This window comes from Hypanus sabinus, chromosome 9 (genome assembly GCF_030144855.1).
Source record: "Hypanus sabinus isolate sHypSab1 chromosome 9, sHypSab1.hap1, whole genome shotgun sequence".
Classification (NCBI taxonomy): Eukaryota; Metazoa; Chordata; class Chondrichthyes; order Myliobatiformes; family Dasyatidae; genus Hypanus; species Hypanus sabinus.
Genome location: NC_082714.1, coordinates 89,456,393 through 89,528,481, shown reverse-complemented (window position 1 = coordinate 89,528,481; position 72,089 = coordinate 89,456,393).

Sequence of the window (72,089 nt, the reverse complement as noted above, 5' to 3'; positions counted from 1 at the left end):
TCAGGGCCCCAGACAGTCCTTCCAGGTGAGGCGATACTTCACCTGTGAGTCCGCTGGTGTGGTATACTGCGTCCGGTGCTCCCGGTGTGTCCTTTTATATATTGGTGAGACCTGACGCAGACTGTGAGACCGTTTCGCTGAACACCTACGCTCGGTCCGCCAGAGAAAACAGGATCTCCCAGTGGTCACACATTTTAATTCCACGTCCCATTCCCATTCTGATATGTCTATCCATGGCCTCCTCTACTGTCAAAATGAATCCAAACTCAGGTTGGAGGAACAACACCTTATATACCAGCTGGGTAGCCTCCAACGTGATGGCATGAACATTGACTTCTCTAACTTCTGTTAATGCCCCTCCTCCCCTTCTTACCCCATCCCTGATATATTTAGTTGTTTGTTTTTTTTCTCTCTCTCTGCCCATCACTCTGCCTGTTCTCCATCTCCCTCTGTGCTCCCCCCCTCCCCCTTTCTTACTCCTGAGGCCTCCCATCCCACGATCCTTTCCCCTCTCCAGCTCTGTATCACTTTCGCCAATCACCTTTCCAGCTCTCAGCTTCACCCCTCCCCCTCGTACTTTCAAATCTCTTACTATCTTTCCTTTCAGTTAGTCCTGACAAAGGGTCTCGGCCCGAAACGTCGACATTGCTTCTCCTTATAGGTGCTGCCTGGCATGTTGCGTTCCACCAGCATTTTGTGTGTGTTGCTTGAATTTCCAGCATCTGCAGATTTCCTCGTGTGAAATACACTTTATTTTTAATTTACTTAGAGATACATCGTGGAATAGTCCCTCGTGGCCCTTCAAGCAGTAGCACCCCAGCACCCTGACAACCCTGATTTAACCCTAACCTAGGACAATTTACAATGACCAGTTAACCTCCAGCACTGTAATTGCGCCTTGTGAACTACAGTAGCACCCAATTAGCTGTTACAAGAAGCACAAAGAAGGCGAATAGCACTGAGCAAAACCCGAGGATGACAGATAACATTCCCGAGTTAGGTAATCTTAGGCATTGCAGCATGTGGGCTGTTGCAAAGAGCAAGGAGAGGGAGTCGTAGTTTGATCTTTCCTTATTCGGCCTTCCAAAGACATTCATGTGCTGGGTGTGATCCTCGTTTTGTAATTAACATTCCAACAGCCAAGGGACTAGGAAACTGATCACTATTCAGGAATGTCAGACAAAGAACCTCACCGAATAAACTTGCGCAATGGATGAGTCGATGATTAAAGGTCTCTTTCAGAAAAGGGAGCTTTTGAGCTTCACGGTGAGGTTCTGGCAGTTGAACAGCCCGACACAATCGTCAAGCCTCAAACAGAGATGAAATCAAGTAGACAAGATTGTGGAGAAATGATCAAATCCAGGAATCAGGAACTCAGGAGAAGAATCGCAATGACGTGCTCAATGGTGGGAAGTCCTCCCCCCTTGTTACAGGAAAGCAGCATCCCTCATCAGGGACCCCCACCACCCAGGTCACGGTCTCGTCCCACTGCTGCCACAGGAAGAGGTATCAGGATCAGATATCATCCCCTCACTCATCAGGCTCTTGAACCAGAGGAGATAACTTCACTCTTTCGCTGGCCTCATCACTGAACTGTTCCCACAACCTACGGACTCACTTTCAGGGGTTCCTCTCTCATGTTCTTGATATTTATTGATTATTTATTGATCAGTTCTTTATGTTTATATTGCAGTTTGTTGTCATTTGCACGCTGGTTGAATGGCAAAGTTGGTGCAGTTTTTCTCTGATTCTGTTATAAATATTATTCTACGGATTTACTGTGAATGCCTGCAAGAAAATGAATTTCAGGTGACAGTTATGTACTTTGATAATAAATTTACTTTGAAGTTAGAAATGGGGTGAAAGTTGGCCGAAAAGAAAGCGGCCTAGCAATGTTTGTTCCTGGAGAGATCCACTAACTATGGAACGTCTGGTGTCAAATTCCTTGCTTCTGATGTACTTTGATGAGAAATACAAGCTTTTCTGAGAACACCTAACAAAATGCCTTGGTCACCGACCTACAGGGAAATAAGATTGAAAGAATGCGGATAAAACTTACAAGAATGTTGCCAGGACCTGAGGGCCTGAGTAAGAGGGAAAGGTTGAATAGGGGAGGATTTTATTTCCCCGGATTGAGGGGAGAGTTAGTGGAGGTATGTAAAATTAAAAGGGGTATAGCTAGGAAAATGAAGCCATTACAGCTTGGGTGTTGGAGTTTGGGTTTAATTACGATATTATCAGTAAGGAGTCCATATGTCCTCGCTGTACGGGTTTCCCCTGAGTGCTCGAGTTTCCTCTCACAATCACAATCAGGTTTAATATCAACGGCATATGTGTTGTCTTTGTGGCGGAAGTATAATAACAGAGGAAAAACTGTTTGTGGGTTCAACGTCCATTCAGAAATCAGATGGCAGAGGAGAAGAAGTTGTTCCTGAATCATTGAGGCTCCTGTATCTCCTTGAGCATGACCTGGGTGATGGGGGTCCTTATTGATGGAAGCTGCCTTGCTGAGGCATCGCTCCTTGAAGATGTCCTGGGTACTGCACTTTGGAAGGACAAACCAAGGTAGAACATACAAGGTAAATGATAGGGCACTGAGGAATAGAGGGATCTGGGAATACAGATACAAAATTCCCTAAAATTGGCGTCACAGGTAGATAGGGTCATAAAGAGAGCTTTTGGTACATTGGCCTTTATAAATCAAAATATTGAGTATAAACGTTGGAATGTTATGCTGAGGTTGTATAGGACATCGGTGAGGCCGAATTTGGAGCATTGTGTGCAGTTTTGGTCACCTAATTACAGGAAGGATATTAATAAGGTTGAAAGAGTGCAGAGAAGGTTTACAGGGATGTTGCCGGGACTTGAGAAACTGAGTTACAGAGAAAGGTTGAATAGGTTAGGACTTTATTCCCTGGAGTGTAGAAGAATGAGGGGAGATTTGATAGAGGTGTATAAAATTATGATGGGTGTAGATAGAGTGAATGCAAGCAGGCTTTTTCCACTGAGGGTAGGAGAGAACAAAACCAGAGGATGTGGGTTAAGGGTGAAGGGGGAAAAGTTTAAAGGGAACATTAGCTGGGGGCTTCTTCACACAGAGAGTGGTGGGAGTGTGGAATGAGCTGCCAGATGAAGTGGTAAATGCGGGCTCACTTTTAACATTTAAGAAAACTTGGACAGGTACATGGATGAGAGGGGTTTGGAGGGATATGGTCCAGATGCAGGTCAGTGGGACTAGGCAGAAAAATGGTTCGGCACAGCCAAGAAGGGCCTAAAGGCCTGTTCTATGGTACTACGGAGGCTAGTGGCCGTGATGGAGCTGACTGAGTTTACAACTCTCTGCAGCTTACTTCAGTCCTGTGCTGTAGACACCCCCACCCCCCAACCCATACTAGATAGTGATGAAGCCAGTTAGAATGTGCTCCACAGTCCATCTATAGAGATTTGTGGGAGTCTTTGCTGACGTACAAATCTCCTCAAACTCCTAGTGAAATATAGCCACTGTGGTGCCTTCTTTGTAGCTGCATCGATATGCTGGGACCAGGTTAGATCCTCAGAGATATACTGACACCCTGGAACTTGAAATTGCTCACTCTCACCACTTCTGACCCAAAGATGTACCAGTTCGTAGGTAAGTGATCACTGTAAGTTGTCCTGTGATTAGGGCAGGGTTAATCAGGGTTGCGGAGCGGCACGGTTCGAAGGGCCGGAAAGGCCTTTCCCAACTGTATCTCTGAGTAAAAAGATAATAATAATAAAAGATAATAAAAAGTGGCTTTTTCCACTGAGGTTGAACGAGACTAGAACTGGAGTTCATAGGTTAAGGGTGAAAGGTGAAATGTTTAAATGGAACATGATGGGAAACTTCTTCACTCAGAGAGTGGTGAGAATGTGGAACGAGCTGCCAGTGCATATCCGATCAATATTATGTGCAAGTTTGTGGCAAATATGACTATATGATATATATGTACAATATCTGAAATACGGGTTTGATTTCAGAGTTCGTTCTTTCATTATGTTGCAAAGAACTGTTATTCCTTTAGCTGTCCAGTCCTTAATTCTAGCATCCAGTTTATTCGGCATAAAATCCAAGTCATATGCACACCATTTAAGAATTGCAATATCTCCCTCTAGTTTATATTCTTTTATAGTAGTTTTCCATATTTTAAGAGTCCATTTCACCCATGGGTTATCAATAGTATTTATGTCCCTTTGCAGGTTGTTATCAGCCAAAATTGCTTGTATGGGGATGGGAAGTACCCGCTCCTCAATGTTTTTCCATTGAGCGTCATATGATGGGTTACACCAACATATCACAGCTCTCAACTGTGCTGCAAAATAATCATCTCTAAGAGAAGGTAGGCCCCATCCCCCCTTTTCCTTGGCTAATTGCAAAGTTTTGAGATGAACTCTAGGCTTTTTACCTTTTTTTCTCATATTTTCTGGGAATGCCTCTTTATCAAAGACAATTGGAGTGGGATACACAATGCCCTACAAGACATCTTTAAATGTGAAATACCCTTAGAGAGTAAGACCATATATTTTGGTTATATACCTCAAGAATGGTTGAAAATAGATAAGTATTTAATGAATATACAGCTGGTGGCTGGTAAAAAGACTCTTACTAGGAGATGGTTATCACAGGAGAGCCTGTAGCGATGTGCTACACGCAGCGCTAAAATTACAACACGGAGTCGGTAACTGCAGTCGAAGGAAAAAACTTTATTCAAAATCCCCAGCCTCACTTTTAAGCCTCTGTCAACCGGCCCCCCATGGCGCAGAGGCTCCAAAGCTCTGTGCTCGCAAACCCCCGTAGGCTATCTAATTGTGAGTCGGTTCGGATACGCTAGGAAATGGGGCGCCACATAACCCCCCCACAGAACCGGCGATACACCCCCCAATGTCCTGCTTGGGAGGTCGGCCTCTGCGCCGAGGCGCCGGAAACTCGGCCGGTTGCGCCAGGTCCACATGGGCCGGCTTGAGGCGGTCCACCGTGAAAACCTCCTCCTTCCCCCCAACGTCCAGCACGAACGTGGACCCATTGTTCTAGAGCACCATAAACGGCCCCTCGTATGGCCGCTGCAGCGGTGGCCGATGCCCGCCCCTTCGTACAAACACAAACTTACAGTTCTGTAGGTCTTTGGGTACGCAGGTCGGGTGCCGCCCATGCTGTGAAGTGGGTATGGGGGCCAGGTTACCGAGCTTCTCGCATAGTCTGCCCAGGACTGCTGCGGGATCTTCCTCTTGCCCCCGTGGGGCTGGTAGGAACTCCCCGGGGACGACCAGGGGCGCGCCGTATACCAACTCGGCCGACGAGGCATGCAGGTCGTCCTTGGGCGCTGTGCGGATGCCGAGTAGGACCCAGGGAAGCTCGTCCGCCCAGTTGGCTCCTCGCAGGCGGGCCATGAGGGCCGACTTCAGGTGACGGTGGAAACGCTCCACTAGCCCGTTCGACTGTGGGTGGTAGGCAGCTGTGTGGTGCAGCTGAGTCCCCAAAAAGCTGGCCATAGCTGACCACAGGCTGGAGGTGAACTGGGCGCCTCTGTCGGAGGTAATGTGGGCTGGTACACCAAAGCGAGATATCCAGGTGGCGATCAGGGCTCGGGCGCAAGATTCGGAGGTGGTGTCGGTGAGCGGGACCGCCTCTGGCCATCTTGTGAACCGGTCCACGATAGTCAGGAGGTAACACGCTCCGCGCGACACTTGCAGGGGGCCCACGATATCCACATGAATGTGGTCGAAACGCCGGTGGGCGGGATGGAACTGCTGCGGTGGGGCTTTGGTGTGCCGCTGCACCTTGGCCGTCTGGCAGTGCATGCACGTTCTGGCCCATTCACTGACCTGTTTGCGGAGTCCGTGCCAAACGAACCTGCTGGAAACCATCTGGACAGTTGTCCGGATGGAGGGATGCGCCAAGTTATGAATGGAGTCGAAAACGCGGCGCCGCCATGCTGTCGGGACGACCGGACGGGGCCGGCCGGTGGCGACGTCACAGAGTAGGGTCCTCTCACCTGGGCCCACGGGGAAGTCCTGGAGCTGCAGACCGGAGACTGCGGTTCTGTAACTCGGAATCTCCTCATCCGCCTGCTGTGCCTCTGCCAGTGCCTCAAAGTCTACCCCTTGGGAAAGGGCATGAACGGTAGGGCGAGAGAGCGCATCCGCCACGACATTGTCCTTACCCGAGACGTGCCGGACATCCGTTGTGTATTCAGAGATGTAGGACAGGTGGCGTTGCTGGCGGGATGACCAGGGGTCGGATGCTTTCGTAAACGCAAAGGTAAGCGGTTTGTGGTCCGTGAACGCGGTGAAGGGCCGACCTTCTAGGAAGTACCTGAAATGCCGGATTGCCAGGTAGAGCGCCAACAGTTCCCGGTCGAGAGCACTGTACTTGAGCTCGGGTGGCCGCAGGTGTTTGCTGAAAAACGCCAGGGGTTGCCAGCGACCTGCGATGAGTTGCTCCAGCACCCCACCGACTGCCGTGTTGGATGCGTCCACTGTGAGGGCGGTAGGGGTGTCCATTCTGGGATGTACTAGCATTGCGGCGTCCGCCAAAGCTTCCTTCGTTTGAACGAAAGCGGCGGCGGACTCCTCGTCCCAGGTAATGTCCTTGCTCGGACCCGACATCAGGGCGAACGGGGCGCATGATCCGGGCAGCTGAAGGGAGGAAGCGGCGGTAGAAATTGACCATACCTACGAATTCCTGAAGGCCTTTGATCGTGGTGGGTCGGGGGAAATGGCGGACCGCATCTACCTTAGCGGGCAGAGGGGTTGCCCCGTCTTTAGTAATTCTGTGGCCCAGGAAGTCAATGGTATCGAGTCAGAACTGGCATTTGGCAGGGTTGATTGTAAGACCGTACTCACTCAGTCGGGCGCAGAGTTGACGGAGGTGGGACAGATGCTCCTGACGACTGCCGCTGGCTATGAGGATGTCATCCAAATAGATGAACGCGAAGTCCAAGTCCCGTCCCACTGCGTCCATTAACCGCTGGAACGTCTGTGCGGCATTCTTCAGGCCGAACGGCATGCGGAGGAACTCGAAAAGGCCGAATGGGGTGATGAGAGCCGTTTTGGGGACGTCGTCAGGATGCATCGGGATTTGATGGTATCCCCGGACGAGATCTACCTTGGAGAAGATCCGCTCGCCGTGCAGGTTTGCTGCAAAGTCCTGAATGTGCGGCACAGGGTAGCGGTCCGGTGTGGTAGCCTCGTTCAGCCTGCGGTAGTCGCCGCACGGTCTCCAGCCCCCCGTCGCTTTGGGCACCATGTGCAGGGGGGAAGCCCATGGGCTGTCGGACCGCCGGATGATCCCCAATTCCTCCATCCTCTGGAACTCCTCCTTCGCCAGTCAGAGCTTGTCTGGGGGAAGCCGCCGAGCGCGGGCGTGGAGGGGTGGTCCCTGGGTCGGGATGTGGTGCTGTACGCCATGCCTGGGCATGGCTGCTGTGAACTGCGGTGCCAGAACCGATGGGAACTCCGCCAGGACCCTGGTGAAGTCGTTGTCGGACAGAGTGATGGAGCCGAGCTGAGGGGCTGGCAACTGGGCTGCACCCAGGGAGAACGTCTGAAAGGTCTCGGCGTGTACCAGTCTCTTCCTGGGCAGGTCGACCAGCAGGCTGTGAGCCCGCAAAAATTCCGCACCCAGAAGCGGTTGGGCTACGGCGGCTAGTGTGAAGTCCCACGTGAACCGGCTGGAGCCGAACTGTAGCTGCACCTGGCGGGTGCCATAGGTCCTTACGGTGCTGCCATTCACGGCCCTCAGGGGGGGACCCGGTGCCCTGCTGCGGGTGTCGTAACTCGTCGGAGGTAAAACGCTGATCTCAGCCCCAGTATCGACCAAAAACCGGCGTCCCGACCTTCTATCCCACACATACAGGAGGCTATCCCGATGGCCAGCCGCCGTAGCCATCAGCGGCGGCTGGCCCTGGCGTTTCCCGGGAACTTGCAGGGCGGGCGACAACGGCGGGCTTCTGCACCCCACCGCTGGTGGTAGAAGCACCAGTGTTCATTGGGCCGGGGGTTGGCGGGCTCTGCGGCTGGGCCTGGACTGGTTTGCTGCCGGGAGCGTGGCTGGAAGATCCGTGCGATGGACACCCCGCTCACCTTCTTGACGTTCCACAGCAAGTCCGCCCGGGCTGCCACCTTCCGGGGGTCACTGAAATCCGCGTCGGACAGCAGCAGGCGGATGTCCTCGGGCAGCTGCTCCAGGAATGCCTGCTCAAACATGAGGCAGGGTGTGTGTCCGTCGGCGAGAGACAACATCTCATTCATTAAAGCCGATGGAGGTCTGTCGCCCAAGCCATCCAGGTGCAGTAAACGGGCAGCCCGCTCGCGCCGTGAGAGTCCGAAAGTCCTGAGGAGCAGGGCTTTGAATTCCGTGTACTTGCCGTCTGCCGGTGGCTACTGTACGAACTCCGCGACCTGGGCCGCTGTGTCCTGGTCGAGGGAGCTCACCACGTAGTAGTAGCGGGTGTCTTCTGAGGTGATCTGGCGAACGTGGAATTGGGCTTCGGCTTGCTGGAACCATAGGTCCGGGCGCTGTGTCCAGAAACCCGGCAGTTTCATCGAAACTGCATGAACAGAGGCGGCGTCGGTCATTTCTGGTCCAAAAATCGTTTGGACCGTCGGGGTCACCAATTGTAGCGGTGTGCTACACGCAGCGCTAAAATTACGACACGGAGTCGGTAACTGCAGTCGAAGGAAAAAACTTTATTCAAAAACTTCAGCCTCACTTTTAAGCCTCTGTCAACCGGCCCCCCATGGCGCAGAGGCTCCAAAGCTCTGTGCTCGCAAACCCCCGTAGGCTATCTAATTGTGAGTCGGTTCGGATACGCTAGGAAATGGGGCGCCACAAGCCCAACTTTAAATGCATGGATGGAAATTACAATGGTCATTTACAAAATGGAGAAGATAACAGCATCTGTTAATCATAAGTTGGAACAACTTGATTCATACTGGGAAAAATGGTTTAACTACATAACACCTCATAGGGCAGATTTTATTCTCTCAAATCAATGAATATGTTGTAAAAACAAAGATCACTCACTACTTTTACATAGTTTTCTCCTTTTGCTTGTTCTTTCTTTCCTCTCTTTTCAATATTATGTGGAGATTTGTGGCATATGACTATATGATATATATGTACAATGTCTGAAATACATCTTATGGAAATGTTTGTTTGATGATGAACTTCAATAAAAAATAAATTACAAAAAAAAAGAATCATAACTATAACAGGAACAAACAAACCTGATTATTGGTACCCGTCTGGCACCAACAATCATCCCACGGTCAAAGTCACCGAGATCACATTTCCTCCCCATTCTGATGTTTGGTCTAAACCTCTTGACCATGTTTGCATTGAGTTGCTGCCACCTGATTGGCTGAGTAGATATTTACATTAATGAGCAGGTGTACCTAATACAGAGGCTACTGTAAGTCAAATAAGTTAAAACAATCCGGCATTTTACCAATGAAGGCAGATTTTACTTCCAGTTGTCCCCACGTCTGGATTTGTAAGGGGTAGGTTACACCTCATGAGCCTAATCCAACTCTTTGAGGCAGTGAAGAAACAAATTGATGAAGGTAGAGCAGTGGATGCAGTGTATATGACTTAGAAACATAGAAACCTGCAGCACAATACAGGCCCTTCGACCCACAAAGCTGTGCCAAACATATCCTTACCTTAGAACTACCTAGACTTACCCATAGCTCTTTATTTTTCTAAGATCCATGTACCTGTCCAAGACTTAAAAGACCCTATCGTCTCCACCTTTACCACCATCACTGGCAGCCCATTCCACACACTCCCCACTCTCTGTGTCCGTAAACTCAGCCCCATCTAACTGCCTTTTCCTCATAACCCTTAATTCCCCTACTATGCAAAAACCTGTCCAACCTTGTCTTAAATATACTTACTGAGGTAGCCTCCACTGCTTCATTGGGCAGAAAATTACACAGGTTCATCACTCTCAGAGAAAAGCAGTTCCTCCTTATCTTCATCCTAAATCTACTCCCCCGAATCTTGAGGCTATGTCCCCTAGTACTGGTCTTACCTATCAGTGGAAAGAAATTTCCTACCTCTATCTTGTTGTAATTTTACATATTTGTATAAAATCTCCTCTTATTCTTCTGAATTCCAGCAAGTACTGTCCCAGGCAACTTAATCTCTTCTCATAGTCTAACCCAGGGGTCAGCAACCTTTACCACTGAAGGAGCCATTTGGACCCGTTTCCCACAAAAAAGAAAACACTGGGAGCCACAAAGCCCGTTTGACATTTAAAATGAAATAACACTGCATACAACATTTTTTTGCCTTTATGCTATGTATAAACAAACTATAATGTGTTGCATTTATGAAATCGATGAACTCCTGCAGAGAAAACAAAATTACATTTCTGCATGCAACAAAAACATTTTGAACTCCGAGAAAAAGACGTTGGGTTGAAGGTTACTTTTAAGTAAAATACTCAATGTCTATTGGAGTCCTTCTTGTATTTATGAAAAACGCCGAATTTAAATAGTCCGCCAGCAGCAAACCAAAAATAACGTCAGCCAGCTGTCAACCTGAAAAATAAAAGGACTATTTCACTGAACAATGAAAAAATATGAATATATGTAAAATAATAGGCAATTAAAATATTTATCATACTTGGTTAATGGGATTTCTGCTCCTGGACCTCAGCACACAGCGTCTGCACATCAGGGCTGTATGACGTCACCTTCATCTTTACACAGGATCGCAAGCTGTCATCTGTGAGGCGTGCGCGATGTTTGTTTTTAATAAAGTTCATGTTGGAGAACACCTGCTCACATACATATGTGGATCCAAAGATCGACAGGACTCCAAGCGCATACTTTTTAATGCTTACATAGATGTCGGGGATAGCATTCCATGTTTCGAACACAAGTTTGTCCGGTTAGAGGAGGTTTTCAATATCACTCCATTTGTGATTCTGAGCAAGAACGGCCTTCTGACGGGCAACATCTTCAAGGTCTGCTGTCAAGCGTCTAAACTTGGACACCCATATGTCTTTGTCGGCTATGTCGGCCAGTTCCATCTCAAGATCAGGTTGACTCACACCTGCCAATGCAGTCGTATTCAGTAGGGATGGATTGATGCTTAGGGGAGTGACCGGGAAGGATAATGTGTTTTTTTCCTCTCTGAACTCACAGAAGTGTTTCCCAAACGATGTTTGCATTGCGATGATTGCAGAATGTAAATACTCTGAATTTATCACGTCGTGAGTTTGTTTGAACTCTCTCAAATTGGGGAAGTGAGACAATGTGCCTTTCTGTAAATCTTTGGTAAGCACTGTCAACTTGCACTCGAATGCCAAAACATCCTCCAACATGTGCAGGGCTGTGCGTCCTTTCCCCTGAAGAGCTGTGTTCACTGTGTTCAGGTGCGCTGTCATGTCTACCATGAAGTGTAGCTTTTCCAGCCACTCTGGCTGTTCCAGCTCAGGAAAGGTGAGCCCTTTGCTGCCCAGGAAAGTTTTCACTTCTTCCAGACATGCGACAAAGCGTTTCAGCACCTCCCCTCTTGACAGCCACCGGACTTTGTTGTGCAGCAGGAGATCAGAATATGCGCTTTCCAGCTCGTCCAGTAACAAACGGAATTGACGGTGATTTAAACTTTTTGCCATTATTTTATTGACATTCTGAATGACAACATCCATTACTTCTGTGCATTCCGGAGGAAATGTTTGAGCGCACAGTGCCTCTTGGTGCAAGATGCAGTGAAAAGTCAGCAGCTTTCTGTCCAGCGACTTCTGTAGTAAAGCCACAAATCCCTTGTGCGCTCCTGTCATACTTGGTGCCCCATCAGTAGCTACTGACACCAGGTGGGTGGTCTTTATTCCTTTGTTTATTCTTAAACAATTCAAGGCAGCCTCACAGATGTCCTTCCCCCCCCCCTCCGTGTTTGGCCTTTTAGAGGTATCAACTCAATCATTTCTTCCTGTGGCCCGACAGAGTTTACATACTGGCAGAACTTCGCTATTTGTTCAATATCACCTTTGTCTTTAGACTCGTCACAGGCAATCGAGAGGCCACAGCTGAATTCATGTCTTTAATTTGCTGTCTTCTGATGTCTTCTGCCATTTTTATTGTTCTGTCTTTGACAGTCTTTGCATAGAGGGGCATATCCCTGATTTTCTGCACAATTTCACTCCTGTTTTTAAAGTCCGTGAATAGATGTTCTGAACTCTTAATGAAAGATTCTTTTATATATTCACCATCTGTAAACTGCTTCCTGTGCCTGACTACTTCCTGAGCGGCAACAAAACTAGCATATGTAGTTGATTTTCCAGACTTCATCCACTTCTTGAAATGGTTTTTGCTCAGATCAACCTTCCGCATCAGCTCCGAAACGGCTTTTTTTCTCTCATCTCCATCTGGATATTTTTGAGCAAAGGCTGCGTGTTTACTCTGGAAATGCCTTGCGACTTTTGACTTTTTGTTGTTTGCTAGTTTCTCATTGCATATTAAGCATACCGGTAAACCAGTCTCGTCAACAGTGAAAGCAAATGAATCGGTCCACGTATCATTAAACGTTCTGTTTTCTTCAGTCACTTTTCTTTTTTTAGAATTCTCCATAATTAGCCTATCTTGGATCGAAAAATTAAAGAAATCGCGCACTGGCGGGTGTCAGGTGTTGGCAGTGGTGACGTATGTTAATAGCGATAAAAACACGTTTTATTTAGATTGTACAAGATCAACATAATCTTCAAATTTAGAATTACATTCCAAAACTAACAAACTAACATAAAATACATTTTAATTAAATACTCGACATTTATTTACCAAAGCCACAGGGAGCCGCAGCACAGAGATGAAAGAGTTGCATGCGGCTCCGGAGCCGCAGGTTGCCGACCCCTGGTCTAACCCTCTCAGCTCTGGAATCAACCTGGTGAAATTCCTCTGCACTGCCTCCAAAGCCAGTAATCCTTCTTCAAGTAAGGAGACCAGAACTCCACACTGTACTCCAGGTGCAGCCTCACCAGTACCCTGTATAGGTGCAGCATAACCTCCCTGCTCTTAAATTCAATCCCTCTAGCAATGAAGGCCAACATTCCTGCTGCACTTGAAAACCAATCTTTCGTGATTCATGCACAAGCACTCCCAAGTCCCTCTGCACAGCGGCATGCTGCAACTTCTTACCATTTAAATAATAATCTGCTCTTTCATTTTTCCTTCCAAAGTGGATGATCTCACATTTACCAACGTTGTACTCCATCAGCCAGACCCTTGCCCACTCACTTAACCCATCTATATCTCTCTGCAGACTCTCCGTATCTTCTGCACAATTTGCTTTTCCACTCAATTTAGTATCATCAGCAAACTGAGACACATTACACTCGGTCCCCTCTTCCAGATTGTTAACGTATATCGTGAACAGTTGTGGGCCCAGTCACCGACCCCTGTGGCACACCACTCACTGCTGATTTCCAACCAGAGTAACACCCATGTATTTCTATTAATTAGCCAGTTCTCTATCTATGCATCCTTATCTTATGGATAAGTCTTTCTTTCTTTATCAATCTTTTTATTAGTTAAATAAAAAAGTACATATATATAAACAAGAGGAGAATTATCTCAAAAACCTATAACAATTCAAATAGAAGGAAAAACTCAAATTATCACAACCATACATAGAATTAATCTAACAGTATATAATAAAAAGAGATAATTGATTCTCCTCTTATCTATACCAAGAAGAAAAAAGATAAAGACATTTTTATAATTGAAACGTACATCGAAAAAAAACACCAAAACACAAAAAACACAAAAAAAGAAGAAAAAAATAACTGGGCCATTCATCCTGAGAGTAAAAGTAGGAAAAACGGAAAAACTTTATGATCAAATCCAAATCTCCAAAAAGGTAACTGGAAAGGCCATAAGTCAGAGCCTCTGAAAATAATGAATAAAAGGACGCCAAGTTTCCTCAAATTTAAAGGATGTATCCAATGTCCGACTTCTTATTTCCTCTAAATTTAAACAGGACATAATGGAGGAAAGCCAAAGAAAGACAGTAGGTGGATTAGAATCTTTCCATTTAAGCAAAATGGCTCTCCTAGCCAAGAAAGTTGTAAAAGCTATCACCCGTAGAGCGGAACCAGGAATATCTCCCGCTTCTGATGGAATAATCCCAAAAATTCAAGACTTTAGATAAAGTTTTAAAGACTTCTTTCCAAAATTTATCTAACTTGATACAAGACATGTGTTAAAGTAATCACCTCAGTATTACATTTATCACGAATAGGATTAATATTGGAAAAAATACAGGCTTATTTTTCTTTTGACATATGAGCCCGATGGACTACCTTGAACTGTATCAAGGAGTGACGGGCACAAATAGAAGAGGTATTTACCAAATAAAAATTTTTATCCCATTGATTATCTGAAAGAGACTTCTGAAACTTCAATTCCCACGCAGCTTTAATTTTATCATTAGCTAATGTAAGGAAATTCAATAGCCATTTATAAATGATAGATATCAGTCTTTTTTGAAATGGTTTGATTGGAAAAAGAGTATCAATAATATTGGGTGAATAAGCCGAGGGAAAATCTGGAAGCAAACTACATAGAAAATTCCTAATTTATAAATATCTAAAAAAGTGTACATTAGATAGATCATATTTATCCACTAAAAGACATTAAACAGTTGTCCATGAACAAATCTATAAAAGTTACTATTCCTTTGGATTTTCAAATTGAAAAGGTCTGATCGAAAATAGAAGGTTTTACATGAAGGATATAGATGATTGTCCGTTATGGGTAGATCTGGAGAAAAACTCGGTGAAGGTGTGTTCTTTACTGGGAGCTCCTCATCCCTGTTTGCTTTCCAAGATCGGTAGCCGAGACCTTAATCCTATTATTAAACATACATTAAGAATTTGGTTTCAGTTTCATAGATCCTTTGACTTTAATAATGTTGTTCTTTCTAGGATAAGTCTTTTATGTGGCACCTTATCAAATGTTTTTTGGAATTCCAAGTAAATAATGCCCATCTGTTCCCCTCTATCCACTGCACTCGTTACATCCTCAAAGAAATCCAGTAAATTTGTCAAACAGGATCTGCCTTTACTGAACCCATGCTGTGTCTGCCTGGTGGATCCTTTTCTTTCCAGATGCCTCACTATTTCTTCTTTAATGATAGCTTCAAGCATTTTCCCAACTACAGATGTTAAACTAGCTGTCCTATAGTTACCTGCCTTTTGCCTACGTCCGTTTTTGAACAGTGGCATGACATTCACCATCTTCCAATCCACTGGAACCTGCCCAGAGTCCAGGGAATTTTGGTAAACCATCATCAAAGCCTCAACTATAACCTCTGCCATTTCTTTCAGTACTCGGGGATGCTTTTCATCAGGACCAGGGGACTTATTTATCTTCAGGCCCACAAGTTTGCTCAGCACTACCTCTTTAGTGATAGCTATTGTATGGAGGTCCTCACCTCCCATCGCATCCATATCCTCTCTCTTCAGCATGTTAGAAATGCATTCCACCGTGAAGATCAACAAAATAGTCATTCAAAGCCTTGGCCATTTCCTCATTACTCCATATCAATTCCCCCTTCTCGCCCTATAAGGGACCTACATTCATTTTAGCCAGACTTTTCTGCTTTATATAATTATAAAAAAAAAATTACTATCCATTTTTATATTTTGTGCTGGTTTATTTTCATAATCTAGCTTTCCTTTCTTTATTGCTTGCTTAGTGGCACTTTGTTGCTTTTTAAATTTTTCCAAATCTTCCAGTTTCCCACTACTCTTGGCGACTCTGTATGCACGAGCTTTCAGTCTGAGGCCTTCTTTATTTCCTTAGGGCTGTCCCCACCCTTACTGTCCATGCTTTTAACTGGAATATATGTTTGTTGAGCACTGTGAAAAATCTCTTTGGAAGTCTTTTACTGTCCCTCAACTGTCCCACTATATAGTTTGTGTTCCTAGTCTACACTAGCCAATTCCTCCCTCATCCCGTTGTAGTCTCCATAGTTCAGGCATAAAATACATTGGTTTTAGATTGAACTATTGCACCTCCATTTGTATGAGAAACTCAGTCATACTGTGATCACTCTTTCCAAGAGGATCCCTAACTGCGAGATTAGAAGCAAGAGGCACAACTTTAAGATGATTGGAGAAATGTATATGGGTTGTCAGCGGTGAGATTTTTTATGCAGAGAGTGGTGGGTGCATGGAACGCACTGGCTGGACGGTGATAGAGGCAGATACATTAGGGACATTTAAGACCTTCTTACGTAGCAGCATGGATGAAAGAAAACCGGAGGGCTATGTAGGAGAGAAAGCTTGGATTGATTGTAGAGTAAGTTCAAAGGTTGGTGCAACCTCATGGGTGGTGGGGCCTGTACTATTCTATGTTCTGTCTGTTGGCTGACACAGATGTTATCACTTGTCACTCTGACATTACATCCACATGTTAATTTTTTCATGCCCGAGTCTAGGAGAGAGTAATTTAATTACTGAACTATGGAATTTTTTATGGTTAACTCTGATCCTGTCTTTGAGCATGTCTTCTCAACAATCAGATGTTAAGGACTGGGGCTAATTTTCTACTAATTGGGCTAGGGGTATATTGACTGGGAGGAGCCATTGTAACATACACACTCGGAGGCCACTCTATTAGGTACAGCTGCTCGTTAATGCAAATATCGAATCAGCCAATGGTGTGGCAGCAACTTGATGCAGACATGGTCAAGAGGTTCAGTCGTTGTTCAGGTCAAACGTCTGAAAGGGGGAGAAATGTGATGTAAGTGACTTTGACTGGTGGAAGCCTCAAACATCTGGCTCAGAGCTGGAGACCTCTTCCCAGAAACAGAGAGATCCCTTGTGGCAATACAGGTGGTTAACACAAAAAAACCATCAGAAGTACATAATAAAAGACCAACAAATTCAAAATGATCCATGCAGGAAATGCCAAGAGAAACCAGAAACAATCCAAGCATATCACAGCATCCTGCAGCAGTTTAACTCAATCTGATTTCTTTTTTTATTTATTCATTTACGAGACAGCTAAGCCAGCATTTATTGCCCATCCCTAGTTGCCCTTGAGAAGGTGGTGATGAGCTGCCTTCCTGTACCGCTGCAGTCCCTGAGGTGTGGGTACACCCACAGTGCTGTTACGGAGGGGATTCCATGACTTTGACCCAGTGACAGTGAAGGAACTGTGATCTGTTTCCAAGTCAGGATGGGGAGCGACTTGGATGGGATTTCCAAGCAGTGGTGTTCCCAGATATCTGCTGTTCTCGTCCTTCTGGATGGTAGTGGTCGTGGGTCTGGAAGGTGCTGCCTTAGGAACTTTGGTGTGTTGTGCAGTGCATCTTGTAGACCAGGGGTCGGCAACCCGCGGCTCTTTCATCTCTGTGCTGCGGCTCCCCGTGGTTTATTAGTTTTTGAAATGTAATTTGAAATTTGAAGATTATGGTGATCTTGTACAATCTAAATAAGACGTTGTGGCGACCCCATTTCCTGGCACATCCGAACCGGCTCACAATTAGCCACCATTCCGGCTAAGGGAGGTAGCCTACGGGGATTTGTGAGTACATGTCTTTTGGAGCATCCGAGCCCACGGGAGGGAGGCTTTAAAGCAAGGCTGTTTAGTTCGAATAAAATTATCTTTTAGTGCAGTGTCGTTATATTAGCGCTGCGTGTAGCACACCGCTACAACGTGTTTTTTATCGCTATTAATATACGTCACCACTGCCAATGCCTGACGCCCGCCAGTGCGCGATTTCTTTTAACTTTTCGATCCAAGGTAGGCTAACTATGGAGTAACCTTCAACCCAACGTCTTTTTTTCGGAGTTCAAAATGTTTTTGTTGCATGCAGAAATGTAATTTCGTTTTCTCTGCAGGAGTTCATCAATTTCATAAATGCAACACATTATAGTTTGTTTATACATAGCATAAAGGCAAAAAAAAACTGTTGTATGCAGTGTTATTTCATTTTAAATGTCAAACGGGTTTTGTGGCTCCCAGTGTTCTTTTCTGTGGGAAATGGGTCCATATTGGCTCCTTCAGTGGTAAACGTTGCCGACCCCTGTTGTAGACAGTACACACTGCTGCAACTGTTCATCGATGGTGGAGGGACTGGATGCTGTGGAAGGGGAACCAATCAAATGGGCTGCCTTGTACTGGATGGTGTCGAGTTTCTTGAGTGTTGATGGGGCTGCATTCATCCAGGTGAGTGGCGAGTGTTCCATTACACTCCTGACCTGAGCCTTGTGGATGGTGGACAGGCTTTGGGGAGTCAGCAGGTGAGTTACACACCACAGGATTCATACCCTTTGACCTGCTCCGGTAACCACGGTGTTTATATGGCCAGACCAGTTCAGTTTCCTGTCAATGGTAATCCCCAGGATGCTGATAGTAGGGGATTCAGTGATGGCGATGCCACTGTATGTCAAGGGACGATGGTTAGAGCCTCTCGTGTTGGAGATGGTCATTGTCTGGCTCGAATGTTACTTGTCAGCCCAAGCCTGGATATTGTCCAGGTCCTGCTGCATTTGGGTATGAACTGCTTCACTATCTGAGGAGTCACGAATGGTGCAGAACATTGTGCAGTCATCTGCGAACATCCCCATTTCTGACCTTATGACGGAAGGAGGGTCACTGGTGAAGCAGCTGAAGATGGTTGGTCCTGGGACACTTCCCTGAGGAACTCCTGCAGTGACGTCCTCATTTCTTACCCAGGCAAACATCATTCAATAAAATATTGCTTTAAAATATAAACTTATAAGACACCATAACTTAATATAAATACAACCCTGATTCAGTTTTAGAGTGAGAGTTCAACAGATTATGCTATGACTGACCAATATTAAAGATAGGACAATGCATTATAACCATCCAGATATCATGTTACAGAATAAAGAAGGAAGAATGACTTACTTAATCGATATTGCTATTCTAAACACACATAACATACAGAGATCAATAAATGAAAAGCACCTGAATTAAAAGAGGAAATTGAAAGACTATGGAACACAAACGGTTATACATTGTCCTGGTAGTGATATCTACAACTGGTGTCATCCCAAAGTCACTACACAATAGCATTACACAACTAGGGCTACACAGCCACATCTACATAAATCTTCAAAAAAACCACAATACTGAACAACACCAGAATAGTTCTTAGCAACTGACAAATGAGTGAGCTTGGCTATGCCTGAACCTCAGGTTTTACCAGCCTGAGCCGAGAAAAATAATAATATATTACAATAACATTCATAGTTATTGGTATAAAAATTTCTTGCCTTGATTTGTACCTATTAGTACATATCAACATTTTTCTTAAATTACTGAAAATATGCCTGAATTTTGGATAGAAGGTGAAACGTATCTCTTACCTAAAGGGGAAATCACAAATGACCCATCAAAGCATCGTCCTATTACTTGTTTACAAACTATATATAAACTTGTAACCTCATGCAAGAAATCATCCCTCACTTGGATTACAGAAGAACAGAAAGGATGAAAGGATGTGAAGAACAGCTGGTAATGGATTCTGTAATTCTAATCAAGCACAGAGGCAAAGCAGAAATCTTCCGTGGTGTTATATTGATGGCCAGAATGCATTTGATTCTGTCCCACACTCATGGTTAATGAAAGTTCATGATATATATAAACAGCAACTAATACTTGTGAAATCCTAACATGTGATGAAGCATCGGTGTACTCTAACCACCCTATCCATTAACAACCAAAAAAAAGGATAGTCATTGTTACCAAGCTAACCCGAGGCATTTTCCAGGGTGAGGCTAACCCCACCATGGTTTTGTTCACTCTTAAACCCACTCTTTGATTTACTGAATTGGACGAATATCTGGTATCAGGTCAGAAACAACAAAGTAAATTATACACCAGCCCACCTTCCATACATGAAAGATTTGAAATTATATGTTCCTTCATCAGTAAAGCTTGAGCAATTAATTCCAATAGTTGAATTATTTTCTAAATATAGAAACATAAGCGTTGGATTAGATAAGTGCAGAACATTGAACCTAAAGGTGCAATAAGAAACAGATCACAGTGCAATAAAGGGGAAACTTCTGACAGAAATTACTGGAATGTTTAAGAAAATCTGCCAAACAGAGCTCAACAGTAAAAATATAACACGTTGCCAAGCCCATACTAACCTATTCTTTTGGCATGATATCTTGGTCCGAAACTGACCTGGAAATTTTACAAAGAAAAGAAAGAACTGAAATGACACATTTTAGATAACACTATGTACACACAAACTGATTTAGATGAACTCAACCTAGCAGAGAAGGAGGTGGAGTAATAACCAACATTTAAAATTGATACAACAGTCAGATAAACTTCTAAGGATATACTTTCATCTACAAAAAGTGTATTCAGCACTCCACACGACCACATGCAATTCCGATAAGAAGTACTCGCGGTTAAACTTAAATAAATCAGGAAAATTAAGAAATTATCACTGTAGAAGAAAAAATAACCAATGGAAGAGCATGACATCACACGATCCGAGCAGACTAGATGTCAACAAGAAAGCGTCACATGCTGGCTCAGAGTTGTCAACCTCTCCCCTTGTGGCAATACAGGAACAGGTGATTAACACAAAAAGATGAACAAAAATAGATAATAAAAGACCAACAAATTGAAGATGATAAATGCAGAAAATACCAAGTGAAACCAGAAACAAGGTTTAACTCAATCTGATTACTTACACAGCAATTATCAAGTGGCAGACATTATTCACCAAAATCTTGTTTTAAAATACACGCATGAAAGACACTATACCTTACCACAAATACAAGCCTGATCCAGTTTTAAAATCAGAGTCCTACAAATTATATTACGACTGAGCCACTATTACTGATAGGACAATCCACAGTAACTGTCCAGATATTATATTACAGGATAAACAAACAAAAACTACTGCGTAGATTTAGAAATTCCAATCACATGCAACATACAGAAATCAAGGAATGAAAAACATCAGAAAGATGCTGAATTAAAAGAGGAAATTGAAAGACTATGGAACATGATCAGGGTATTCATTGTCCCAATAGTATCATCAGAATCAGAATCCGGCTTATTATCACCGGCATGTGTCGTGAAATTCGTTAGCTTAGCAGCAGCAGTTCAATGCAATATATAATCTAGAAGAAAAAAATGAGGGTTCTGGTGACATCATCGTCCAGAATTGCAGCTTAAGTCAGTAGCTCCTCTGGAAAAATGCATATTTTGCCCCATTAATCCATCAAATATAAGATATCTTGAAAATATCTGAAATGATAAAGGGGGCAAGAATGGGGAAGAAGAATGGAGATCAAAAAAACATCACTGTGGAGCCTGTGGACGAGAGGGGTGCAGCGAGCGGCTCTCCTACCCGAACGCGTGATGGTGAGGCTGACGATGGGCCTCGTTCAGGCGAAGTGGCAAATATGATAAACATTCTGGAAGTTCCAAAAAGACACAAAACAGCAACTAAATGATATCAAGACAGAGCTTACCAATGTCAGTCAGAAAATAGTGGTGGCAGAGACACGAAGTGAGAAGGTGGAAGATTGCATGCAAAACATGGACCAGATACTAAGTAAGACAATAAAAATATTAAATCAACAAGAAAGTAAACTGCTTGACCAGGAGGGAAGATCACAGCGGAAAAATATCAGGATATAAAATGTTCCCGAAAGAATGGAGCTTGTATGATGGAGCTTGTACGAAAGTTGCTGCAGGATGTGTTAAAGATTTCTTCGACTACGGAGCTTGAAATTGAGAGGGCGCATTGTGTTCTCGCCCCGCGGCCTGGAGACCGAGAAGATAAGCCACGCTCAATAGTAATTAAATTCCTTCAATATAATACCAAGGTGGAGATTCAACGAAGGGCCTGGGGTAAGAAGAGTGTGTTTTTGGACGGAAAATTGATCTATTTCAATCAAGATTACTCCCCCCCCCCCCCCACCGGTCCTGCAGAAACATAAAGAATACTCTGAAGTAAAGTGAATACGAAAGCAAGAAGGGATTAGATTCCAAACTCAATACCCTGCTAAACTGTGAGTGTTTTATGATGATGGGATCCGACTGTAACAGACAGTGGAAGAGGCGACTACAGATTTGAAGGCCAGACAGTTGCCCGTCAGCGTGATCAAACCGAGGGAAAGCCTGGCTGAGGAATTATCCCACTCTGCTTGGGAAATAGTGAGAGAATTGAGAAAACAGAAATGGGAGGAGGGCAAGAGAAATATATCAGGAAGAGACTGTGAGTTTTCCAAAGACAGCGCTCACCCCCTACAGAAGAACCATAAGGTTTGGCTAACTTTAAAAATGTTAATAAGCTAAACGGAAGCAAAAATAGGCAGTAATATACCTATCTCGAGAAATACTTACTATAATGTGGATTTCATATTACTCAACTATTCTTTTTTATTCATTCATTCACTCCTTTTTCCCCACCTAAATGAGAAGTATATATATGGGAGAATACACGGGGAAATCTTTTCTGTGTAATGGATATAGATTTGTTCACTGACTTTTATGGGTACGGCAATGGGGGCCCTCACCTCAGAGGCAGGAGGGGCTAACACCCACAGCTAGACATTTCATCTAGCTCAACCCAGGGTTATCTACTAGAGATCTCAGCCTTGGAATCACACCTTCGTTGCCTTCTTTTTTATTATTCGCTTTTCTTGGTTCTTAATTGTTCAGAGAGTAGATCGATTAAGTTTTATTCTGCTAATTTCAATGATATGTTGACAGATAAATACACATGACTAAGGACAAAGTAAAATTTAGTTTTTTAATGTCAATGGGTTAAATCCAATCAAATGTAGTAGAATTCTATCCAAAATGAAAAAAGAACAAGCCCATGTAGTATATTTACAGGAAACTCACTTAAGTGATAATGAGCATGGAAAACTAAAGAGAATGGGCTTCACTAATTTGTTTTTCTCCTCATATAAATCAGGACATAGGAGAGGAGTTGCTATTAAAAGTATTCAAAATGGGAGATAAGGAGGGCAGATATATTCTGGTAAGGGGAAATATAGATGGAAATTCAGTTGCTCTATTGAATATATACGCACCCCCAGGAAGTGATATTGGTTTCTTTCAGAAAATTACTAATATTATGGTAACAGAAACAGAAGGTCTCCTGATATGTGGGAGAGTCTTAAATTTACAATTACAACCAAAGTTAGACTCTTCCAATAGAATAACCTATGAAATAAACTCCTTGCATTAGGAAGTAAATACACTTTTTGAGGATGTTGGTGTAATTGAGACAGGGTTGTGCATGGTCACCGCTACTCTTCGCATTATATCTGGAGCCATTAGCTCAATACATCAGACAAAATGAAGATTTCGGGGAATTACTATTAAAGGGACAGAGCATAAATTGGCCTGTTATGCGGATGACACTTTGATCTATCTAGGGCAACCAACATACTCCTTACCTAAATTGATGCAATCCTTTGAATAATACGGTCAATTATCAGGATACAAGATCAACATAGATAAAACACAATTATTTTTATACTACTATAGCCCACCAAGAGAAATTGAAAGTCGATATCCCTGGGCATGGCACACAGAGTCTTTCAAATATTTGGGCATCATTATGCCAAAAGATTTGGCAATATTATCAGAATGCAATTATCAGCCTAAAAATTAAGGAAGATATAACAAGATGGAACCTAATTGCTTTTTTAAGTCTTAATTCAAGGTTTGAATCTATTACAATGAATACACTGCCCAGACTGTTATATCTCTTTCAGACCCTACCAGTAGAGATTAATCAAAATCAATTCAATGAATGGAACAAAATGTTATCAGCATATATCTGGCAAGGTAAAAGGCCTAGTGTTCATCTCAACACTTTGCAATTAGCCAAGGAAAAGGGGGGATGGGGCCTACCTTCTCTTAGAGATGATTATTTTGCAGCACAGTTGAGAGCTGTGATATGTTGGTGCAACCCATCATATGACGCTCAATGGAGAAACATTGAGGAGGGGATACTTACAATCCCCATTCAGGCAATTTTGGCTGACAACAATGTACAAAGGTACATAAATACTATTGCTAACCCATGGGCAAAACGGACTCTTAAAATATGGAAAACTATTATAAAAGAATATAAACTAGGGAGATACTGCAATTCTTAAATGGTGTGCATATGACTCGGATTTTATGCCGAATAAACTGAATGCTAGATTTAAGGACTGGACAGCTAAAGGAATAACAGTTCTTTGCAATATAATGAAAGAAGGAACACTGTTCAGTTTTGAAATGCTTAAAGAGAAACACTTATTAGAAAAAGAAGACTTTTAACGGTATTTACAGATGTGGGAATATGTTAGTAGGACGGTTAAAAATCTAACCAAGGCAAGTACATGTTTGATAGAGCTATTTAGAAAAGCATATAACTCAGATAACAGTAGTAGAATCGTTTCAAACATGTGTAAGGGTTTGTCAAATCTTAAAACACATTCGACTTCATACACTAAAACAAACTGGGAGAAAGAAGGAGGGATAATTATATCTGAGAAAGAATGGACAACAATATGGAGATATCAATGGAAGTGTACCAGTTCACAGAATGGAGGGAGTTTGGATGGAAAAACTTGATAAGATATTTTATTACACCCTCTCAGAAATCCCATTATGATAGTAACCTCCCTGTTTGCTGGAGAAATTGTGGAAATCAAAATGCAAACCATTATCATATTTTCCGGGAATGTCCCGTTATCAAAGACTATTGGAGTGGGATACACAATGCTCTACAAGACATCTTTAAATGTGAAATACCCTTAGAGAGTAAGACCATATATTTTGGGTAAAGAGATAAATATTTAATGAATATACTGTCGGTGACTGGTAAAAAGACTCTTACTAGGAAATGGTTATCACAGGAGAGCCCAACTTTAAATACATGGATGGAAATTACAATGGACAGTTACAAAATGGAGAAGACAACAGCATCTGTTAATCATAAGTTGGAGCAATTTGATTCATACTGGGAAAAATGGTTTAATTACATAACACCTCATAGGCCTGATTTTATTCTCACAAATCAATGAACATATTGTAAAAAAAGGTAACTCCCTACTTGTACATAGTTTTCTCCTTTCGCTTGTTCTTTCTTCCTCTCTTTTCTATAAGCGTATACCTCAGATAAATATTATGTGGAGATTTGTGGCATATATGACTATATGATATATATGCATAATATCTGAAATACATCTTATGGAAATGTTTGTTTGATGATAAACTTCAGTAAAAAAATTACAAAAAAAGGAAGAAAACAAAATTAAATAATAATAGATCAATTACAGTATATATATATTGAATAGATTAAAATCACGCAAAAAAAACAGGTATAATGTATATTAAAAAAGTGAGGTAGCGTTCACGGGTTCAATGTCCATTTAGGAATCGGATGGCAGAGGAGAAGAAGCTGTTCCTGAATCGTTGGGTCTGTGCCTTCAGGCTTCTGTACCTCCCACCTGCTGGTAACAGTGAGAAAAGGGCATGACCTGGGTCTTTAATAATAGACGCTGCCTCTCTGAGACACCGCTCCTTGAAGATTTTCTTGGTTCTTTGTAGGCTAGTACCCAAGTCGAAGCCGACTAAATTTATACCCCTCTTCAGCTTCTTTCAGCCCTGCATCGATATGTGTTTGAATCCAGAGTTGGGATCCAAAACAACAGGGGTCAGGAGAATGGGAAGGCTTGTGGAGAATGACTCCAGGAATGAAAGGGTTACTGTATGAGGAACGCCTGGTAGCTGTTGGGCTGTATTCCCTGGAGTTCAGGAGAATGAAGGGGGAAATCTCATAGAAACATCTAGAATGTTAAAAAGCCTGAACAGATTTGATACAGCAAAGTTATTTCCCATGGTAGGGGAGTCTAGGACAAGAGGGCATGACTTCTGGATTGAAGGATATTCATTTAGAACAGAGATGTGGAGAAATTACTTTAGTCAGAGGGTGGTAAATCTGTGGAATTTATTGCTGTGAGTGGCTGTGGAGGCCAAGTCATTGGGTTTACTTAAGACAGAGGTAGATAGGTTCTTGATTAGCCAGGACATCAAAGGGTGTAGGGAGAAGGCAGGGGAATGGTGATGACTGGAAGAATTGGATCAGCCCAAGATTGAATGGCAAAGCAGCATCAATGGGCTCCTATATCTTATGGTCTGACAGTCTTTCAAAACCTCAATGTTCCATCCTTGCTCTTATATTCTAGTCCTCTCAAAATGAATCTAATATTCCACTTGCCTTTCTCATCACTGACTCAAGTTACCCTTTGAAGAATCCTTCACAAGGGCTCCCAAGTCCCTCTGAACCTCTGATTTTTGAATTTTCTCCACATTTAGAAAATAGCCCCAGACTTTATTCCTTCTACCAAAGGACATGACCATACACTATATTCATCTCCCATTTCTTTGCCCATTCTCCCGAACTTTCTAAGTCATTCTGCAGACTTCCTGCTTCCTCAACACTGCTTGCCCTCCACCTACTTTTGGATCATCTGCAAGCTTGGTCACAAAGCCATTGATTCTGTCATTCAAATCATTCACATATAACATGGAACACCATTAGTCACCAGCAGCCAAACTGAAAAAGGCCCTCTTTATTCCCATTCTTTGCCTCCTGCCTCCTCATGTTAGTAACTTTCCTGTAATATCATGGGCTCTTATTTTGTTAATTAGACTCATGTGCCGCACTTTGTCAAAAGCCTCCTGAAAATACACAACATCCACTGACTCTCCTTTGTCTAACTAGCCTGTTATTTCCTCAAAGAATTCCAACAAATTTGCCAGGCAAGATTTTCCCTTGAGGAAACCATGCCTATTTTATCATGAGCCTCCAAGTACCCTGATACCACGTCCTTAACAATTGACCCCAACATCTTCCCAACCACTGAAGCCAGGCCTACTGGCCTGTAACTTCCGGCCTCCCTACTTCCTTGAAAGTTGCAATATGACATTTGACATTTGTAATTTTCTAGCCCTCAGGATCATTCCGGAATCTAGCGATTCTTGTAAGGTCATTAACGACGCCTCCACAGCCTCTTCAGCTGCTTCTTTCAGAACCCAGGCGTGTAGTCCATCTGGTCCAGGTGACTTATCTACCATCAGACCTTTCAGATACCAAGCACCATCCCCATAGTAATAGCACAACACTCACTCTGTTCCCAGACACTCACAGATTTCTGGTGTGCTGCTAGTGTCCCTCAGCTATCATCTTTCAGCCACGTCTCAGTGATGCCCACAACATCATACCTGCTAATCTCTAACTGTTCTTCAAGATCATCTATTCTATATACTGTCCGCTTTCAAATGCAACACTTCAGTCGTATTCATCTTTTTTTATTTTGCCCCCATGTTACACTTCAACATCCCACTGACTGATTTTGCCTCGCATTCCTCACAGTCTCACTACACAATGCATCTACCTGGACCAGGAGAAAGCCTTCAACAGGATATCGCACACGTACATGGCGGATGTACTCTCCGAAACGGGATTTGGGGAGGGAATCTGGAATTGGATCAAACTGCTCTACACGGACATCTGTAGCGCAGTCCTGGTCAACGGGTGGGAAACAGACAGCTTCCTCATCAGGTCTGGAGTCAGGCAGGGCTGCCCTCTCTCCCCTGTCCTGTTCGTGTGCTGCATAGAACCCTTTGCCGAAGCCATGAGAAGGGATGAGGGCATAGGAGGGGTGACGCTGCCAGGCAGTGGAGGGACACAAGTCAAAACCTCCCTGTACATGGACGACGTCACCGTCTTCTGCTCTGATCCGAGGTCAGTTCGCAGGCTGATCAGCATTGGCGAACAGTTCGAGCAGGAGTCGAGGGCCAGGGTCAATCGCACGGAGAGCGAAGCCATGCTCTTCGACTACTGGCCCGACCGATCCAGCGTCCCCTTTACCATCAGGGCTGATCACTTGAGGGTGTTGGGGATCTGGTTCGGAGGGGCCGAGGCCTGCAACAGGAACTGGCGGGAGCGGACTGCCAAGGTGAAACAGAAACTGGGGCTGTGGGGAGGGTGCTCCCTATCGATAGCGGGCAAGAACCTGGTCATCGGGTGTGAGGTGCTCTCAGGGCTGCTGTACTTGGCGCAGGTGCAGCCAGTCGCCCGCTCCTTCAGCTCGGAAATCACCCGAGCCGTCTTCAGATTCGTCTGGGGATCCAAGATGGTGCGGGTCAGACGGACCACCATGCACAGTCCCTGGATAACGGGGGCAAAAACGTCCCCAATGTCGCCCTCACCCTGATGGCCAGCTTCATGTGTGGCTGAATCAGGTTGTGTGTGGATCCCAGGTACGTGAGCACCAAGTACCACAACGTGCCCAGGTTCTACCTGTCGCCCTGGCTACGAAGGATGGGTCTGGCCCCTTTCCCGCGCAACACCCCTGTCAGCTGGTCATTGCGGCCATACCTGTCGTTCGTAGAGAAGTTCTTTCAGGTCAACACCTTTGACCACAGGGCCATCAGGCAGTGGTCAGCACGTAAGGTCCTGCAGGCACTGCAGGAGAAGGATGAGATGGACACGGTGGGGTGGTTCCCTGAGCAGACAGTCCAGTTCATCTGGCAGAATGCCTCATCACCAGACCTCACCAAGACCTCGCCTGGCTGGCGCTGAGAGGGGCCCTCCCAGTCCAATCCCTCCTGTACGCCCGGAACATCGCCTCCACACCCCTCTGCCCACGGGAGGACTGCAGTGAGGAGGAGTCGGTGACCCACCTCTTTGCACACTGTGGGTTCGCCGAGGTGTGGAGGAGGATGGAAGGGGCAGTGTCGAGGTTCATCCCCAGCAGCTGCGCAACAGAGGACTCTCTCATCTACGGGCTGTTCCCGGGGACGCACACTGAGACCAACATCCGGTGCTGCTGGCAGATCATCAGCTCGGTCAAAGAAGCTCTTTGGTCGGCCCGAAACTTGATGGTCTGCCAGCACACGGAGATGTCCGTGGGGGAATGTTGTCGACTGGCACATTCTCGGCTGCAGGAGTACGTGCTGAGGGACTCACTCAAACTCGGTGCAGCCACCGCAAGGGCCCGGTGGGGAAGGACCACAGTCTAGGGTCCTCCTCCATGGGAGTTGAGGGGTGGGGGGTTGGGGGTATACCCCCCGAATGTAAATATGAAAGAACAAAGTGCCATGTGGCTGGCAAAACTTTTGAACTTTGAAAATGTAAAGACAATAATGGTACCAACTGCAAAGAATTGAAAGTCTTTGAATGGTTATTGTATATAATTTTATTTTTGAATAAAGTATATTTTGTTTAATAAAAAAAAACTGCCCCCTCCTCAGCCCTAACATTCCAGTTTCCATTTTTCTACCAACAGCTCTGGTAAACCTGCCTGCAAGGATATTGGTCCCCATCGGGTTCTGGTGTAACCTGTCCTTTCTGTACAGGTCATATCTTCCCTAGAAGAGATCCAAATGATGCAGAAACCTGAAACCCTGCCCCCTTTACCACTTGCTCAGTCACTCATTCATCTTCCAAATCGTCCTATTCTTACCCTCACTGGCATGTGGTACGGGCAACAATTCAGAGATTACTGCGCTGGAGATCCTGTTTTTCAGCTTTCTGCCCAACTCCCTGTATCCGCTCTTCAGTACCTCCTCCCAGTTCCTAACCATGTCACTGATACCGAAATGTACCATGACCTCTGACCCCTTTAGAATGCTGGGGACCCAGTCCGAGACATCTCTGACCCCAGCACATGGGAGGCAAAATACCATCCAGCTGACTATCACGTACAAAGAATCTCCTGTCTGCTGCTCTAACTGTGGAATCCCTCATCACTACTGAACTCCTCTTCTCCCTCCTTCCCGTCTGAGCCACAGAGCCAGACTCGGTGTCAGAGATCTGTTCGCTGCACCTCAGCAGAATCCAAAGTGGTGTTCGTGAGGGGACCGGCCACAGTCTACTCCTTTCCCTCTCCTGACAGTCACCCAGGGACCACCTCCCTGTACCTCCCCATTCCCCCGTGTGAGCTGAAGGTCGCCAAACGGCAGCCTTTGTGAGGATGTGGTTATCAGGGAGACCGGAGTTCCCGCGTCTCACACAAGGAAACTCCAAGAATATCCAGTAACGCCCCGTTCTCAGTGCACTGGCCACGTACAACTCTTCCTAGAAACACAGAACCTCAGCCGGAGGCTTGGCCAAGCCTGTAGAGCTATTCTTACACTGTCCCGCTCCCACCCTGCAGGATATCACTCTCTCAATGATCCTTAAAAGACTGATTCCTGATGACATTTGCAGTTTCAAACAGCTCCCACCCTGCAAGATGTCATTCTCTCAACCGCTACTTCAAACAATGACTCACTCCGATGAGACTGGCAGTTTCAAGCGGGTCCTGCCCTCTCTCTCACTACCAATGACTCACTTCCAATGACAAATTTAAAAAGTGGAATAACTACCGTTCAGGTATTCTCCAACAGCCTGGAAAACCTTTGTCCGGCCCGCAAAACCCTATGGAATCTGAATTGGAATCAGTTTAATGTCACTGGAATATGTATTGAAAATTGTTGTTTTGCACACTAAATTACAGTTAAGTAAATAAGTAGCACAAAATGAGAGCTTTCAGAAATTTGATGGCAGAGGAGAAGAAACTGTTCTTGAAATATTGAGTGTTTGTCTTCAGGCTTGTGTACCTCCTGTCTGATGGTAGCAATGAGAAGAGGGCACGTCCTGGGTGATGGGAGTTTTTAATGACAGATGCCACCATTTTGAGGCATTCTCTTTAAATATACCCAAAGACTTGCCCTCCACAGACGTCTGTGGCAATGAGATCCATAGATAATGACTAAAAGAAAATTCCTCCTTTTAAGGACGTCCTTGTTGCTGGGGAAGCTAGTGCCCATGATGCAGTTGGCTGAGATTTCAACACCCTGCAGCTTTTCCCGCCCCTGTGCAGTCGCCCCACCAGATCAGTGATTCAGTCCCTGTAGCATTCATTCATTTAGACAATAGAGGGGTGTAATCGCAAACTGTTATAGTATTTTGACCAGCTATTAACTCATTGATGTTATAACCAGTTGATGCAAAGTCATCTTGTTGGTAGTTACCAGGTTATTACAAAGTGTTGGAATGGAGGGAACATTTTTTTTTTTTTTAAATAATTTTTTATTGCATTTTTAAATGATTACAAAGTATGAAAAAAACAATGTATATAACCCATACCCCCTCCCCTTAACCCCTCCCCCCTAACTGCCCCTTAGAAAAAAAAGAAAGAAAGAAAGAAAGAAAGAAAGAAAGAAAGAAAGAAAGAATGCCTGGTGGTTGGAAGATCTCCACATGCTCCATGGAGTTCGTAATAATTTTAATATGTATATTTATTTCTTCCCCCTAATAACCAATTGTTTCATCTTAAAAGCATCTATATATTTAATCCTATCTTTTGTAAATAAGGGCTCCAAATTTTCAAAAATGTTTCATATTTATCTCTTAAATTATAAGTAATTTTTTCTAATGGAATACAACCATAGATTTCTTTCTTCCAAGAATCTATACTTAAATGTGAATCCGATTTCCAAGTAACTGCAATAGCTTTTTTGGCTACTGCCAGTGCAATTTTTATAAATTCTTTCTGATACTTATTTAGTTTGAGTTTCGGTTTTATCCCTTTAATATCACCTAGTAAAAATAATATTGGATTATGAGGAAATTGTGTTCCTATAATTTGTTCCAGTAAAAGTCTTAAATTTGTCCAAAAAGGTTGAATTTTAGAGCAAGACCATGTCGAATGTAAAAAAGTACCAGTTTCCTGGTTACATCGGAAACACTGATCCGATAAATTTGGATTAAATTTTTTTATTTTTTGTGGTGTAATATATAATTGATGTAGAAAATTATACTGCACTAATCTTAACCGAACATTTATTGTATTTGTCATACTGTCAAGGCATAGTCTTGACCAATTTGTTTCTTCAATTTTAATATTCAAATCACTTTCCCATTTTTGTCTTGACTTATGGACTCCTTGCTTAATTACCTGTCTTTGAATCAAATTATACATGCAAGATACAAATTTTTTGATATTTCCTTTTTGAATTAAAATTTCTATTTCATTAGATTTCGGCAATAACATTGTTTGACCTAATTTTTCTCTTAAATAAGCCCTTAATTGAAAGTAACAAAATAAAGTGTTGTTTGATATTTTATATTTATTCTTTAATTGTTCAAATGACATTAATATACCTCCTTCAAAACAATTCCCTATATATCTAATCCCATTTTGAATCCAATTATATAAAAGTTGATTGTCCATTGTAAAAGGAATAAGTCTATTTTGAATTAAAGATCTCTTTGCTAATAAAGATTTTTTTATCTCATCATCAACATTTATCTTATTCCATAAATCAATCAAATGTTTTAATATAGGAGATTCTTTCTTTTCCCGTATCCATTTAGATTCCCATTTGTATATAAAATCTTCTGGTACATTTTCTCCTATTTTATCTAATTCTATTCTAATCCATGCCGGTTTATCTTTCTCGAAAAAAGATGCAATAAATCTAAGTTGATTTGCTTTATAATAATTCTTAAAATTTGGAAGTTGTAATCCTCCTAGATCAAATTTCCATGTCAATTTTTCCAATGATATTCTGGACATCTTACCTTTCCAGAGAAATTTCCTCAAATATTTATTTAACTCTTGAAAAAACTTCTGGGGTAATTGTATTGGTAATGATTGAAATAAATATTGTACTCTAGGGAATATATTCATTTTTATAGTATTTACTCTACCTACTAATGTTATTGGTAGTGCCATCCATTTTTCAAGATCTTCCTGAATTTTTTTCAAAAGTGGTAAGTAATTTAATTTGTATAAGTTTTTTATATCATTATCAACTCTTATACCTAAATATTTTATACCATTTACTGGCCATCTAAATTGAGTTATTAATCGACATTGATTATAATCTCCTTTAGTAAGAGGCAAAATTTCACTTTTATCCCAATTTATTTTATAACCCGATATTTTCCCATATTCTTCTAGTCTATAAGATAATTTGCGTAGTGAATGTAATGGATCTGTTAAATAAATTAGAACATCATCAGCAAATAAGTTAATCTTGTATTCTTCCTGATTAACTCTGAAACCCTTAATATCTGGGTCCATTCTAATTAATTCAGCTAATGGTTCTATTGCCAACACAAACAAAGCAGGTGATAGTGGGCAACCTTGCCGAGTTGATCTTGTTAACTGAAATGATGTTGAAATTTGACCATTTGTCACTACTTTAGCTTTGGGATTAGCATTCAAGGTTTTAATCCATTTTATAAATGATGTTCCTAGTCCATATTTTTCCAATACCTTAAATAAAAAATCCCATTCCAATCTATCAAATGCTTTCTCTGCATCTAAAGCAACCGCCACACTCATTTCCTCCCTCTTTTGTGCTAAATGTATTATACTAAATAACCGAGTTACATTATCTGCCGATTGTCTATTTTTGATAAATCCTGTTTGATCCATATGCACTAATTTTGGTAAGCATTTAGATAATCTATTAGATAAGATTTTTGCTATTATTTTATAATCAGTGTTTAATAAAGAAATAGGTCTATATGATGCTGGTTTTAAAAGGTCTCTATCTTTTTTTGGCAATACTATTAAAATAGCTGTTGAAAAAGATTCTGGAAGTTTATGCGTTCTTTCCGCCTGATCTATTAATTCCATAAAAGGAGGAATTAATAAATCTTTAAACTTTTTATAAAATTCAGGTGGAAAACCATCTTCTCCTGGAGATTTATTACTTTGAAGTGATCCCAATGCTTCTTCAACTTCTTTCACTGTAAAAGACATACCTAATCCCTTCTGTTCTTCTGTATTTAATTTTGGAAGAGTTATTTGTGATAAAAATTCTTCTATCTTAACATCGTCATTCTTTGATTCTGATTTATACAACTCAGAATAAAAATTCTTAAAAGCCTCATTAATTTCTAGAGGTTTATAAGTAATTTCATTCACTTTTGTTCGAATTGCATTTATTGTTTTAGAAATCTGGTCTGTTTTTAACTGCCATGCAAGAACTTTATGTGATCTTTCACCTAATTCATAATATCTCTGTTTAGTTCTCATAATTGCTTTTTCTGTTCGATATGTCTGGAGTGTATTATATTTTAACTTCTTATTAATAAGTTGTCTTCGTTTTTCTTCTGTCATGTTTCTTTGAGATTCTTTTTCTAATTTTATAATCTCCTTTTCCAATTGATCTATTTCTATCATATATTCCTTCTTAATTTTAGAAGTATAACTTATTATCTGACCTCTCAAATATGCTTTCATTGCTTCCCACAATATAAATTTATCATCAACTGAATGTAAATTTGTATCTAAAAAGAACTGAATCTGTTTTTTCATAAAATCACAAAAATCTTGACGTTTTAGTAAAATTGAATTAAATCTCCATCTATAAATTGATTCCTCTTTATCTGTCATTATCATTGTCATTATTAAAGGAGAGTGATCAGACAATATTCTAGCTTTATATTCCATGTTTTTCACTCTATCTTGAATATTTGTTGATAACAGGAAAAAATCTATCCTTGAATATGTTTTATGTCTATTTGAATAAAATGAATAATCCCTTTCTTTTGGATTGATTCTTCTCCATATATCAATCAAATTTAGATCTTTCATCAATGATAGAGTTAATTTTGCTACTTTTGATTTTGTAATAGCCTTTGTTGATCTATCTAAAACTGGATCTAAACAAAAATTAAAATCTCCACCTATTAATATTTTATCATGTGCATTAGCCAAATTCAAAAAAACCTCCTGTATAAATTTTACATCATTTTCATTTGGTGCATAAATATTCATAAGAGTCCATAGTTCTGAAAAAATTTGACAATGTATAATTAAATATCTTCCTGCCGAATCAATTAATACATTTTGTATTTTAATTGGTAAATTTTTATTAACCAAAATTGCAACTCCTCTTGCCTTTGAATTAAATGAAGCTGCAATAACATTTCCAACCCAGTCTCTTTTTAATTTCTGATGTTCTATATCCGTTAAATGAGTTTCTTGTAAGAAAGCTATATCTATTTTCATTTTTTTAATGTATGTTAAAATTCTTTTTCTTTTTATTGGTCCATTAAGCCCATTAACATTAAAACTTAAAAAATTCAATAAATTAGTCATTATTTTTATTTATGTTACTCCAATCTATAATAATACCTAATCTTTCAACTCTCATTATATCCTGGGAAATCTTTTTAGAAGTCTCCATGTTGCTATGTGTGTCCCCACCAATCATCCAGGCAAAAGAATAAAAGAAAAATAGAAAATAAAGAAAAAAACAAAATACCCCCCTACTAATGTTGTGAAAAAAAAGAAACACAACATTACCCCCCTCTATTGTACGGGTCATGGCAATCGCCATGATTACACACGTGAATCCCGCAGTAACCGATTCAAAGCTCCCCAGCCCCCCCGCAACATGAAAGATATATATATATAAAAAAAAACATACCATTCTCAATTAATATTTCTAAAATATTACTTTTCTCCCTTATATCGTCCTTAAATGTCCATCAGTTCCCTTTACTTTCTCTGTCTTCGTCTTTAACCATTACATTTAGAAATCTCCGCTTTTAATCAACGAATAGATGGAAGTCTTTGTGCAAACACCTCCGCATCTTGATAGTCAGAAAAAAATCTTTTTCCTTCCTCCAAAAAAATTATCAGTGTTGCTGGGTGACGCATTGAAAACTTATAACCTTTTTCCCACAAAACCTTTTTAGCTGGGTTAAATTCTTTCTTTCTCTTCAAAAGGTTATAACTTATATCAGGATAAAAAAGAACTGGTTTCTCAGCTATCATCAACGGACCTTTTCTTCTTTTAGCACCCTGGGCAGCCGCCCTCAAAATCTTTTCTTTATCCTGATATCTTAAACATCTTATCAAAATTGATCGCGGATTTTGATCATCTTGAGATCTTGGTCTTAAAGCTCTGTGCACCCTTTCAATCTCAATTAAAGGTTCTTCTCCCATTTCCAATTTTTCAGGAATCCATTTTTGAAAAAAATTTATTGGGTCTTCTCCTTCGGTACCTTCTTTAAGTCCAACAATTTTAATATTGTTGCGTCTACTAAAATTTTCAAGTTTATCAATTTTTCCCACGAGTTGTTTTCTTTCTGATGTCCAGGCGTCATTATCATCTTCCATCTTCTTCATTCTTCCGGAATGGAGGGAACATTTGATTTAGATTGCAGGTTCTAATTTTGTAGGCTTATTGGCCGCAGCATCGCTCTCTAAGAGAACGATGGATTGAAAATCACACAAGCGCTAATGGCTTCAGACCATCACGTCACAGGGAAAGCTCTCCCAGCCACTGAGCAAATCGACATGAAAGGCTGTTGCAGGAAAGCAGAGTCCATCATCTGAGATCCTCATCACCCAGGCCGTGCTCTCTTCCTGCTGCTGCCATCAGGTGGGAGGTACAAGTGCCTTAGGACTGAATGTTTGAGCACATGGACATTAAGAAACAGCATGTGCTGGAGCTTTTGGAAAGCGTCAAGTAAGTTAAGTTAGCAGGACCAGATGAGATGTACCCCAGCCTTCTGGGGGAAGCGAGGGAGGAGATTGCTGAGCCTCTGGCAATGATCTTTGCATCATCAATGGGGACGGGAGAGGTTCTGGAGGATTGGAGGGTTGCGGGTATTGCTCCTTTATTCAAGAAAGGGAGTAGAGATAGCCCAGGAAATTATAGACCAGTGAGTCTTACCTCAGTGGTTGGTATGCTGATGGAGAAGATCCTGAGAGGCAGGATTTATGAACATTTGGAGATGTGTAATATGATTAGGAATAGCCAGCATAGCTTTGTCAAGAGCAGGTCGTGCCTTACGAGCCTGATTGAATTTTTTGAGGATGTGACTGGACACATTGATGAAGGAAGAGGAGTAGATGTAGTGTATATGGATTTCAGTAAGGCATTTGATAAGGTACCCCATGCAAGGCTTATTGAGAAAGTAAGGAGGCATGGGATCCAAGGGGACATTGCTTTGTGGATCCAGAACTGGCTTGCCCACAGAAGCTAAAGAAGTCAGTGACCAATGGTGTGCCTCAGGGATCTGTTCTGGGACCCCTACTCTTTGTGATCTTTATAAATGACCTGGATGAGGAAGTGGAGGGATGGGTTAGTAAATTTGCTAATGACACAAAGGTTGGGGGTGTTGTGGATAGTGTGGAGGACTGTCAGAGGTTACAGCGGGACATTGATAGGATACAAAACTGGGCTGAGAAGTGGCAGATGGAGTTCAACCCAGATAAGTGAGAGGTGGTTCATTTTGGTAGGTCAAATATGATGGCAAGATATAGTATTAAGGGTAAGACTCTCGGCAGTGTAGAAGATCAGAGGAATCTTGGGGTCCAAGTCCATAGGACACTCAAAGCTGCTATGCAGGTTGACTCTGTGGTTAAGAAGGTGTACGGTTCATTGGGTTCATCAACCATGGGATTGAGTTCAAGAGCCAAGAGGTAATGTTGTAGGACCCTGGTCAGACCCCACTTGGAGTACTGTGCTCAGTTCTGGTCGCCTCACTACAGAAGGATGTGGAAACCACAGAAAGAGTGCAGAGGAGATTTACAAGGATGTTACCTGGAATGGGGAGCATGCCTTATGAGATTAGGTTGAATGAACTCGGCCTTTTCTCCTTGAAGCGACGGAGGATGAGAGGTGACTTGATAGAGGTGTATAAGGTGATGAGAGGCATTGATTTTGTGGATTGTCAGAGGCTTTTTCCCGGGGCTGAAATGGCTAACATGAGAGGGCACAGTTTTAAGGTGTTTGGAGGTAGGTACAGAGGAGATGTCAGGGGTAAGTTTTTATGCAGAGAGGGGTGAGTGCGTGAAATGGGCTGCCAGCGATGATGGTGGAGGCAGATACGATAGGGTCTTTTAAGAGACTCCTGGATAGGTGCATGGAGCTTAGAAAAATAGAGGGCTGTGGGTAACCCTAGGTAATTTTTAAATTAAGTACATGCTCAGCAAAGCATTGTGGGCCGAAGGGCCTGTATTGTGCTGTAGGTTTCTATGTATTTTAATGACTCGCACCACCAAGATCGAAAGCAGTTACTGAACTATCGGCCTCTTGAACCAAAGGGGTAACTACACTCTCTTGCTCATCCGCCGAGATGTTCCCAAAACCAGTTATCTCACTTTAAGGAAACTTTACCTTGTTATTTCATTTTCTTGATATTTGTTGCCATTACGTTTGCACAGTTTGTTGTCTGAGTTCGCCCGCAGGAAAATGAATCTCAGAGTTATATCTGGTGACATATACGTACTCTGATAATAAAATTTACTTTGCACCTTGTTGTCCATATTCCAGACAACAGCTCTCAGCTGGAAGCTAACATCACTCTAGGAGCCTAAGAATTGTCTTCTTCCCGTTGGCTTTCAGAGCCTCTTGTCTGCTCTGAAGCTCTCGGATTCCAGGTCTCCTTGTTTCTCTTTCGTAGGCTACAACTTCTGTCTTGTATTTGAAAAGACAGAGAAAAACAGGTGCAAGTGTCAGCCACCGGTCTCCTCAAGTCTGCCCCACGACTTAATATGGCCACAACAAGAGTGACTGTAACTACTAGGCATAAACTACAGGGAACCCAGTATCGTCTTCAGGACACAGTGCATTTTCTAAATCTGTCCTCATACAGAGCCTGGGTGGCTCTCTCTCTGGTCACTCGGTGTGGTGAAAGTGAGAACTGATGTTGAAAGCCAGAGAAGTCAGAATTAGAATCGGAATCAGAATCAGGTTTATTATCACCGGCATGTGACGTGAAATTTGTTAACTTAGCAGCAGCAGTTCAATGCGTTACATAATATAGAAGAAAATAAAACAAAATAAAATAATAATAATAATAATAATAATAATAAATAAGTAGGTAAATCAATTACGGTAAGGTGAATAGATTAAAAATCAAGTTCTTAAGTTTATTGTCATTTCGACCATAAACTGCTGGTACAGTACACAGTAAAAATGAAACAGCATTCCTCCAGGACCCTGGTGCTACATGAAACAACACAAAACTACACTGGACTATGTGAGACAACTCAAGGTTACACTAGACTACATAAAACAATATAAAACTGCACTAGACTACAGACCTGCACAGGACTACATAAAGTGCACAGAACAGTGCAAGGCAGTACAATAATTAATAAACAAGACAACAGGCACAGTAGAGGACAAATATAATAATAAATGATGTAGATGTCAGTCTAGACTCTGGGTATTGAGGACTCTGATGGCTTGGGGGAAGAAACTGTTGCACAGAAATCATACAAAATGCAGAAATAATATATATTAAAAAAGTGAGGTAGTGTCCAAGGGTTCAATGTCCATTTAGGAATCGGATGGCAGAGGGGAAGAAGTTGTTCCTGAATCGCTGAGTGTGTGCCTTCAGGCTTCTGTAGCTCCTTCCTGATGGTAACAGTGAGAAAAGGGCATGCCCCGGGTGCTGGAGGTCCTTAATAATGGACGCTGCCTTTCTGAGACCCCGCTCCCTAAAGATGTCCTGGGTACTTTGCAGACCAGTGCCCAAGATGGAGCTGACTAGACTTCCGACCTTCTGCAGCTTCTTTCGGTCCACTGCAGTAGCCCCTCCATACCAGACAGTGATGCAGCCTGTCAGAATGCTCTCTGTGTATTGGAAGTAGAAAGTAGTTTTCTTCTCCCAGGATGTAGTTCTCAGGTCTGGGAGCTGAAAATATCCAACAGGATGGACTCCCATCAGGAGGTGGAGCTCTCCAGGAAACATGGCACTCACCATAATCATTTGAGGATTAAATACTTTGAGTTAATGAAAAGATCCAGGTTAACCACTGGAGAACTTGTGAGTGCAGCTAACAGTGCTCAGCACTATAGGACCATAAACCATAGGAACAGAATGAGGCCATTTGGCCCATTGAGGCTGCTCTATCATTTCATCATGGCTGATTCATTTTCCATCTCAACCCCATTCTCCCGCCTTCTCCCTGTAACCTTTGACACTCTGACTAATCAAGAAACTATCAACCTCCACTTGAAATAGATCCATTGACTTAGCCTTCTAACACAGAAACACAAAAACCTACAGCACGATACAGGCCCTGTGGCCCTGAAAGTTGTGCTGAACATGTCCCTATCTTAGATATTACTGGGCTTACCCATAGCCCTCTATTTTTCTAAGCTCCATGTACCTATCCAAAAATCTCTGAAAAGACCCTATCGTATCCGTCTCCACCACCGTTGCTGGCAGACCATTCCACGCACTCACCACTCTCTGAGTAAAAAAACTTACTCCTGACATCTCCTCTGTACCTACTCCCCAACCTGTGTCCTCTTGTGGCAGCCATTTCAGCCCTGGGAAAAAGCCTCTGACTATCCACATGAACAATGTCTTTCATTATCTTGTACACCTCTATCAGGTCACCTCTCAACCTCCGTCGCTCCAAGGAGAAAAGGCTAAGGTCACTTAACCTGTTTTCACAAGTCATGCTCCCCAATCCAGGCAACATCCTTGTAAATCTCCTCTGCACCCTTTCTATGGTTTCCACATCCTTCCTGTAGTGAGGCGACCAGAACTGAGCACAGTACTCCAAGTGGGGTCTGACCAGGGTCTATTTAGCTGCAATGTTACCTCTCGGCTCTTAAACTCAATCCCATGGTTGGTGAAGGCCAATGCACCGTATGCTGCCTTAACCACACGGTCAACCTGCACAGCAGTTTTGAGTGTCCTATGAACTCAGACCCCAAGATCCCTCTGATCCTCCACACTGCCAAGAGTCTTACCATTAATACTATATTCTGCCATCATATTTGACCTACCAAACTGAACCACCTCACACTTATCTGTGTTGAACTCCATTTGCCATTTCTCAGCCCAGTTTTGTATCCTATCAATGTCCCGCTGTAACCTCTGACAGCCCTCCACACTATCCACAACACCTCCAACCTTTGTGTCATCAGCAAACTTACTAACCCATTCCTCCACTTCCTCATCCAGGTCATTTATAAAAATCATGAAGAGTAAGGGTCCCAGAACAGATCCCTGAGGCACACCACTGGTGACTGATCCCCATGCAGAATATGACCCGTCTACAACCACTCTTTGCCTTCTGTGGGCAAGCCAGTTCTGGATCCACAAAGCAATGTCCCCTTGGATCCCATGTCTCCTTACTTTCTCAATAAGCCTTGCATGGGGTAACTTATCAAATGCCTTGCTGAAATCCATATACACCACATCTACTGCTCTTCCTTCATCAATATGTTTAGTCACATCCTCAAAAAATTCAATCAGGCTCGTAAGGCACGACCTGCCTTTCACAAAGTCATGCTGACTATTCTTAATCATATTACACCTCTCCAAATGTTCATAAATCCTGCCTCTCGGGATCATCTCCATCAACTTACCAACCACTGAGGTAAGACTCACTGGTCTATAATTCCCTGGGCTATCTCTACTCCCTTTCTTAATAAGGGAACAACATCCGCAATCTTCCAATCCTCCGGAACCTCTCTCGTCCCCATTGATCATTGCCAGAGGCTCAGCAATCTCCTCCCTCACCTCCCACAGTAGCCTGGGGTACATCTCATCTGGTCCCAGCAACTTATCCAACTTGATGCTGTCCAAAAGCTCCAGCACATCCTCTTCCTTAATAGCTCCATGCTCAAGCTTTTCAGTCTGCTGCAAGTCATCACTACAATCACCAAGATCCTTTTCCATCGTGAATACTGAAGTAAAGTATTCATTAAGTATGAATGAATGAAACTTTATTCTGGTCAGTACAAACATAACAAAAAGCATCATTTTCCGATGGGTGTACCGAAAGGGTGTACGCTGAATCTACAGCTTATTACGCCTACCCCCTTACTTATACAGAAAGATATTTGTCAATCATCACATCAAAACACAAATTTCATAATCTTTTAACACAAAATCCAATTCCAAGCATCATTTATTTACATTACCCCCATTCATTTTAAATCATGTATATTTGTTCATTAAATAATTTTTAAATAACTTTTTAAACTTGTTAAGTGTGGTGCATGTTTTTAAATTCTCACTACAACTGTTCCATAGATTCACCCCTCTGACTGAAATACGATGATTTTTTACATTTGTTCTTGGAATATACATGTTCCTCTAAAATCATGTTGACTTTCTCTCATTTTAAACAACCTTTGGATACTTTGTGGTAACTGTCCATTTTTTATGTTATACATAGTTTGTACTATTTTAAAATCCACGAAATCTCTGAATTTTAAAGTGTTTAGTTGAATAAATAGTGGATTGGTTGGCTCATAATAACTTGTCTTGTTTACAATTTGTATGGCTTTCTTTTGGAGTAGAAAAATTGAGTTTGTATTTGTTTTGTATGTATTTCCCCATACCTCTACACAGTAAGTATGGGACTATGTGAACAGTATAATGTATACAAAGATTCATGATTTAAGAGATCTTGCACTTTGTACAGTATTGCAATAGATTTTGACATTTTTGCTTTGAGCTAATTTATTTGTGGTTTCCAGCTTGATTTACTACCTATTACACTCCTAAAAATTTAGTTTCAGACATCTTATCAATTTCAACATCATTTATTCTAAGTTTACAATATGAGTTTGGTACGCAGTTTCCAAATATTATGAATTTAGTTTTACTTAGATTCAGTGATAATTTGTTAGTATCAAACCATTTGTTTATAATTTTTAGTTCTTTTTGCACTGTATCCAAAAGTTGTTTCAGATGTTCCCCACTACAAAATATAGTTGTATCATCAGCAAATAATATACATTTTACTGTCTGAGAGACCATACATATATCGTTTATATACAAAATGAACAGCAATAGACCAAGCACTGAACCTTGTGGAACCCCCCCAAGTTACCCTCAAAAGTTTTGAATTTGAGTTGTTTATATGTACATACTGATACCTGTCTTCCAAATAACTACTTAACCAGTCTTGTGCCACCTCTCTAATACCAGATCTTTCTAATTTTGTTAATAATAGTTTATGGTCAATGGTGTCAAATGCTTTTTTTTGTTTGAGGAATATTCCCACTGTGTATCCATTTCTTTCTATAGCATTTGATATTTCTGCTACAAAATCTATTCATGCTATTGTAGTGGTTCTGTTTTTTCTGAAACCATATTGCTGTTCACAGAGTATATTACCTCTGCTATTTCCTGCAGTTCTATACACACTTTTTCACTGTCACACTTGATAGATCCTATTCTTTCACATCTTATCCTCTTGCTCTTCACATACTTGTAGAATGCCTTGGGGTTTTCCTCAATTCTGCCCACCAAGGCCTTCTCATGGCCCCTTCTGGCTCTCCTAATTTCCTTTCTAAGCCCCTTCCTGTTAGCCTTATAAACTTCTAGATCTCTATCATTACCTAGCTCTCTGAACCTTTTGTAAGCTTATCTTTTCTTCTTGACTGGATTTATTACAACCTTTGTACACTACGGTTCCTGTACCCTTCCATAACTTCCCTGTCTCATTGGAACATTCCTATGCAGAACTCCACACAAATATCCCCTGAACATTTGCCACATTTCTTCCGTACATTTCCCTGAGAACATCTGATCCCAATTTAAGCTTCCAATTCCCTGCCTGATAGCCTCATAATTCCCCTTACGCCAATTAAAGCTTTTCTAACTTGTCTGCTCCTATCTCTCTCCAATGCTATGGTAAAGGAGATAGAACTGTGATCACTATCTCCAAAATGCTCTCCCATTGAGAGACCTGACACCTGACCAGGTTCATTTCCCAATACTAGATCAAGGACAGCCTCTCCTCTGTAGGCTTATCCTCATACGATGTCAAGAAACCTTCCTGAACACACCTAACAAACTCAACCCCATCTAAACCCCTTCTCTAGGGAGATGCCAATCGATATTTGGGAAACTAAAATCTCCCATCACGACAACTCTGTTATTATTACACCTTTCCAGGATCTGTTTCCCTATCTGCTCCTCGATGTCCCTGTTACTATTAGGCGGCCTATAAAAAACACCCAGTAAAGTTATTGACCCCTTCCTGTTCCTAAGCTCCACCCACAGAGACTCCGTAGACAATCCCTCCCTGGCGTCCACCTTTTCTGCAGCCGTGACACTATCTCTGATCAACAGTACCACACCCCCACTTCTTTTGTCTCCCTCCCTGTCCTTTCTGAAACATCTAAAGCCTGGCACTTGAAGTAACCATTCCTGCCCCTGAGCCACCCAAGTCTCTGTAATGGTCACAACATCATATCTCCAAGTATTGATCCACGCACTAAGCTTTGTTCACAACATTCCTTGCATTAAAATAGACACATCTCAAGCCTTCAGTATGAGCGTGTCCCTTCTCTATCACCTGCCTATCCTCCCTCTAGCACTGTCTACAAGCTTTCTCTATCCATCCCCCAACAATTCTAGTTTAAACTCACCCCAGTAGCCTTAGCAAACCTTCCTGCCAGGATATTGGTCCCCCTGGGATTCAAGTGCAACCCATCCTATTTGTACAGGTGTGTGCCCCAAAAGAGGTCCCAATGATCCAGAAATCTGAATCCCTGCCCCCTGCTCCAATCCCTCAGCCATGGATTTATCCTCCTCCTCATTTTATTCCTGTACTCACTATTGCGTGGCACTGGCAGCAATCCTGAGATTACTCCCTGTAGTCTGTTTTCAGGACCTCTTCCCTTTTCCTACCTATGTCATCGGTACCAATATGTACCACAAACTCTGGCTGTTCTCCCTCCCACCGCAGGATATTTTGGATGTGATCTGAAACATCCCAGACCCTGGCACCTGGGAGGCAAACTACCATCCGAGTTTCTTTCCTGCATCCACAGAATCGCTTGTCTGAACCCCTAACTATAGAGTCCCCTATCACTGCTGCCTTCCTCTTCCCTTCCCTACCCTCCTGAGCCACAGGGCCGGACTCTGTGCCGGAGGCACGGCCACTGTCGCTTCCACCAGGTGGGCTGTCCCCCCCCAACAGTACTCAAACTGGAGTACTTATTGTCAAGGGGGACAGCCACTGGGGTACTCTCTAGTACCTCTTACCCTTCTCCCTCCTGACTGTTACCCACTTGTCTGTTTCCTGTGGCCTCGGTGTGACCACCTGCCTATAACTCCTCTCTATCACCTCCTCACTCTCCCTGACCAGACGAAGGTCATCGAGCTACATCTCCAGTTCATTAACGTGGTCCCTAAGGAGCTGCAAATTGACACACCGGGTGCAGATATGGCTGTCCGGGAGGCTGGGAGACAGTGAGCATAGAAAACTGGCCTCACACACATACTGCTTCCTTTCCACAACTAACACAGGTAAACCACTTTGCCTCATTACCACCTAAGCCCATCTGAGCCAAATTTCTGCCACTCTGCTACCTCTCACCCCACTGCCCGCTGGATATGGCAGTCTTCTTTTTAAACCTTTCGCACTCTACTGGCTGAAGTCAAACACCTGCGCAGTCTCGCCTCTCTTTTACCCCGAGTAGTAAAACTGCCTTCGCTTCGGAAATCCTCAGCTGTTCATTTGCAGCCTTCTTGCTCCAAATCCAGAGCAGAATAGACTGGCAATGAATTCCAAAGGTTCCGAATGAAACAAAGAATCGTCCTCATCTCTGTTCTAAATGGATGCCCCCCTAGTCTGAGACTGTGGCCTCTGGTCCTAGGCTCACCCACTGTAGGGAACATCCTCTCCACATCCACTCTATCTAGGCCTTTCAATATTCGATAGGTTTCAATGAGACTCCCCCCTCCCCACTATTTTTCTCGTAGGAAGCCAATATTGTTATGACATTCCAGAGGTGGAGGTGTCATTTTCTCAAAATGGGAATTAAAAAGTTCTGAATGTCATCCGGTAAGACATACTGGATCGGAATTAGGGCATTTGTCCCATCGACCCTGCTTTCGGTTGTGAGTCTGATGGGGGGAAGGTGAGTTAATATTGATTGTGACCAGAGTTTATGATCCAGATACATAACTGGTGCAAATTCAAGTTCAAGTTCAGGTTCTTTTTTTATCATAGAAAAGACAAACCGGGCAGGAGATTTTGGGGCTGTTTAGATCTGGGGAGAGGCCGCTGTGACCACGTGCATTGCCGTCTTGTGATGTGTCCCGCTGGAACGTGACCTACTCCGGGTTTTTCAGCCTTCGGTGGAATGTCACTGGAAAGAGGTGGTGCTATGTAATCCAGTGCTCACCTGATTAGCTTTTATGGGTCAGTCTGGAAATACTTCAGGTTGCTGCGAGAGGTATTGTAAATCACTGTGCTGAGGCGACCGGAGGGCTGGTATCCCATTTCCACAGGCCTTCATTTCAATGGATGAAAGCCACTTGGAATGCCCTTTAGGCTCCAAGGTTGAAAAGCTCATTAAACGCCGCCTTTGTGGGATAGAAGCCAAAGATAGATACAAAAGTGCTTAGTTACAAACGGAGATCAACGTCCTGGGTTCAGTAAACAAAAAGAAAACTGCTGATTGAAGCTGCAGGCTCTGACCGCTGCACTGTACACAGGGGACTCAGCATCAGTCTTCCCCTAAGAACATTGCTAATGGTTCACAGAGAAAATATCGGAGGCAGGAGCTCCGGTTTGTACGTTTATTTTGCTGTCAGAATCAGAAGAAGGCACACGTTGCAAAATTTGTCAGCTTTGTGGCAGCAGTACAATGATGCACAGAATAATAGAGAGAAACTGTGAATTACAGTTCACGTTAATATGTTACATAGTTAAATTAAACAAGTAGTGCAAAAAAAATAGAAAAAGGAAGTCGTAAGGTAGTCTTCATGGGTTCAGTGTCTGTTCAGGAATCGGATGGCAGAGGGGAAGAAGCTGTTCCTGAATCGCTGAGTGTCTATCTTCAGGCTTCTGAAACTCCTCCCTGATGGTCACAGTGAGAAGAGGGCATGCCCCGGGTACAAGGTCCCTGATGGTAACAGTGAGAGGAGGGCAAGCCCCGGGTGCAAGGTCCCTGATGGTAACAGTGAGAGGAGGGCATGCCCCGGGTGCAAGGTCCCTGATGGTAACAGTGAGAGGAGGGCATGCCCCGGGTGCAAGGTCCCTGATGGTAACAGTGAGAAGAGGGCATTCCCCGGGTGCAAGGTCCCTGATGGTCACAGTGAGAGGAGGGCATGCCCACGGTGCAAGGTCCCTGATGGTAACAGTGAGAAGAGGGCATGTCCCGGGTACAAGGTCCCTGATGGTCACAGTGAGAGCAGGGCATGCCCCGGGTACAAGGTCCCTGATGGTAACAGTGAGAAGAGGGCATGCCCCGGGTGCAAGGTCCCTGATGGTCACAGTGAGAGGAGGGCATGCCCCGGGTTCAAGGTCCCTGATGGTAACAGTGAGAAGAGGGCATTCCCCGGGTACAAGGTCCCTGATGGTAACAGTGAGAAGAGGGCATGTCCCGGGTACCTGATGGTCACAGTGAGAAGAGGGCATGCCCCATGTGCAAGGTCCCTGATGGTCACAGTGAGAGGAGGGCATTCCCCGCGTGCAAGGTCCCTGATGGTAACAGTGAGAAGAGGGCATTCCCCGTGTGCAAGGTCCCTGATGATCACAGTGAGAGGAGGGCATTCCCCGGGTGCAAGGTCCCTGATGGTCACAGTGAGAAGAGGGCATGCCTCGGGTACAAGGTCCTTGATGGTAACAGTGAGAGGAGGGCATTCCCCGGGTGCAAGGTCCCTGATGGTCACAGTGAGAGGAGGGCATGCCCCGTGTGCAAGGTCCCTGATGGTAACAGTGAGAAGAGGGCATGTCCCGGGTACAAGGTCCCTGATGGTCACAGTGAGAGCAGGGCATGCCACGGGTACAAGGTCCCTGATGGTAACAGTGAGAAGAGGGCATGCCCCGGGTACAAGGTCCCTGATGGTCACAGTGAGAAGAGGGCATGCCCCGGGTACAAGGTCCCTGATGGTCACAGTGAGAGGAGGGCATGCCCCGGGTACAAGGTCCCTGATGGTCACAGTGAGAGGAGGGCATGCCCCGGGTACAAGATCCCTGATGGTCACAGTAAGAGCAGGGCATGCCCCGGGTACAAGGTCCCTGATGGTCACAGTGAGAGGAGGGCATGCCCCGGGTACAAGGTCCCTGATGGTCACAGTGAGAGGAGGGCATGCCCCGGGTACAAGGTCCCTGATGGTCACAGCGAGAGGAGGGCATGCCCCAGGTACAAGGTCCCTGATGGTCACAGTGGGAGGAGGGCACGCCCCGGGTACAAGGCCCCTGATGGTAACAGTGAGAGGAGGGCACGCCCTGGGTACAAGGTCCCTGATGGTCACAGTGGGAGGAGGGCACGCCCCGGGTACAAGCCCCCTGATGGTCACAGTGAGAGGAGGGCATGCCCCGGGTTTAAGGTCCCTGATGGTAACAGTGAGAAGAGGGCATGCCCCGGGTGCAAGGTCCCTGATGGTCACAGTGAGAAGAGGGCATGCCACATGTGCAAGGACCCTGATGGTCACAGTGAGAGGAGGGCATTCCCCGCGTGCAAGGTCCCTGATGGTAACAGTGAGAAGAGGGCATTCCCCGTGTGCAAGGTCCCTGATGGTCACAGTGAGAGGAGGGCATTCCCCGGGTGCAAGGTCCCTGATGGTCACAGTGAGAAGAGGGCATGCCTCGGGTACAAGGTCCTTGATGGTAACAGTGAGAGGAGGGCATGCCCCGGGTGCAAGGTCCCTGATGGTAACAGTGAGAAGAGGGCATTCCCCGGGTGCAAGGTCCCTGATGGTCACAGTGAGAGGAGGGCATGCCCCCGGTGCAAGGTCCCTGATGGTAACAGTGAGAAGAGGGCATTCCCCGGGTGCAAGGTACCTGATGGTAACAGTGAGAGGAGGGCATGCCCCGTGTACAAGGTCCCTGATGGTCACAGTGAGAGCAGGGCATGCCCCGGGTAAAAGGTCCCTGATGGTCACAGTGAGAAGAGGGCATACCCCGGGTGCAAGGTCCCTGATGGTCACAGTGAGAGGAGGGCATGCCCCGGGTACAAGGTCCCTGATGGTCACAGTGAGAAGAGGGCATTCCCCGGGTGCAAGGTCCCTGATGGTCAAAGTGAGAGGAGGGAACTCCCCGGGTGCAAGGTCCCTGCTGGTAACAGTGAGAAGAGGGCATTCTCCGGGTACAAGGTCCCTGATGGTCACTGTGAGAAGAGGGAATTCCCCGGGTGCAAGGTCCCTGATGGTCAAACTGAGAGGAGGGCATGCCCCGGGTGCAAGGTCCCTGATGGTCACAGTGAGAGGAGGGCATGCCCCGGGTGCAAGGTCCCTGATGGTCACAGTGAGAGGAGGGCATGCCCCGGGTACAAGGTCCCTGATGGTCACAGGGAGAAGAGGGCATTCCCCGGGTGCAAGGTCCCTGATGGTCACAGTGAGAGGAGGGCATGCCCCGGGTACAAGGTCCCTGATGGTCACAGGGAGAAGAGGGCATTCCCCGGGTGCAAGGTCCCTGATGGTCACAGTGAGAGGAGGGCATGCCCCGGGTACAAGGTCCCTGATGGTCACAGTGAGAGGAGGGCAAGCCCCGGGTGCAAGGTCCCTGATGGTCACAGTGAGAGGAGGGCATTCCCCGGGTACAAGGTCCCTGATGGTAACAGTGAGAAGAGGGCATGCCCCATGTGCAAGGTCCCTGATGGTCACAGTGAGAAGAGGGCATGCCCCAGGTACAAGGTCCCTGATGGTCACAGTGAGAGGAGGTCATGCCCCGGGTGGAAGGTCCCTGATGGTAACAGTGAGAGGAGGGCATGCACCCGGTGCAAGGTCCCTGATGGTCACAGTGAGAAGAGGGCATTCCCCGGGTGCAAGGTCCCTGATGGTCACAGTGAGAGGAGGGCATGCCCCGGGTGCAAGGTCCCTGATGGTCACAGTGAGAGGAGGGCATTCCCCGGGTACAAGGTCCCTGATGGTAACAGTGAGAAGAGGGCATGCCCCGGGTGCAAGGTCCCTGATGGTCACAGTGAGAGGAGGGCATGCCCCAGGTACAAGGTCCCTGATGGTCACAGTGAGAGGAGGGCATGCCCCGGGTGGAAGGTCCCTGATGGTAACAGTGAGAAGAGGGCATTCCCCAGGTACAAGGTCCCTGATGGTCACAGTGAGAGGAGGGCATGCCCCAGGTACAAGGTCCCTGATGGTCACAGTGAGAGGAGGGCATGCCCCGGGTGGAAGGTCCCTGATGGTAACAGTGAGAGGAGGGCATGCACCCGGTGCAAGGTCCCTAATGGTCACAGTGAGAAGAGGGCATGCCCCGGGTACAAGGTCCCTGATGGTCACAGTGAGAGGAGGGCATGCCCCGGGTACAAGGTCCCTGATGGTCACAGTCAGAGGAGGGCATGCCCCGGGTGCAAGGTCCCTGATGGTCACAGTGAGAGGAGGGCATGCCCCGGGCACAATGTCCCTGATGGTCACAGTGAGAGGAGGGCATGCCCCGGGTACAAGGTCCCTGATGGTCACAGTGAGAGGAGGGCATGCCCCGGGTACAAGGTCCCTGATGGTCACAGTGGAAGGAGGGCACGCCCCGGGAACAAGGTCCCTGATGGTAACAGTGAGAGGAGGGCACACCCTGGGTACAAGGTCCCAGATGGTCACAGTGAGAGGAGGGCATGCCCCGGGTGCAAGGTCCCTGATGGTCAATGTGAGAGGAGGGCATTCCCCGGGTGCAAGGTCCCTGATGGTCACAGTGAGAAGAGGGCATGCCCCGGGTACAAGGTCCCTCATGGTCACAGTGAGAGGAGGGCATGCCCCGGGTGCAAGGTCCCTGATGGTCACAGTGAGAAGAGGGCATGCCCCGGGTACAAGGTCCCTGATGGTCACAGTGAGAGGAGGGCATGCCCCGGGTACAAGGTCCCTGATGGTCACAGTGAGAGGAGGGCATGCCCCAGGTACAAGGTCCCTGATGGTCACAGTGAGAGGAGGGCATGCCCCGGGTGCAAGGTCCCTGATGGTCACAGTGAAAAGAGGGCATGCCCCGGGTACAAGGTCCCTGATGGTCACAGTGAGAGGAGGGCATGCCCCGGGTGCAAGGTCCCTGATGGTCACAGTGAGAGGAGGGCATGCCCCGGGTACAAGGTCCCTGATGGTCACAGGGAGAAGAGGGCATTCCCCGGGTGCAAGGTCCCTGATGGTCACAGTGAGAGGAGGGCATGCCCCGGGTACAAGGTCCCTGATGGTCACAGGGAGAAGAGGGCATTCCCCGGGTGCAAGGTCCCTGATGGTCACAGTGAGAGGAGGGCATGCCCCGGGTACAAGGTCCCTGATGGTCACAGTGAGAGGAGGGCAAGCCCCGGGTGCAAGGTCCCTGATGGTCACAGTGAGAGGAGGGCATTCCCCGGGTACAAGGTCCCTGATGGTAACAGTGAGAAGAGGGCATGCCCCATGTGCAAGGTCCCTGATGGTCACAGTGAGAAGAGGGCATGCCCCAGGTACAAGGTCCCTGATGGTCACAGTGAGAGGAGGTCATGCCCCGGGTGGAAGGTCCCTGATGGTAACAGTGAGAGGAGGGCATGCACCCGGTGCAAGGTCCCTGATGGTCACAGTGAGAAGAGGGCATTCCCCGGGTGCAAGGTCCCTGATGGTCACAGTGAGAGGAGGGCATGCCCCGGGTGCAAGGTCCCTGATGGTCACAGTGAGAGGAGGGCATTCCCCGGGTACAAGGTCCCTGATGGTAACAGTGAGAAGAGGGCATGCCCCGGGTGCAAGGTCCCTGATGGTCACAGTGAGAGGAGGGCATGCCCCAGGTACAAGGTCCCTGATGGTCACAGTGAGAGGAGGGCATGCCCCGGGTGGAAGGTCCCTGATGGTAACAGTGAGAAGAGGGCATTCCCCGGGTACAAGGTCCCTGATGGTCACAGTGAGAGGAGGGCATGCCCCAGGTACAAGGTCCCTGATGGTCACAGTGAGAGGAGGGCATGCCCCGGGTGGAAGGTCCCTGATGGTAACAGTGAGAGGGGGGCATGCACCCGGTGCAAGGTCCCTAATGGTCACAGTGAGAAGAGGGCATGCCCCGGGTACAAGGTCCCTGATGGTCACAGTGAGAGGAGGGCATGACCCGGGTACAAGGTCCCTGATGGTCACAGTCAGAGGAGGGCATGCCCCGGGTGCAAGGTCCCTGATGGTCACAGTGAGAGGAGGGCATGCCCCGGGCACAATGTCCCTGATGGTCACAGTGAGAGGAGGGCATGCCCCGGGTACAAGGTCCCTGATGGTCACAGTGAGAGGAGGGCATGCCCCGGGTACAAGGTCCCTGATGGTCACAGTGGAAGGAGGGCACGCCCCGGGAACAAGGTCCCTGATGGTAACAGTGAGAGGAGGGCACACCCTGGGTACAAGGTCCCAGATGGTCACAGTGAGAGGAGGGCATGCCCCGGGTGCAAGGTCCCTGATGGTCAATGTGAGAGGAGGGCATTCCCCGGGTGCAAGGTCCCTGATGGTCACAGTGAGAAGAGGGCATGCCCCGGGTACAAGGTCCCTCATGGTCACAGTGAGAGGAGGGCATGCCCCGGGTGCAAGGTCCCTGATGGTCACAGTGAGAAGAGGGCATGCCCCGGGTACAAGGTCCCTGATGGTCACAGTGAGAGGAGGGCATGCCCCGGGTACAAGGTTCCTGATGGTCACAGTGAGAGGAGGGCATGCCCCAGGTACAAGGTCCCTGATGGTCACAGTGAGAGGAGGGCATGCCCCGGGTGCAAGGTCCCTGATGGTCACAGTGAAAAGAGGGCATGCCCCGGGTACAAGGTCCCTGATGGTCACAGTGAGAGGAGGGCATGCCCCGGGTACCTGATGGTCACAGTGAAAAGAGGGCATGCCCCAGGTACAAGGTCCCTGATGGTCACAGTGAGAAGAGGGCATGCCCCGGGTACAAGGTCCCTGAAGGTCACAGTGAGAAGAGGGCATGCCCCAGGCACAAGGTCCCTGATGGTCACAGTGAGAGGAGGGCATTCCCCCTGTGCAAAGTCCCTGATGGTCACAGTGAGAGGAGGGCATGCCCCGGGTGCAAGGTCCCTGATGGTAACAGTGAGAAGAGGGCATGCCCCGGGTACAAGGTCCCTGAAGGTCACAGTGAGAAGAGGGCATGCCCCAGGTACAAGGTCCCTGATGGTCACAGTGAGAAGAGGGCATGCCCCGGGTGCAAGGTCCCTGATGGTAACAGTGAGAGGAGGGCATGCCCCGTGTGCAAGGTCCCTGATGGTCACAGTGAGAGGAGGGCATGCCCCGGGTACAAGGTCCCTGATGGTAACAGTGAGAAGAGGGCATGTCCCGGGTACAAGGTCCCTGATGGTCACAGTGAGAAGAGGGCATGCCCCGGGTACAAGGTCTCTGATGGTAACAGTGAGAAGAGGGCATTCCCCGGGTGCAAGGTCCCTGATGGTCACAGTGAGAGGAGGGCATGCCCCGGGTACAAGGTCCCTGAAGGTCACAGTGAGAAGAGGGCATGCCCCAGGTACAAGGTCCCTGATGGTCACAGTGAGAAGAGAGCATGCCCCGGGTGCAAGGTCCCTGATGGTCACAGTGAGAGGAGGGCATGCCCCGTGTGCAAGGTCCCTGATGGTCACAGTGAGAGGAGGGCATGCCCCGGGTGCAAGGTCCCTGATGGTCACAGTGAGAAGAGGGCATGCCCCGGGTACAAGGTCCCTGATGGTCACAGTGAGAGGAGGGCATGCCCCGGGTACAAGGTCCCTGATGGTCACAGTGAGAGGAGGGCATGCCCCGGGTACAAGGTCCCTGATGGTCACAGTGAGAAGAGGGCATGCCCCGGGTACAAGGTCCCTGATGGTCACAGTGAGAGGAGGGCATGCCCCGGGTACAAGGTCCCTGATGCTCACAGTGAGAAGAGGGCATGCCCCGGGTGCAAGGTCCCTGATGGTCAAAGTGAGAGGAGGGCATGACCCCGGTGCAAGGTCCCTGATGGTAACAATGAGAAGAGGGCATGCCCCGGGTGCTAGGTCCCTGATGGTCACAGTGAGAGGAGGGCATTCCGCGGGTGCAAGGTCCCTGATGGTCAAAGTGAGAGGAGGTCATGCCCCGGGTACAAGGTCCCTGATGGTAACAGTGAGAAGAGGGCATGCCCCGGGTGCAAGGTCCCTGATGGTCACAGTGAGAGGAGGGCATGCCCCGGGTGCAAGGTCCCTGATGGTCACAGTGAGAAGAGGGCATTCCCCGGATACAAGGTCCCTGATGGTCACAGTGAGTGGAGGGCATTCCCCATGTGCAAGGTCCCTGATGGTCAGAGTGAGAGGAGGGCATGCCCCGGGTACAAGGTCCCTGATGGTAACAGTGAGAAGAGGGCATGCCCCGGGTGCAAGGTCCCTGATGGTCACAGTGAGAGGAGGGTTTGCCCCAGGTACAAGGACCCTGATGGTAACAGTGAGAACAGGGCATTCCCCGGGTGCAAGGTCCCTGATGGTCACAGTGAGAGGAGGGCAAGCCCCGGGTGCAAGGTCCCTGATGGTCACAGTGAGAGGAGGGCATGCCCCGGGTACAAGGTCCCTGATGGACACAGTGAGAGGAGGGCATGTCCCGGGTACAAGGTCCCTGATGGTCACAGTGAGAAGAGGGCATTCCCCGTGTACAAGGTCCCTGATGGTCACAGTGAGAAGAGGGATTCCCCGTGTGCATGGTCCCTGATGGTCACAGTGAGAGGAGGGCATGCCTCGGGTACAAGGTCCCTGATGGTCACAGTGAGAGGAGGGCATGCCCCGGGTGCAAGGTCCCTGATGGTCACAGTGAGAGGAGGGCATGCCCCGGGTACAAGGTCCCTGATGGTCACAGTGAAAGGAGGGCATGCCCCGGGTGCAAGGTCCCTGATGGTCAAAGTGAGAGGAGGGCATGCCCCGGATACAAGGTCCCTGATGGTCAAAGTGAGAGGAGGGCATGCCCCGGGTACAAGGTCCCTGATGGTCACAGTAAGAGGAGGGCATGCCCCGGGTACAAGGTCCCTGATGGTCACAGTGAGAGGAGGGCATGCCACGGGTGCAAGGTCCCTGATGGTCACAGTGAGAGGAGGGCATGCCCCGGGTACAAGGTCCCTGATGGTCACAGTGAGAGGAGGGCATGCCCCGGGTACAAGGTCCCTGATGGTAACAGTGAGAGGAGGGCATGCCCCGGGTGCAAGGTCCCTGATGGTAACAGTGAGAAGAGGGCATGCCCCGGGTACAAGGTCCCTGATGGTCACAGTGAGAAGAGGGCATGCCACGGGTGCAAGGTCCCTGATGGTCACAGTGAGAGGAGGGCATGCCCCGGGTACCTGATGGTCACAGTGAGAGGAGGGCATGCCCCGGGTACAAGGTCCCTGATGGTAACAGTGAGAAGAGGGCATGCCCCGGGTACAAGGTCCCTGAAGGTCACAGTGAGAAGAGGGCATGCCCCAGGTACAAGGTCCCTGATGGTCACAGTGAGAGGAGGGCATTCCCCGTGTGCAAAGTCCCTGATGGTCACAGTGAGAGGAGGGCATGCCCCGGGTGCAAGGTCCCTGATGGTAACAGTGAGAAGAGGGCATGCCCCGGGTACAAGGTCCCTGAAGGTCACAGTGAGAAGAGGGCATGCCCCAGGTACAAGGTCCCTGATGGTCACAGTGAGAAGAGGGCATGCCCCGGGTGCAAGGTCCCTGATGGTCACAGTGAGAGGAGGGCATGCCCCGTGTGCAAGGTCCCTGATGGTCACAGTGAGAGGAGGGCATGCCCCGGGTACAAGGTCCCTGATGGTAACAGTGAGAAGAGGGCATGTCCCGGGTACAAGGTCCCTGATGGTCACAGTGAGAAGAGGGCATGCCCCGGGTACAAGGTCCCTGATGTTAACAGTGAGAAGAGGGCATTCCCCGGGTGCAAGGTCCCTGATGGTCACAGTAAGAGGAGGGCATGCCCCGGGTACAAGGTCCCTGATGGTCACAGTGAGAAGAGGGCATGCCCCGGGTACAAGGTCCCTGATGGTCACATTGAGAAGAGGGCATGCCCCGGGTACAAGGTCCCTGATGCTCACAGTGAGAAGAGGGCATGTCCCGGGTGCAAGGTCCCTGATGGTCACAGTGAGAGGAGGGCATGCCCCGGGTACAAGGTCCCTGATGGTAACAGTGTGAAGACGGCATGTCCCGGGTACAAGGTCCCTGATGGTCACAGTGACAAGAGGGCATGCCCCGGGTACAAGGTCCCTGATGGTAACAGTGAGAAGAGGGCATTCCCCGGGTGCAAGGTCCCTGATGGTCACAGTAAGAGGAGGGCATGCCCCGGGTACAAGGTCCCTGATGGTCACAGTGAGAGGAGGGCATGCCCCGGGTACCTGATGGTCACAGTGAGAGGAGGGCATGCCCCGGGTACAAGGTCCCTGATGGTCACAGTGAGAAGAGGGCATGCCCCGGGTACAACGTCCCTGAAGGTTACAGTGAGAAGAGGGCATGCCCCAGGTACAAGGTCCCTGATGGTCACAGTGAGAGGAGGGCATTCCCCGTGTGCAAAGTCCCTGATGGTCACAGTGAGAGGAGGGCATTCCGCGGGTGCAAGGTCCCTGATGGTCAAAGTGAGAGGAAGTCATGCCCCGGGTACAAGGTCCCTGATGGTAACAGTGAGAAGAGGGCATGCCCCGGGTGCAAGGTACCTGATGGTCACAGTGAGAGGAGGGCATGCCCCGGGTGCAAGGTCCCTGATGGTCACAGTGAGAAGAGGGCATTCCCCGGATACAAGGTCCCTGATGGTCACAGTGAGTGGAGGGCATTCCCCATGTGCAAGGTCCCTGATGGTCAGAGTGAGAGGAGGGCATGCCCCGGGTACAAGGTCCCTGATGGTAACAGTGAGAAGAGGGCATGCCCCGGGTGCAAGGTCCCTGATGGTCACAGTGAGAGGAGGGTATGCCCCAGGTACAAGGACCCTGATGGTAACAGTGAGAACAGGGCATTCCCCGGGTGCAAGGTCCCTGATGGTCACAGTGAGAGGAGGGCAAGCCCCGGGTGCAAGGTCCCTGATGGTCACAGTGAGAGGAGGGCATGCCCCGGGTACAAGGTCCCTGATGGACACAGTGAGAGGAGGGCATGTCCCGGGTACAAGGTCCCTGATGGTCACAGTGAGAAGAGGGCATTCCCCGGGTACAAGGTCCCTGATGGTCACAGTGAGAAGAGGGATTCCCCGTGTGCATGGTCCCTGATGGTCACAGTGAGAGGAGGGCATGCCTCGGGTACAAGGTCCCTGATGGTCACAGTGAGAGGAGGGCATGCCCCGGGTGCAAGGTCCCTGATGGTCACAGTGAGAGGAGGGCATGCCCCGGGTACAAGGTCCCTGATGGTCACAGTGAAAGGAGGGCATGCCCCGGGTGCAAGGTCCCTGATGGTCAAAGTGAGAGGAGGGCATGCCCCGGATACAAGGTCCCTGATGGTCAAAGTGAGAGGAGGGCATGCCCCGGGTACAAGGTCCCTGATGGTCACAGTAAGAGGAGGGCATGCCCCGGGTACAAGGTCCCTGATGGTCACAGTGAGAGGAGGGCATGCCACGGGTGCAAGGTCCCTGATGGTCACAGTGAGAGGAGGGCATGCCCCGGGTACAAGGTCCCTGATGGTCACAGTGAGAGGAGGGCATGCCCCGGGTACAAGGTCCCTGATGGTAACAGTGAGAGGAGGGCATGCCCCGGGTGCAAGGTCCCTGATGGTAACAGTGAGAAGAGGGCATGCGCCGGGTACAAGGTCCCTGATGGTCACAGTGAGAAGAGGGCATGCCACGGGTGCAAGGTCCCTGATGGTCACAGTGAGAGGAGGGCATGCCCCGGGTACCTGATGGTCACAGTGAGAGGAGGGCATGCCCCGGGTACAAGGTCCCTGATGGTAACAGTGAGAAGAGGGCATGCCCCGGGTACAAGGTCCCTGAAGGTCACAGTGAGAAGAGGGCATGCCCCAGGTACAAGGTCCCTGATGGTCACAGTGAGAGGAGGGCATTCCCCGTGTGCAAAGTCCCTGATGGTCACAGTGAGAGGAGGGCATGCCCCGGGTGCAAGGTCCCTGATGGTAACAGTGAGAAGAGGGCATGCCCCGGGTACAAGGTCCCTGAAGGTCACAGTGAGAAGAGGGCATGCCCCAGGTACAAGGTCCCTGATGGTCACAGTGAGAAGAGGGCATGCCCCGGGTGCAAGGTCCCTGATGGTCACAGTGAGAGGAGGGCATGCCCCGTGTGCAAGGTCCCTGATGGTCACAGTGAGAGGAGGGCATGCCCCGGGTACAAGGTCCCTGATGGTAACAGTGAGAAGAGGGCATGTCCCGGGTACAAGGTCCCTGATGGTCACAGTGAGAACAGGGCATGCCCCGGGTACAAGGTCCCTGATGGTAACAGTGAGAAGAGGGCATTCCCCGGGTGCAAGGTCCCTGATGGTCACAGTAAGAGGAGGGCATGCCCCGGGTACAAGGTCCCTGATGGTCACAGTGAGAAGAGGGCATGCCCCGGGTACAAGGTCCCTGATGGTCACATTGAGAAGAGGGCATGCCCCGGGTACAAGGTCCCTGATGCTCACAGTGAGAAGAGGGCATGTCCCGGGTGCAAGGTCCCTGATGGTCACAGTGAGAGGAGGGCATGCCCCGGGTACAAGGTCCCTGATGGTAACAGTGTGAAGAGGGCATGTCCCGGGTACAAGGTCCCTGATGGTCACAGTGACAAGAGGGCATGCCACGGGTACAAGGTCCCTGATGGTAACAGTGAGAAGAGGGCATTCCCCGGGTGCAAGGTCCCTGATGGTCACAGTAAGAGGAGGGCATGCCCCGGGTACAAGGTCCCTGATGGTCACAGTGAGAGGAGGGCATGCCCCGAGTACAAGGTCCCTGATGGTAACAGTGAGAAGAGGGCATGTCCCGGGTACAAGGTCCCTGATGGTCACAGTGAGAAGAGGGCATGCCCCGGGTACAAGGTCCCTGATGGTAACAGTGAGAAGAGGGCATTCCCCGGGTGCAAGGTCCCTGATGGTCACAGTAATAGGAGGGCATGCCCCGGGTTCAAGGTCCCTGATGGTCACAGTGAGAGGAGGGCATGCCCCGGGTGCAAGGTCCCTGATGGTCACAGTGAGAGGAGGGCATGCCCCGGGTACAAGGTCCCTGATGGTCACAGTGAGAAGAGGGCATGCCCCGGGTACAAGGTCCCTGATGGTCACAGTGAGAGGAGGGTATGCCCCGGGTACAAGGTCCCTGATGCTCACAGTGAGAAGAGGGCATGCCCCGGGTGCAAGGTCCCTGATGGTCAAAGTGAGAGGAGGGCATGCCCCCGGTGCAAGGTCCCTGATGGTAACAGTGAGAAGAGGGCATGCCCCGGGTGCTAGGTCCCTGATGGTCACAGTGGGAGGAGGGCATGCCCCAGGTACAAGGTCCCTGATGGTCGCAGTGAGAAGAGGGCATTCCCCGGGTGCAAGGTCCCTGATGGTCAAAGTGAGAGGAGGTCATGCCCCGTGTGCAAGGTCCCTGATGGAAACAGTGAGAAGAGGGCATGCCCCGGGTGCAAGGTCCCTGATGGTCACAGTGAGTGGAGGGCATGCCCCGGGTGCAAGGTCCCTGATGGTCACAGTGAGAAGAGGGCATTCCCCGGATACAAGGTCCCTGATGTTCACAGTGAGTGGAGGGCATTCCCCATGTGCAAGGTCCCTGATGGTCACAGTGAGAGGAGGGTATGCCCCAGGTACAAGGTCCCTGATGGTCACAGTGAGAGGAGGGTATGCCCCAGGTACAAGGACCCTGATGGTAACAGTGAGAACAGGGCATTCCCCGGGTGCAAGGTCCCTAATGGTCACAGTGAGAGGAGGGCATGCCCCGGGTGCAAGGTCCCTGATGGTAACAGTGAGAAGAGGGCATGCCCCGGGTACAAGGTCCCTGAAGGTCACAGTGAGAAGAGGGCATGCCCCAGGTACAAGGTCCCTGATGGTCACAGTGAGAAGAGGGCATGTCCCGGGTACAAGGTCCCTGATGGTCACAGTGAGAAGAGAGCATGCCCCGGGTGCAAGGTCCCTGATGGTCACAGTGAGAGGAGGGCATGCCCCGTGTGCAAGGTCCCTGATGGTCACAGTGAGAGGAGGGCATGCCCCGGGTACAAGGTCCCTGATGGTAACAGTGAGAGGAGGGCATGTCCCGGGTACAAGGTCCCTGATGGTCACAGTGAGAAGAGGGCATGCCCCGGGTACAAGGTCCCTGATGGTCACAGTGAGAGGAGGGCATTCCCCGGGTGCAAAGTCCCTGATGGTCACAGTGAGAGGAGGGCATGCCCCGGGTACAAGGTCCCTGATGGTCACAGTGAGAGGAGGGCATGCCCCGGGTACAAGGTCCCTGATGGTCACGGTGAGAAGAGGGCTTGCCCCGGGTACAAGGTCCCTGATGCTCACAGTGAGAAGAGGGCATGACCCGGGTGCAAGGTCCCTGATGGTCAAAGTGAGAGGAGGGCATGCCCCCGGTGCAAGGTCCCTGATGGTAACAGTGAGAAGAGGGCATGCCGCGGGTGCAAGGTCCCTGATGGTCACAGTGAGAGGAGGGCATGCCCCGGGTGCAAGGTCCCTGATGGTCACAGTGAGAAGAGGCCATTCCCCGGATACAAGGTCCCTGAAGGTCACAGTGAGTGGAGGGCATTCCCCATGTGCAAGGTCCCTGATGGTCACAGTGAGAGGAGGGCATGCCGCGGGTAGAAGGCCCCTGATGGTAACAGTGAGAAGAGGGCATGCCCCGGGTGCAAGGTCCCTGATGGTCACAGTGAGAGGAGGGCATGCCCCGGGTGCAAGGTCCCTGATGGTCACAGTGAGAAGAGGGCATGCCCCGGGTACAAGGTCCCTGATGGTCACAGTGGGAGGAGGGCATTCCCCATGTGCAAGGTCCCTGATGGTCACAGTGAGAGGAGGGCATGCCCCGGGTACAAGGTCCCTGATAGTAACAGTGAGAAGAGGGCATGCCCCGGGTGCAAGGTCCCTGATGGTCACAGTGAGAGGAGGGTATGCCCCAGGTACAAGGACCCTGATGGTAAAAGTGAGAACAGGGCATTCCCCGGGTGCAAGGTCCCTGATGGTCACAGTGAGAGGCGGGCATGCCCCGGGTGCAAGGTCCCTGATGGTCACAGTGAGAGGAGGGCATGCCCCGGGTACAAGGTCCCTGATGGACACAGTGAGAGGAGGGCATGTCCCGGGTACAAGGTCCCTGATGGTCACAGTGAGAAGAGGGCATTCCCCGGGTACAAGGTCCCTGATGGTCACAGTGAGAAGAGGGCATTCCCCGTGTGCAAGGTCCCTGATGGTCATCGTGAGAGGAGGGCATGCCTCGGGTACAAGGTCCCTGATGGTCACAGTGAGAGGAGGGCATGCCCCGGGTGCAAGGTCACTGATGGTCACAGTGAGAGGAGGGCATGCCCCGGGTACAAGGTCCCTGATGGTCACAGTGAAAGGAGGGCATGCCCCGGGTGCAAGGTCCCTGATGGTCAAAGTGAGAGGAGGGCATGCCCCGGATACAAGGTCCCTGATGGTCAAAGTGAGAGGAGGGCATGCTCCGGGTACAAGGTCCCTGATGGTCACAGTGAGAGGAGGGCTTGCCCCGGGTACAAGGTCCCTGATGGTAACAGTGAGAGGAGGGCATGCCCCGGGTACAAGGTCCCTGATGGTCACAGTGAGAGGAGGGCATGCCACGGGTGCAAGGTCCCTGATGGTCACAGTGAGAGGAGGGCATGCCCCGGGTACAAGGTCCCTGATGGTCACAGTGAGGGGAGGGCATGCCCCGGGTACAAGGTCCCTGATGGTCACAGTGAGAAGAGGGCATGCTACGGGTGCAAGGTCCCTGATGGTCACAGTGAGAGGAGGGCATGCCCCGGGTACCTGATGGTCACAGTGAGAGGAGGGCATGCCCCGGGTACAAGGTCCCTGATGGTCACAGTGAGAAGAGGGCATGCCCCGGGTACAAGGTCCCTGAAGGTCACAGTGAGAAGAGGGCATGCCCCAGGTACAAGGTCCCTGATGGTCACAGTGAGAGGAGGGCATTCCCCGTGTGCAAAGTCCCTGATGGTCACAGTGAGAGGAGGGCATGCCCCGTGTGCAAGGTCCCTGATGGTAACAGTGAGAAGAGGGCATGCCCCGGGTACAAGGTCCCTGAAGGTCACAGTGAGAAGAGGGCATGCCCCAGGTACAAGGTCCCTGATGGTCACAGTGAGAGGAGGGCATGCCCCGGGTACCTGATGGTCACAGTGAGAGGAGGGCATGCCCCGGGTACCTGATGGTCACAGTGAGAGGAGGGCATGCCCCGGGTACAAGGTCCCTGATGGTCACAGTGAAAGGAGGGCATGCCCCGGGTGCAAGGTCCCTGATGGTCAAAGTGAGAGGAGGGCATGCCCCGGATACAAGGTCCCTGATGGTCAAAGTGAGAGGAGGGCATGCTCCGGGTACAAGGTCCCTGATGGTCACAGTGAGAGGAGGGCTTGCCCCGGGTACAAGGTCCCTGATGGTAACAGTGAGAGGAGGGCATGCCCCGGGTACAAGGTCCCTGATGGTCACAGTGAGAGGAGGGCATGCCACGGGTGCAAGGTCCCTGATGGTCACAGTGAGAGGAGGGCATGCCCCGGGTACAAGGTCCCTGATGGTCACAGTGAGGGGAGGGCATGCCCCGGGTACAAGGTCCCTGATGGTCACAGTGAGAAGAGGGCATGCTACGGGTGCAAGGTCCCTGATGGTCACAGTGAGAGGAGGGCATGCCCCGGGTACCTGATGGTCACAGTGAGAGGAGGGCATGCCCCGGGTACAAGGTCCCTGATGGTCACAGTGAGAAGAGGGCATGCCCCGGGTACAAGGTCCCTGAAGGTCACAGTGAGAAGAGGGCATGCCCCAGGTACAAGGTCCCTGATGGTCACAGTGAGAGGAGGGCATTCCCCGTGTGCAAAGTCCCTGATGGTCACAGTGAGAGGAGGGCATGCCCCGTGTGCAAGGTCCCTGATGGTAACAGTGAGAAGAGGGCATGCCCCGGGTACAAGGTCCCTGAAGGTCACAGTGAGAAGAGGGCATGCCCCAGGTACAAGGTCCCTGATGGTCACAGTGAGAGGAGGGCATGCCCCGGGTACCTGATGGTCACAGTGAGAGGAGGGCATGCCCCGGGTACAAGGTCCCTGATGGTCACAGTGAGAAGAGGGCATGCCCCGGGTACAAGGTCCCTGAAGGTTACAGTGAGAAGAGGGCATGCCCCAGGTACAAGGTCCCTGATGGTCACAGTGAGAGGAGGGCATTCCCCGTGTGCAAAGTCCCTGATGGTCACAGTGAGAGGAGGGCATGCCCCGGGTACAAGGTCCCTGAAGGTCACAGTGAGAAGAGGGCATGCCCCAGGTACAAGGTCCCTGATGGTCACAGTGAGAAGAGGGCATGCCCCGGGTGCAAGGTCCCTGATGGTCACAGTGAGAGGAGGGCATGCCCCGTGTGCAAGGTCCCTGATGGTCACAGTGAGAGGAGGGCATGCCCCGAGTACAAGGTCCCTGATGGTAACAGTGAGAAGAGGGCATGTCCCGGGTACAAGGTCCCTGATGGTCACAGTGAGAAGAGGGCATGCCCCGGGTACAAGGTCCCTGATGGTAACAGTGAGAAGAGGGCATTCCCCGGGTGCAAGGTCCCTGATGGTCACAGTAATAGGAGGGCATGCCCCGGGTTCAAGGTCCCTGATGGTCACAGTGAGAGGAGGGCATGCCCCGGGTGCAAGGTCCCTGATGGTCACAGTGAGAGGAGGGCATGCCCCGGGTGCAAGGTCCCTGATGGTCACAGTGAGAAGAGGGCATGCTACGGGTGCAAGGTCCCTGATGGTCACAGTGAGAGGAGGGCATGCCCCGGGTACCTGATGGTCACAGTGAGAGGAGGGCATGCCCCGGGTACAAGGTCCCTGATGGTCACAGTGAGAAGAGGGCATGCCCCGGGTACAAGGTCCCTGAAGGTCACAGTGAGAAGAGGGCATGCCCCAGGTACAAGGTCCCTGATGGTCACAGTGAGAGGAGGGCATTCCCCGTGTGCAAAGTCCCTGATGGTCACAGTGAGAGGAGGGCATGCCCCGTGTGCAAGGTCCCTGATGGTAACAGTGAGAAGAGGGCATGCCCCGGGTACAAGGTCCCTGAAGGTCACAGTGAGAAGAGGGCATGCCCCAGGTACAAGGTCCCTGATGGTCACAGTGAGAGGAGGGCATGCCCCGGGTACCTGATGGTCACAGTGAGAGGAGGGCATGCCCCGGGTACAAGGTCCCTGATGGTCACAGTGAGAAGAGGGCATGCCCCGGGTACAAGGTCCCTGAAGGTTACAGTGAGAAGAGGGCATGCCCCAGGTACAAGGTCCCTGATGGTCACAGTGAGAGGAGGGCATTCCCCGTGTGCAAAGTCCCTGATGGTCACAGTGAGAGGAGGGCATGCCCCGGGTACAAGGTCCCTGAAGGTCACAGTGAGAAGAGGGCATGCCCCAGGTACAAGGTCCCTGATGGTCACAGTGAGAAGAGGGCATGCCCCGGGTGCAAGGTCCCTGATGGTCACAGTGAGAGGAGGGCATGCCCCGTGTGCAAGGTCCCTGATGGTCACAGTGAGAGGAGGGCATGCCCCGAGTACAAGGTCCCTGATGGTAACAGTGAGAAGAGGGCATGTCCCGGGTACAAGGTCCCTGATGGTCACAGTGAGAAGAGGGCATGCCCCGGGTACAAGGTCCCTGATGGTAACAGTGAGAAGAGGGCATTCCCCGGGTGCAAGGTCCCTGATGGTCACAGTAATAGGAGGGCATGCCCCGGGTTCAAGGTCCCTGATGGTCACAGTGAGAGGAGGGCATGCCCCGGGTGCAAGGTCCCTGATGGTCACAGTGAGAGGAGGGCATGCCCCGGGTACAAGGTCCCTGATGGTCACAGTGAGAAGAGGGCATGCCCCGGGTACAAGGTCCCTGATGGTCACAGTGAGAGGAGGGTATGCCCCGGGTACAAGGTCCCTGATGCTCACAGTGAGAAGAGGGCATGCCCCGGGTGCAAGGTCCCTGATGGTCAAAGTGAGAGGAGGGCATGCCCCCGGTGCAAGGTCCCTGATGGTAACAGTGAGAAGAGGGCATGCCCCGGGTGCTAGGTCCCTGATGGTCACAGTGGGAGGAGGGCATGCCCCAGGTACAAGGTCCCTGATGGTCGCAGTGAGAAGAGGGCATTCCCCGGGTGCAAGGTCCCTGATGGTCAAAGTGAGAGGAGGTCATGCCCCGTGTGCAAGGTCCCTGATGGAAACAGTGAGAAGAGGGCATGCCCCGGGTGCAAGGTCCCTGATGGTCACAGTGAGTGGAGGGCATGCCCCGGGTGCAAGGTCCCTGATGGTCACAGTGAGAAGAGGGCATTCCCCGGATACAAGGTCCCTGATGTTCACAGTGAGTGGAGGCCATTCCCCATGTGCAAGGTCCCTGATGGTCACAGTGAGAGGAGGGTATGCCCCAGGTACAAGGACCCTGATGGTAACAGTGAGAACAGGGCATTTCCCGGGTGCAAGGTACCTGATGGTCACAGTGAGAGGAGGGCATGCCCCGGGTACAAGGTCCCTGATGGTAACAGTGAGAGGAGGGCATGCCCCGGGTACAAGGTCCCTGATGGTAACAGTGAGAAGAGGGCATGCCCCGGGTGCAAGGTCCCTGATGGTCACAGTGAGAGGAGGGTATGCCCCAGGTACAAGGACCCTGATGGTAAAAGTGAGAACAGGGCATTCCCCGGGTGCAAGGTCCCTGATGGTCACAGTGAGAGGCGGGAATGCCCCGGGTGCAAGGTCCCTGATGGTCACAGTGAGAGGAGGGCATGCCCCGGGTACAAGGTCCCTGATGGACACAGTGAGAGGAGGGCATGTCCCGGGTACAAGGTCCCTGATGGTCACAGTGAGAAGAGGGCATTCCCCGGGTACAAGGTCCCTGATGGTCACAGTGAGAAGAGAGCATGCCCCGGGTGCAAGGTCCCTGATGGTCACAGTGAGAAGAGGGCATGCCCCGGGTACAAGGTCCCTGATGGTAACAGTGAGAAGAGGGCATTCCCCGGGTGCAAGGTCCCTGATGGTCACAGTAATAGGAGGGCATGCCCCGGGTTCAAGGTCCCTGATGGTCACAGTGAGAGGAGGGCATGCCCCGGGTGCAAGGTCCCTGATGGTCACAGTGAGAGGAGGGCATGCCCCGGGTACAAGGTCCCTGATGGTCACAGTGAGAAGAGGGCATGCCCCGGGTACAAGGTCCCTGATGGTCACAGTGAGAGGAGGGTATGCCCCGGGTACAAGGTCCCTGATGCTCACAGTGAGAAGAGGGCATGCCCCGGGTGCAAGGTCCCTGATGGTCAAAGTGAGAGGAGGGCATGCCCCCGGTGCAAGGTCCCTGATGGTAACAGTGAGAAGAGGGCATGCCCCGGGTGCTAGGTCCCTGATGGTCACAGTGGGAGGAGGGCATGCCCCAGGTACAAGGTCCCTGATGGTCGCAGTGAGAAGAGGGCATTCCCCGGGTGCAAGGTCCCTGATGGTCAAAGTGAGAGGAGGTCATGCCCCGTGTGCAAGGTCCCTGATGGAAACAGTGAGAAGAGGGCATGCCCCGGGTGCAAGGTCCCTGATGGTCACAGTGAGTGGAGGGCATGCCCCGGGTGCAAGGTCCCTGATGGTCACAGTGAGAAGAGGGCATTCCCCGGATACAAGGTCCCTGATGTTCACAGTGAGTGGAGGGCATTCCCCATGTGCAAGGTCCCTGATGGTCACAGTGAGAGGAGGGTATGCCCCAGGTACAAGGACCCTGATGGTAACAGTGAGAACAGGGCATTCCCCGGGTGCAAGGTCCCTGATGGTCACAGTGAGAGGAGGGCATGCCCCGGGTACAAGGTCCCTGATGGTAACAGTGAGAGGAGGGCATGCCCCGGGTACAAGGTCCCTGATGGTAACAGTGAGAAGAGGGCATGCCCCGGGTGCAAGGTCCCTGATGGTCACAGTGAGAGGAGGGTATGCCCCAGGTACAAGGACCCTGATGGTAACAGTGAGAACAGGGCATTCCCCGGGTGCAAGGTCCCTAATGGTCACAGTGAGAGGAGGGCATGCCCCGGGTGCAAGGTCCCTGATGGTAACAGTGAGAAGAGGGCATGCCCCGGGTACAAGGTCCCTGAAGGTCACAGTGAGAAGAGGGCATGCCCCAGGTACAAGGTCCCTGATGGTCACAGTGAGAAGAGGGCATGTCCCGGGTACAAGGTCCCTGATGGTCACAGTGAGAAGAGAGCATGCCCCGGGTGCAAGGTCCCTGATGGTCACAGTGAGAGGAGGGCATGCCCCGTGTGCAAGGTCCCTGATGGTCACAGTGAGAGGAGGGCATGCCCCGGGTACAAGGTCCCTGATGGTAACAGTGAGAGGAGGGCATGTCCCGGGTACAAGGTCCCTGATGGTCACAGTGAGAAGAGGGCATGCCCCGGGTACAAGGTCCCTGATGGTCACAGTGAGAGGAGGGCATTCCCCGGGTGCAAAGTCCCTGATGGTCACAGTGAGAGGAGGGCATGCCCCGGGTACAAGGTCCCTGATGGTCACAGTGAGAGGAGGGCATGCCCCGGGTACAAGGTCCCTGATGGTCACGGTGAGAAGAGGGCTTGCCCCGGGTACAAGGTCCCTGATGCTCACAGTGAGAAGAGGGCATGAACCGGGTGCAAGGTCCCTGATGGTCAAAGTGAGAGGAGGGCATGCCCCCGGTGCAAGGTCCCTGATGGTAACAATGAGAAGAGGGCATGCCCCGGGTGCTAGGTCCCTGATGGTCACAGTGAGAGGAGGGCATTACCCGGGTGCAAGGTCCCTGATGGTCAAAGTGAGAGGAGGTCATGCCCCGGGTACAAGGTCCCTGATGGTAACAGTGAGAAGAGGGCATGCCGCGGGTGCAAGGTCCCTGATGGTCACAGTGAGAGGAGGGCATGCCCCGGGTGCAAGGTCCCTGATGGTCACAGTGAGAAGAGGCCATTCCCCGGATACAAGGTCCCTGAAGGTCACAGTGAGTGGAGGGCATTCCCCATGTGCAAGGTCCCTGATGGTCACAGTGAGAGGAGGGCATGCCGCGGGTAGAAGGCCCCTGATGGTAACAGTGAGAAGAGGGCATGCCCCGGGTGCAAGGTCCCTGATGGTCACAGTGAGAGGAGGGCATGCCCCGGGTGCAAGGTCCCTGATGGTCACAGTGAGAAGAGGGCATGCCCCGGGTACAAGGTCCCTGATGGTCACAGTGGGAGGAGGGCATTCCCCATGTGCAAGGTCCCTGATGGTCACAGTGAGAGGAGGGCATGCCCCGGGTACAAGGTCCCTGATGGTAACAGTGAGAAGAGGGCATGCCCCGGGTGCAAGGTCCCTGATGGTCACAGTGAGAGGAGGGTATGCCCCAGGTACAAGGACCCTGATGGTAAAAGTGAGAACAGGGCATTCCCCGGGTGCAAGGTCCCTGATGGTCACAGTGAGAGGCGGGCATGCCCCGGGTGCAAGGTCCCTGATGGTCACAGTGAGAGGAGGGCATGCCCCGGGTACAAGGTCCCTGATGGTCACAGTGAGAGGAGGGCATGCCCCGTGTGCAAGGTCCCTGATGGTCACAGTGAGAGGAGTGCATGCCCCGGGTACAAGGTCCCTGATGGTAACAGTGAGAGGAGGGCATGTCCCGGGTACAAGGTCCCTGATGGTCACAGTGAGAAGAGGGCATGCCCCGGGTACAAGGTCCCTGATGGTCACAGTGAGAGGAGGGCATTCCCCGGGTGCAAAGTCCCTGATGGTCACAGTGAGAGGAGGGCATGCCCCGGGTACAAGGTCCCTGATGGTCACAGTGAGAGGAGGGCATGCCCCGGGTACAAGGTCCCTGATGGTCACGGTGAGAAGAGGGCTTGCCCCGGGTACAAGGTCCCTGATGCTCACAGTGAGAAGAGGGCATGACCCGGGTGCAAGGTCCCTGATGGTCAAAGTGAGAGGAGGGCATGCCCCCGGTGCAAGGTCCCTGATGGTAACAATGAGAAGAGGGCATGCCCCGGGTGCTAGGTCCCTGATGGTCACAGTGAGAGGAGGGCATTACCCGGGTGCAAGGTCCCTGATGGTCAAAGTGAGAGGAGGTCATGCCCCGGGTACAAGGTCCCTGATGGTAACAGTGAGAAGAGGGCATGCCGCGGGTGCAAGGTCCCTGATGGTCACAGTGAGAGGAGGGCATGCCCCGGGTGCAAGGTCCCTGATGGTCACAGTGAGAAGAGGCCATTCCCCGGATACAAGGTCCCTGAAGGTCACAGTGAGTGGAGGGCATTCCCCATGTGCAAGGTCCCTGATGGTCACAGTGAGAGGAGGGCATGCCGCGGGTAGAAGGCCCCTGATGGTAACAGTGAGAAGAGGGCATGCCCCGTGTGCAAGGTCCCTGATGGTCACAGTGAGAGGAGGGCATGCCCCGGGTGCAAGGTCCCTGATGGTCACAGTGAGAAGAGGGCATGCCCCGGGTACAAGGTCCCTGATGGTCACAGTGGGAGGAGGGCATTCCCCATGTGCAAGGTCCCTGATGGTCACAGTGAGAGGAGGGCATGCCCCGGGTACAAGGTCCCTGATGGTAACAGTGAGAAGAGGGCATGCCCCGGGTGCAAGGTCCCTGATGGTCACAGTGAGAGGAGGGTATGCCCCAGGTACAAGGACCCTGATGGTAAAAGTGAGAACAGGGCATTCCCCGGGTGCAAGGTCCCTGATGGTCACAGTGAGAGGCGGGCATGCCCCGGGTGCAAGGTCCCTGATGGTCACAGTGAGAGGAGGGCATGCCCCGGGTACAAGGTCCCTGATGGACACAGTGAGAGGAGGGCATGTCCCGGGTACAAGGTCCCTGATGGTCACAGTGAGAAGAGGGCATTCCCCGGGTACAAGGTCCCTGATGGTCACAGTGAGAAGAGGGCATTCCCCGTGTGCAAGGTCCCTGATGGTCATCGTGAGAGGAGGGCATGCCTCGGGTACAAGGTCCCTGATGGTCACAGTGAGAGGAGGGCATGCCCCGGGTGCAAGGTCACTGATGGTCACAGTGAGAGGAGGGCATGCCCCGGGTACAAGGTCCCTGATGGTCACAGTGAAAGGAGGGCATGCCCCGGGTGCAAGGTCCCTGATGGTCAAAGTGAGAGGAGGGCATGCCCCGGATACAAGGTCCCTGATGGTCAAAGTGAGAGGAGGGCATGCTCCGGGTACAAGGTCCCTGATGGTCACAGTGAGAGGAGGGCTTGCCCCGGGTACAAGGTCCCTGATGGTAACAGTGAGAGGAGGGCATGCCCCGGGTACAAGGTCCCTGATGGTCACAGTGAGAGGAGGGCATGCCACGGGTGCAAGGTCCCTGATGGTCACAGTGAGAGGAGGGCATGCCCCGGGTACAAGGTCCCTGATGGTCACAGTGAGGGGAGGGCATGCCCCGGGTACAAGGTCCCTGATGGTAACAGTGAGAGGAGGGCCTGCCCCGGGTGCAAGGTCCCTGATGGTCACAGTGAGAAGAGGGCATGCTACGGGTGCAAGGTCCCTGATGGTCACAGTGAGAGGAGGGCATGCCCCGGGTACCTGATGGTCACAGTGAGAGGAGGGCATGCCCCGGGTACAAGGTCCCTGATGGTCACAGTGAGAAGAGGGCATGCCCCGGGTACAAGGTCCCTGAAGGTCACAGTGAGAAGAGGGCATGCCCCAGGTACAAGGTCCCTGATGGTCACAGTGAGAGGAGGGCATTCCCCGTGTGCAAAGTCCCTGATGGTCACAGTGAGAGGAGGGCATGCCCCGTGTGCAAGGTCCCTGATGGTAACAGTGAGAAGAGGGCATGCCCCGGGTACAAGGTCCCTGAAGGTCACAGTGAGAAGAGGGCATGCCCCAGGTACAAGGTCCCTGATGGTCACAGTGAGAGGAGGGCATGCCCCGGGTACCTGATGGTCACAGTGAGAGGAGGGCATGCCCCGGGTACAAGGTCCCTGATGGTCACAGTGAGAAGAGGGCATGCCCCGGGTACAAGGTCCCTGAAGGTTACAGTGAGAAGAGGGCATGCCCCAGGTACAAGGTCCCTGATGGTCACAGTGAGAGGAGGGCATTCCCCGTGTGCAAAGTCCCTGATGGTCACAGTGAGAGGAGGGCATGCCCCGGGTACAAGGTCCCTGAAGGTCACAGTGAGAAGAGGGCATGCCCCAGGTACAAGGTCCCTGATGGTCACAGTGAGAAGAGGGCATGCCCCGGGTGCAAGGTCCCTGATGGTCACAGTGAGAGGAGGGCATGCCCCGTGTGCAAGGTCCCTGATGGTCACAGTGAGAGGAGGGCATGCCCCGAGTACAAGGTCCCTGATGGTAACAGTGAGAAGAGGGCATGTCCCGGGTACAAGGTCCCTGATGGTCACAGTGAGAAGAGGGCATGCCCCGGGTACAAGGTCCCTGATGGTAACAGTGAGAAGAGGGCATTCCCCGGGTGCAAGGTCCCTGATGGTCACAGTAATAGGAGGGCATGCCCCGGGTTCAAGGTCCCTGATGGTCACAGTGAGAGGAGGGCATGCCCCGGGTGCAAGGTCCCTGATGGTCACAGTGAGAGGAGGGCATGCCCCGGGTACAAGGTCCCTGATGGTCACAGTGAGAAGAGGGCATGCCCCGGGTACAAGGTCCCTGATGGTCACAGTGAGAGGAGGGTATGCCCCGGGTACAAGGTCCCTGATGCTCACAGTGAGAAGAGGGCATGCCCCGGGTGCAAGGTCCCTGATGGTCAAAGTGAGAGGAGGGCATGCCCCCGGTGCAAGGTCCCTGATGGTAACAGTGAGAAGAGGGCATGCCCCGGGTGCTAGGTCCCTGATGGTCACAGTGGGAGGAGGGCATGCCCCAGGTACAAGGTCCCTGATGGTCGCAGTGAGAAGAGGGCATTCCCCGGGTGCAAGGTCCCTGATGGTCAAAGTGAGAGGAGGTCATGCCCCGTGTGCAAGGTCCCTGATGGAAACAGTGAGAAGAGGGCATGCCCCGGGTGCAAGGTCCCTGATGGTCACAGTGAGTGGAGGGCATGCCCCGGGTGCAAAGTCCCTGATGGTCACAGTGAGAAGAGGGCATTCCCCGGATACAAGGTCCCTGATGTTCACAGTGAGTGGAGGCCATTCCCCATGTGCAAGGTCCCTGATGGTCACAGTGAGAGGAGGGTATGCCCCAGGTACAAGGACCCTGATGGTAACAGTGAGAACAGGGCAT